The sequence below is a fragment of the Rhinopithecus roxellana genome, chromosome 12 (genome assembly GCF_007565055.1).
Source record: "Rhinopithecus roxellana isolate Shanxi Qingling chromosome 12, ASM756505v1, whole genome shotgun sequence".
NCBI classification, from domain to species: Eukaryota; Metazoa; Chordata; class Mammalia; order Primates; family Cercopithecidae; genus Rhinopithecus; species Rhinopithecus roxellana.
The window spans coordinates 110,970,241-111,031,188 of NC_044560.1; the positions used below are offsets into that span (position 1 = coordinate 110,970,241).

General features: G+C 44.8%; 2 protein-coding genes across 21 annotated transcripts; one reads left to right on the top strand and one right to left on the bottom strand.

The window, feature by feature from the left end:
• Window positions 1-2,522: 2,522 nt before the first annotated feature.
• On the bottom strand, window positions 2,523-30,450 carry ZNF146 (zinc finger protein 146). Of its 15 annotated transcripts, none has more exons than XM_030942978.1 (5): window positions 30,036-30,276; window positions 26,424-26,497; window positions 20,154-20,225; window positions 16,861-16,931; window positions 2,523-5,607 (listed from the first exon to the last, which is right to left on the bottom strand). In XM_030942978.1, the coding sequence occupies exon 5, from the start codon at window positions 4,842-4,844 to the stop codon at window positions 3,966-3,968; it is 879 nt and encodes a 292-aa protein (XP_030798838.1). In that variant the 5' UTR covers window positions 4,845-5,607; window positions 16,861-16,931; window positions 20,154-20,225; window positions 26,424-26,497; window positions 30,036-30,276; the 3' UTR covers window positions 2,523-3,965. The 15 variants fall into 15 exon arrangements, with proteins under 15 accessions (XP_030798838.1, XP_030798836.1, XP_030798831.1 ...); XM_030942976.1 differs by lacking the exon at window positions 30,036-30,276 and adding an exon at window positions 29,901-30,010; XM_030942971.1 differs by lacking the exon at window positions 30,036-30,276 and adding an exon at window positions 29,860-30,005 and having other exon boundaries at window positions 16,861-16,928.
• ZNF565 (zinc finger protein 565) lies at window positions 30,326-59,992 on the top strand. 6 transcript variants are annotated; one of them, XM_010368816.2, is made up of 5 exons: window positions 30,326-30,430; window positions 38,690-38,763; window positions 49,424-49,550; window positions 50,258-50,353; window positions 58,546-59,992. In XM_010368816.2, exons 2-5 carry the CDS (start codon window positions 38,755-38,757, stop codon window positions 59,805-59,807), a joined length of 1,494 nt encoding a protein of 497 aa, XP_010367118.1. In that variant the 5' UTR covers window positions 30,326-30,430; window positions 38,690-38,754; the 3' UTR covers window positions 59,808-59,992. The 6 variants fall into 6 exon arrangements, with proteins under 6 accessions (XP_010367118.1, XP_030798828.1, XP_030798827.1 ...); XM_030942968.1 differs by lacking the exon at window positions 30,326-30,430 and adding an exon at window positions 30,476-30,528; XM_030942967.1 differs by lacking the exon at window positions 30,326-30,430 and adding an exon at window positions 30,542-31,195.
• Window positions 59,993-60,948: the final 956 nt, after the last annotated feature.

A 60,948-nucleotide genomic window follows, 5' to 3' on the forward strand; every position in this document is an offset into this window, starting at 1 on the left:
TCGATCTCCTGACCTTGTGATCCGCCCGTCTCGGCCTCCCAAAGTGCTGGGATCACAGGCTTGAGCCACCGCGCCCGGCCCCCACCATCATTTTTTAAGGGAATTATTCTTTCCTCCATTAAATAAGTTTGGCACTCCAGTTGAAAACTCAGTTGCCCACAGTGTATCAATTGATTTGCTATCTTAGTTTGTGTTGGTATAACAGAATACCTGAGTCTGGTTAAATATAAGGAACAGAAACATATTGGTTCACAGTTCTGGAGGCTGGGAAGTTCACAACTGAGAGGGTGACATCTGGCAAGGGCCTTCTTGTTGTGTCATCCCACGGAGGAAGGACAAGACAGAGCAAGTGGGGACAAAACTTGCCCTTTTATCATGACACCAATCCTACTCATGGAAGTGCAGACTTCATGGACTTTTTTTTTTTTTTTTTGAGATGGAGTCTCTCTGTCTCCCAGGCTGGAGTGCAGTGGCACAATCTTGGCTAACTGCAACCTCTGCCTCCTGGGTTCAAGCGATTCTCCTGCCCCAGTCTCCCAAGTAGCTGGGATTACAGGTGCGCGCCACTATGCCCAGCTAATTTTTGTATTTTTAGTAGAGACGGGGTTTCACCATGTTGGTCAAGCTGGTATTGAACTCCTGACCTCAGGTGATCCATCCATCTTGGCCTCCCAGAGTGCTGAGATTACAGGTGTGAGCCACCACGCCCAGTCCCTTTCATGGCCATGTTAAGGGACTCAACGTTTCATGGCATTACCATGGCAATTAAATTTCAATGTGAGTTTTGGAAGGGACATTCAACCCATAGCATTTGTGGACTCTCAATTCTCTTCCCACTGATCTATGTCTCCATCCTTTTGTTTTTCCTTTTTTTTTTTTGCAACAGGGTCTCACTCTGTCACCCAGGCTGCAATACAGTGGAGCAATCATGGCTGACTGCAGCCTCAAAACTCCTGGGCTCAAGCAATCCTGCCAGCTCACCTTCCCAAGTGGCTGGGACTACAGGTGTGTGCCACATGCCCAGCTAGAATCATCTGTAGATTAGTCATAATACCTAATACAATGTAAATGCTATCCAAATAGTTGTATGTTAACATTTGTATTTTTTAAATTGTTCTATATTTTAAATAATTTCCATCCAAGGTTCGTTGATTAATGGATGCAGAACCCCTGGATACAGAGGGCCAACTGTATCATAAAGAGAACACCTTAAAATGTGAAATATATGTGCAAAGAGGGAAAGCAGAGAAAAAGATGGGGTACATCATATTAGAAAGGACAGATTCATTTAGACATTTAAGTATCTATTTCCTCCAAAAAGGCTAAAAGATACAGTGATGTAGTGCCATTTAATGAGTTTTTTCTTTAAGGTTTCAAAATCAAGCTCAAATGCTGTGTATTATTGACATTCACCATTATTCAAGAAAACCTTTAATAACACTCTTCATATTATACTGTGATGAAAAAATTTAAAAATGTTCAGGAAGGGCTGGTTTACAAAATAGAACTCTGTCTATGGTCTGAGCCATTTTTCTCATACCCGTCCCATCCTCTCTCCATAACAGCAGTGGGAGGAGTGACATAGCTCTAGGTTAAGACCCACACACAGGTGTTGGCATCTAATGCACTCAACTGTGCAAGTTCTGGGAAGTTGTTTTCTCTTTTTAAAAATAAAATTAGCCGGGCATGGTGACTCATACCTGTAACGGCAGCACTTGAGGAGATCGTGGGAGAATCACTTCACCCCAGGAGTTTGAAACTCATCTGGGCAATATACGGAGACCTCATCGCTACAATTTTTTTTTTTTTTTTTTTTAATTAGCACAGCATGGTGGTGCATGCCTGTAGTCCCAGCTACTTGGGAGGCTGAGGTGGGAGGATTGTGAGTCCAGGAGACAGAGGAGACTGCAGTGAGCCAAGATCCTGCCATGGTATTCTGGCCTGGGCAACAGAGCAAGATGGAAAAAAAAAAAAGATATTATCAAAAATTTAGTATTTAATGTACACGTTTCCCATGTATGCAGGAGAGGAAAATTGACATTCCAAAATCAGCATAACTGAAAAAGACCAATTATATGAAGCCTGTGTATGTATGTTTAACAAAAAATTAAAATTTTCTAAGCTCATTCTGCAAAATGTTAGAAATACGAAGACAGAGGTCATATAGTGCAGCGGTGCCCAACCTTTTTGGTACCAGGGACCTGTTTCATGGAAGACAGGTTTTCCACGGACGGTTTGTGGGGGTAGAGGAATGGGGATGGGATGTTTTCAGGATGAAACTGTTCCACCTCAGATCATCAGGCATTACATTCTCATAAGAAGCGCACAATCTAGATTCCTCACGTGCATAGTTCCCAATAGGGTTCATGCTCCTATGAAAATCTAATGCCACCGCTGATCTGGCAGGAGGTGGAGCTCAGGTGGCAATGCTCACTCACCCGCCACCCACCTCCTGCCATGCAGTTGGGGGGGAGTTGGGGACCCCGATATACTGTGTATACCATGTTAAAATAATTCAAACATTTGGATTGTGCTGTCCTTTTAAATTTTAATAAAATAGATTAATTTCATATTACATAGAGAGCAAGTCCATCCACTCATCCGTGATAAAATTTTAGAAATATTTTCTATAAAATGTTTAGTATTTGATTGGAAATGAATCCAGTATAACATGACTTCCACAGATACAGCATTTCCATCCTCACTCCCATTCTTATTTTGAGAAATTTTAAAAATACAGAAAAGTACAAAAAATAAGACAAGATATCCCTATACCACAATCCAGAATCAATCAGTATCTTCTTATATTTACTTGAAGTCTTTTGAAAGAGAAGTGGATGTTTATATAAAAAGCAGAAGTCCCCTTTAACCAATACCCACCCCACCTCCCATACTCATTACTTTCCCTTCTCCACTCTTCACAGGTGACCACTATCAAGAGTTTGGTCTGTTCCCTTCCAATCCATTTCAAAAACATGTACATACATATATGCATCCATTACCAAGAGATAGTACTGAGTTTTGTGAGGGAATTTTTAATTCAAATTTACAAAGAGTCACTGTACTATCTGCATCCTTCTGCAACTTGATCCCCCTCAATAATTTTGGGATCTTTCTGTTAATACATGTGGATTTCATTTGTTGCATTTTACAGACATATAGTATTACATAATAATTTCCCATATTGTTCATGATGAGCTTTCTCAATTTTTGGCTACTACAAATCAAGCCACAGTAAATATCCTAGTATGTATTTCCTGAGCATTCATACTCACAAGTAGGACTGCTAAGTATTTCTGAAGTTGTTACAAGGAATGTTTCCCTATTCCCAAGGTCATATGCATTTTAGTATATAGCTTTTTCATATTTCTGTTTTTAATCTCTGGATTCACTTTTGTGTATAGTTATGGTCTATTTTTTTCCCCCTTGGAGAACAAATTACGTCCACTTAAAAAAAAATAGTTCCATTATTTCCTCACTTCCTGATGCCGCTTGTATCATATTCCAAATTCTAATAAATTCATAGGTCTTTTTCTGAAATCTCTTCTGCTCTGATGAATCAATACCACAGGAGTCTTAATATTAGTTGTAGATGACCATGTCATCTATTTCTGTCTGTTCCTTTCCAATATTTACAACTTATTTTTCTTGTTACTGGCAAAGATCTCCAGATCTATGGTGGCAGCAATAAAATAAAGGCATCCATTTTCTGTTCCCGTTTTTAGTGAAAATGTGCCTAAACTTTCACCATTATCTCTGCTGCAGGTTTCTTTGTTGGACACAGGCTTTTTATCATATGCATATCTTTCTCTTCAGTACAAATCTTCTGGTGTCCTTTAAGGGTTTAGTACATGTTAAAGTTAACCTCATTCGTGGTGCTTTGCTTCAGAAGCATTATTTCTGGGGCATGATGAGGTGCAAATTTCTAATGAAAGCTTTCCCACGTTCAAGGCGTTCATGGGGTCTTAGTGAGTATGAATTTTCTGGTGTCTAATGTGGTGTGACTTCTGGCTGAAGGCTTTCCCACATTCGCTGCACTGATAAGGCTTCTTACCCGTGTGGATTCTCAAATGCAGAGCAAGGGTTGAGAATTGAGAGAAAGCTTTCCCGCATTCATTGCAACCATAGGGCTTCTCACCTGTGTGGCTTCTCACATGCACAGTGAGAGATGAGCTCTGAGAGAAGGCTTTTCCACACACATTGCATTCGTAAGGTTTATCACCTGAATGAATCCTCACATGTACAATAAGTGATGTTCTCTGAGAGAAGGCTTTTCCACATTCGTTACATTCATAGGGTTTCTCTCCAGTGTGAATGTTCTGATGTTTTATGAGGTACTTCTTCTGGCCAAAGGCTGTTCCACATTCACTACACTTAAAAGGCTTCTCTCCAATATGGATTTTCTCATGCTCAGTAAGGTTGGATTTGCCACTGAAGGTTTTTCCACACTCCTTACATACAAAGGGCTTCTCTCCTGTGTGAGTTCTCTGGTGTCTGATGAGGTTTGACTTCTGAATGAAAGCTTTCCCGCAATCTTTACACTCAAAAGGTTTTTCTCCAGTGTGAATTTTCTGGTGCGTAAGGAGGTTTTCCTTCTGGCTAAAGGATTTTCCACATTCATTACATTCGAAAAGCTTCTCCCCAGTATGGGTGTTCTGATGTTTAATGACATACTGCTTTTGGCTAAAGGCTTTTCCACACTCATTACATTCAAAAGGTTTCTCTCTCGTGTGAAAATGCTCATGCTCGGTGAGGTTCGACTTGTGGCTGAAGACTTTTCCACATACCTTACAGGCAAAGGGGTTTTCCCCACTGTAGATTCTCTGCTGGCTGAGGTGTGACATCTGAATGGAAGCTTTCCCACATTCACAAGGTTTCTCTCCAGGATAAATTTCTTGATGAGTGAGGATTTACTTTTGGCTTAAGATATTTCCACATCTCTTACATTTATAAGGCTTCTCTGTGTATGACCTCCCAAATGCAGAGTAAGGGATACGGTTTGAGAGGAAATGTTATCATACTCAGTACATTCAATACTTTCTCTCCAGAAAAATTTTCTAATATTCAATGAAGTTTTGCTACTTTCACTGGTTTCTCTCCAGCATGAATTTTCTGCTTCTCAGTGAGACTGTCATCTAGCTAAGGGCTTGTCAATACTCCTTAGAAGCACAGGGTTTCTCTTCAGCATGACTTCTATGCTCGATGAAATGTGACATGTGAGTAAAAGTTCCCCCACATTCAGTAAATTCATAGGGTTTCTCTCCAGTATGAACACTCTGGTATGAGACGAGGTACAAATGTTTTAAACCAGAGGCATTTACACTTAAAGGGGGTGAATACCATAAGGGGTAAGCTGTGGTAGAGAAGTTCCCAACTAATTCCCTTGATGATTCTTTCCTGCACAACCTACCTCATGATTTCAGTTCAGGTTGTTTCAAACTCAAAACTTCAAAAAGGTGTGGCCTTAAAACAAATAAGGTCTGAGAACAGAGGAAGTATTTTTTCTTATATTCAATGCTCTTTTCCTCAGTCTTTACTGGAGATGGATCAACGTCCCTCAGAAGTCCTGGTGCCTCTCTATCTGTGCATCATCTTCTCAGGCTTCCTCTAAAATGGAGTACAAAGAACCACAGCACAAAGGAGTTAATTCATAAAGTGCCCAGAACCATGGCTGGCACATGGTAGGCCCTTCATCTTGCCTTTATAGTAGCATCACTTTTATTTGTGACTTTTCCCATTGCTAGCAATAAAATGTTTTGAGATTAACTCTGGTAGCCCATCTTCCAATATGAAAAGAATCTGTATTATTAATGCTTCCAACTAAATTATGAGAAGGGAACCGTACTTGAGGCGATCTAGGTAGAAAATTAACATTCATGGGTCTACAAAGCTGAGAGTACTCTTGAAAAATAGCCTTTCCATTTCAGAATTAGGTAGTTGTATAACAAATAATGAAAAATTGCCAAATAGAAGAAAAAGATGACTACATAAAAATCAGAAAGTCCACCTGGGATGCTAAGGAAGAAAAATAATGCTCATATTTTTCTTTCTTTCTTTTTTGAGACGGAATTTCACTCGTTATCCAGGCTGAAGTGCAGTGGTGCGATCTCGGATCTCGGCTCACTGCAACCTCTGCCTCCTGGGTTAAAGCGATTCTCCTGCCTCAGCCTCCCGAATAACTGGGATTACAGGCACACGCCACCACACCCGGCTAAATAATGCTCATCTTTCTAAGAAAGGGAATAAATCAACCCACAAGTACTTCCTCCCAAAACCCCATTAAAATGATAAGAAAGGGGAAAATGGTACAAACTCACAAGAAAAAAAAAATTTACAAGAGACACTGGTACACAACAATAGGTATTAACAAACTTTTCAATAATGGAAAGGATACCGAAGAGTTCAATGTACAGCAGAGTTATCTGAGGAAACTCAAATAATGCAAACGTACTGCAGAAGAGAACGCCAGTGATTTGTACCACAAAATATCGGAAAAACTCAGAAAATGAAGTGAATTAAGTTTTTCAAAAGGAATAAAGGATGGTGGCTGAAAAAAGTGTAAGGAGCAGTTGAATACGCACTGTCCAGTCATGAGAACAAAGGACTGGCCACATTTTCGTATTAAATGGAAGTTTATCCCCTGCAGAAATTTAATCAGAGCTCAGGGGCATTCAGCAAATGAGATGACAGGAATGAGATGCTACACGGAAATCAGAAATTAAACCCACATATGTGGTAAGACCTGCAGCACCATTCTGCAGCTGAAGACAAAAGATGTTGGCAACCAGGTATATATACCTACGGGCAGGATACGAGAGGATCCTTCTCTGGAGAAACCGAAAGGCCCACAATAAATGTCATTAGCAGCCTGGCCAACATGGCGAAACCCTATCTCTACTAAAAATACAATAAATTAGCCCGGTATGGTGGTGCGCACCTATAGTCCCACTTGGGAAGCTGAGGCATGAGAATCGCTTGAACCTGGGAGGCAAGAGGTTGCAGTTAGCTGAGATCACATCACTACACTCCAACTCCAGCCTGAGTGACACAGTGAGACTGTTGCAAAAACAAAACAAACAAACAAAACCTCATTAAGATGCCCCTCCAAGATGATAAGTGTCACTTGTATTCATATTTCATTGGCTAAAACAAAGGACTTGGCCATGGCTGCTCACTGGAGTCAGACAGTATAATCTTCTGCAAGACGGAGACCAATGGTTCAGTAAGCATTTCACTTTTCAGCCACTGAAGGAAACAAGCACCCAGGCACAAAAGCTCACCTTTTAGTGAGCTGTTAACTAATATTCCACTAACCCCACTAACATGAAAGACATCAAAATCGAGAGAAAAAAGTTATGAGGAAATAAAGGCAAGGTCCAGCAGACAACACTAAAACCAATCAGGAATAGGTAGAAGATATTTTGTCAGTTAAGGAACAACAGGTTTCGTAAGCAAGAAATGGAAAGAAAAGTTCCCTTAGAAATTAAGACTGTTGGAGGGAGACGGGGGAGATAAAGCAGAGCATATCCACATTCATCAATAACAAGTCACCTTGCTCCAGAAGGCATCGCTTGCCTCACCCTAGCAAACTCAGGCATGGCTGGGTGCTCACTTGGCCGATAAAATAGGATCACAAGTGACAAATGTCATTTCATGGTAGAAGTTTCCATGACAAGTTCAGAGGATACACCAAGGAAACATAAGAGCTGAGTAAAAGAAGTTCCAAAAAAAGAAAACTCATTAGAGGAAATATTCAAAGAACAAAAAAACTGCCTCTAAGTCAAAGGGGCAACTTGATTAAGAATAAGACCCATACCTAGTCACATTACCATGACATTTCAAAACAGAAAATACAGAGGTTATACATGTTTTCAGAAAGAAAGAAAAAGGCTGGACACAGTGGCTCACACCTGTAATCCCAACACTTTGGGAGGCCAAGGTGGGAAAACCACTTGAGCCCAGGAATTCAAGACCAGGCTGGACAATATAGTGAGACCCCATCTCTACAGAAAAAAAAAAAAAGTAAAGAGTTTCTGAGACCAAAAAGTCTGAGAACAGCTGCTCAAAATATCCATTCAACAAATACTTGTCTCATTACCATGTGCATGGTACAGTTCTAGGCTCTAGGGATAAATAGTATTGAACAAAATTGATAATATCCCCTGCTCTCATCAAGTTTACATTCTAGTGGACATGATAACAGAATAGAGATGGTTTGTTAAAAAGCAGTACGGGCACAGTGGCTCCTGCCTGTAATCCCAACATTTTGGGAGGCTGAGGTGGGCAGATCACCTGAGGTAAGGAGTTCTAGACCAGTCTGGCCAACATGGCGAAACCATCTCTACTAAAAATACAAAAAAAAAAAAAAAAAAAAATTAGCTGGGCATGGTGGCAGGTGCCTGTAATCCCAGCTACTTGGGAGGGTGAGGCAGAATTGCTTGAACACGGGAGGCGGAGGTTGCAGTGAGCCGAGATCACACCGATGCACTCCAGCCTGGGTGACAAAGCGAGACTCTATCTCAAAAAAAAAAAAAAAAAAAAGTTTTCAGTGCTATGGAAAAAAAGGGAAGCCATAAATAGATTCAATTTCAGATAGGATGAAATCTAACAAGGTAAGAATCATGTTAAGACATGAAGAGGCCGGGCGCGGTGGCTCAAGCCTGTAATCCCAGCACTTTGGGAGGCCGAGACGGGCGGATCACGAGGTCAGGAGATCGAGACCATCCTGGCTAACCCGGTGAAACCCCGTCTCTACTAAAAAATACAAAAAACTAGCCGGGCGAGGTGGCGGGCGCCTGTAGTCCCAGCTACTCGGGAGGCTGAGGCAGGAGAATGGCGTAAACCCGGGAGGCGGAGCTTGCAGTGAGCTGAGATCCGGCCACTGCACTCCAGCCTGGGCCACAGAGTGAGACTCCGTTAAAAAAAAAAAAAAAAAAAAAAGACATGAAGAAAATTAAGACAATGATCCTTACAGGTATATGGAGGAAGATCTTTCTTTTTTCTTTCTTTTTTTTTTTTTTGAGACAGAGTATCACTTTTGTTGCCCAGGCTGCAGTGCAATGGCACCATCTCAGCTCATTGCAACCTCTACCACCCAGGTTCAAGCAATTCTCCTGCCTCAGCTACTCTCCCAAGTAGCTGGGATTACAGGCACATGCCACCATGCCCAGCTACTTTTGTATTTTTAGTAGAGATGGGGTTTCACCATGTGGACTCCTGACCTCAGGTGATCCGCCTGCCTCAGCCTCCCAAAGTGCTGGGATTACAGGTATGAGCCACCACGCCCAGCCTGGAGGAAGAGCTTTCTAAGTAGAAATTAAACAAGTTCACAGGCCCAGAAGAAGATCCTGATGAGCTTCAGTGACAGTGATACTTATCAAACATGATGTCCTTCGTGTCCTTCTTTGGCTTAGCCTGACCCCCTCCTACCTTTTATTTTTTCACAGACAGGGTCTCACTGTTGCCCAGGCTGGAGCACGGTGGCACAATCATAGCTCAGTAAATCCTCAAATTACTGGGCTCAAAGTGATCCTTCTACCCCAGGTTCCTGAGGAGCTAGGACCATAGGCATAGGCCACCATGCCCTGCTACTTTTAAAAACATTTTGTAGAGATGGGGGTCTCATCATATGGCCCAGGCTAGTCTCCAACTCTTGGCCTCAAGCAATCCTACCTCCCCATCTACCTAAATGCTGGGATTCCAGGTGTGAGCTGATGTACCTGGTCCCTATCTTTTAACCTTTTTAGAATCTATACATCTTCCTGGAAGTGGCTCCCAGAATTTTTTTTTTTTTTTTGGAGACAAAGAGTCTTGCTCTGTACCTTAGGCTGGAATGCATGGCACCATCTTAGCTAACTGCAACCTCCACCTCCCAAGATCAAGCAAGTCTCCTGCCTCAGTTTCCCAAGTAGCTGGGATTACAAGCGCATGCCACCATAGTCAGCTAAGTTTTGCATTTTTAGTAGAGATGGGGTTTTGCCATGTTGGCTAGGCTGGTCTTAAACTCCTGACCTTAGATGATCTGGCTGCCTTGTCCTCCCAAAGTGCTGGGATTACAAGCGTGAACACCCATGCCTAGACAGAAAGAAAAGTTTAGATTTTTAAGAGATAGCAACCAGATGCAAAGCTTGAACCCTGATTACAGCCTAGAATTTAAAAAAACTATGGAAGGCATTGTGGGGACAATTGAAAAAATGTGAACATAGCCTGGGTAGTCTATAATATTAGGACAATATGGTTAATCTTCTAAGGTATGATAATGGTATTTCGTTATATGCGGGGAGCTCTTTTTTGTTGTTTTTTTTTTTGAGACGGAGTCTTGCTCTGTCGCCCAGGCTGGTGTGCAGTGGCACAATCTCAACTCACTGCAACCTTGGCCTCCTGGCTTCAAGTGATTCTCCTGCCTCTACCTCCCAAGTAGCTGGGATTACAGGCACGCGTCACCATGCCTAATTTTTGTATTTTTAGTAGAGACAGGGTTTCACTACGTTGGCCAGGCTGATCTCGAACTCCTGAAATCTGGTGATCCGCCCACCTCCACCTCCCAAAGTGCTGGCATTACAGGCATGAGCCACCACAACCGGCCGGGAGCTCCCTTTTTTGGTAGAAAATATATATCTCTAATTTTTAGAAGTAAAACATCATGATGCCTCAGCACACAAAATAAACACACAGATACGGACATACAAAAGCGTGGCAAAATATTAATTACTGAATCCGCATGGTGGGTACATAAGAGGCTGTTTTACTATTCTTTCACCATTCGTTTTATTTAAAAAAATGTTCATATGAAAAAATAAGTGAATGGCTGGGCATGGTGACTCACACCTGTAATTCCAGGGGCCAAGAGTTTAAGAAAAGCCTGGCCAACGTAGCGAAACCTCGTCTCTACCAAAAATACAAAAAATTAGCTGGCTGTGGTGGCACGCACCTATAATCCCAGCTACTCAAGAGGCTGAGGCAGGAGAATCACTTGAACCTGGGAGATGGAGGTTGTAGTGAGCCCAGACTGCACCTCTGCACTCCAGTGTGGGTGACAGAGCAAGACTATGTCTCAAAAAAGAAAAGAAAAGAAAAAAAAACTGATCAATACTTCCACACAAAAAATTCATAGATTATTTAACAGCAACTGATGTATTCTCAAACTACTGTTCAGAAAAATAAAACATGGACCTGCCTTTCAACAGGATTATAATGCAGACTGTAGACAGCAAAATCTAAAAACATGTTTAAGATATCACTTACTGAGGACTTGTAAGTTCCTCTGGAAAACATGAAGTAATGGACAAGCAGAGGGAAAATGAAAAAAGGCAGAAGTAACAGAAACATTTAATGAAAATTGAATTCAAGTTTATATGATAAGTAGTACCTACACAAGTAGAATATTTCATAATCAAAGGCCAAGATTCAAAAATTTTATAAACAGAAATATGTTCATATTCATAGTCACATAATTTGTATGGTTTTTTTTTTTTTTGGAGATGGAGTCTTGCTCTCTTACCCAGGCTGGAGTGCAGTCTCAGTTCACAGAAACCTCCGCCTCCCAGGTTCAACTGATTCTGCTGCCTCAGCCTCCCGAGTAGCTGGGATGATAGGTGTGCACCACAACGCCCAGCTAATTTTTGTATTTTTAATAGAAACGGGGTTTTATGTTGGCCAGGCCAGTCTCAAACTCTTGACCTCAGGTGATCTGCCTGCCTCGGCTCCCAAAGTGCTGGGATTACAGGCGTGAGCCACCAAGCCTGGCCTTTTTTTTAAAAAAAAAAAAAAAAAAGATATGGGGTCTCACCATGTTGTCCAGGCTGGTCTAGAACTCCTAGGCTCAAGAGATCTGCCACCTTGGCTACAGATGTGAGCCACCGTGCCTGGCCCTTTGTTCTCTATTAAAGAGAGCTTAGTGTGTCTTTTTAAGGCTTGACTGATTCTATTACAAAGACCATGAGAAAAGAAATAGTCTAGAAATAACATGAAACTGGTCTGAGGTAATCTCTGGATCTGAAAATAATGGGATGAAAATTGTAATGTGGGTAGCATTCTGACACAATGAGAATGAAATTTAGACAGCTGTCCGTCCCATAAATAGGTAAAACTGTGTAAGGCAAGACGGAAACTCTAGAGATGCCAAAATAAGAATTGAGATTACAGTTACTTCTAACTTAAGAATGAGACCGGGTGTAGTGGCTCCTACCTGTAATCCTAGCACTTTGAGAGGCAGAGGCGGGCAGATCCCTTGAGGTCAGGAGTTTGAGACCAGCCTGGCCAACGTGGTGAAAACTGGTTTCCAAAAAAATACAAAAATTAGCCGGGTGTGGTGGTGGGCACCTGTAGTCCCAGCTACTCAGGAGGCTGAGGCAGGAGAATCACTTGAACCCGGGAGGCAGAGGTTGCAGTGAGCCACGATGGGCACCACTGCACTCCAGCCTGGACAACAGAGCGAAACCACGTCTCAAAAAGAAGAAGAAATATTTATTCTTCTAAAATTGTAGACAACATCTCTATTAATCTCTTTTTTTTTTTCTTTTTTTCCCGCTCTCGTTGCCCAGGCAGGAGTACAATGACACAATCTCGGCTCACAGCAACCTCCGCCTCCCAAATTCAAGTGATTCTCCTGCCTCAGCCTCCCGAGTAGTTAGGATTACAGGCGTGTGCCACCACAACCAGCTAATTTTTTGTATTTTTAGTAGAGACAGGGTTTCTCCATGTTGGTCAGGCTGGTCTCGAACTCTTGACCTCAGGCGATCCACCCACCTCGGCCTCCCAAAGTGCTGGGATTACAGGTGTGAGCCACCATGCCTGGCCCTCTATCTACTTTTTATGTCTGTGAAAGAGAAAAAAATGTTAAGAGTAGGAAGTAGTTATAATTCTCATGTCATATGAGAGAGGATGTGAGTAGGCAGCGGCCATTACTCTTTCAAGAAAGAGTCCTTTCTTATCTATTTATTTTTAAAAACAGAGATAGGTTCTTGCTTTGTCGCCCATGCGGGAATGCAGTGATTCAACCATAGCTCACTGCAGCCTTGCACCTCTGGGCTCAAGCGATCCTCCTGCCTCAGCCTTCAGGTAGTTGGGACTACAGGTGTGTGCCACCACACCGGGCTAATTAAAAAATTTTTTGCAGCAACAGGGACTTGCTATGTTGCCCAGGCTGGTCTCATGCAATCCTCCAACTTTGGCCTCCCAAAGTGCTGGGAATACAGGCATGAACCACCAAGTACGGACAAGAAGAGCCCTTATGTATGGTGCTCTCCACAACCATAGGACAGCTTCAAGGGCCTCATCACCGCGCCTTGCATGCAATCATGGAATCCAGGAATGTTATACTGGTTGAAGGAAACTTGACGGACCCACTGACATCCCTGAATGGTAGGGAGCATTGGGCTTACCAAGGAAAGACACACCACCCTCGAATAAAGCAGCCTGTTAGTATAGCAGGACAGAGGAAGGCACGATTTAAAAAAAAAAAAAAAAAAAAAAAAACCCACAAATTTTAAAGTTCAAGAGGGCACAATTTTCTATCTCCCTAAATTCCTGACTTCTGTATCCAACTGTCTACTTGAATACTCATTTATATGATCAACAGACATGTCATAAGCAACAAGTCCAAAAGAAAACTCCTGATTTGTCTCAAAAATTTCTACAGACTTCCTATCTCATTAAATGATAATCCATTTTCTTCCAGTTTTTCAAATCAAAACCTCGGACTTTTTTTTCTCATATCCCACATACAATCTGTAAGCTATTCCTTTAAACTATTTTAAAAACCAGACATATCGGGCGCGGTGGCTCACGCCTGTAATCCCAGCATTTTGGGAGGCCGAGGCAGGTGGATCACAAGATCAGGAGAGAGAGAGACCATCCTGGCCAACATGGTAAAACCTCATCTCTACTAAAAACACAGAAATTAGCCAGGCATGGTTGCTTGCACTTGTAGTCCCAGCTACTTAGGAGGCTGAGGCAGAAGAATCACTTGAACCTGGGGGGTGGGGTTGCAGTGAGCTGAGATCATGCCACTGTACTCCAGCTTGGGCAACAGAGGGTGACTCAGTCACAAAAAAAAAAAAAAAAAAAAAAAAAAAAATTCTGACTACCTGTCACTAAACCACCATCACTTTCTCATTCAGATTTTTGAGACAAGATTTCTTCACCTAGAAATTTTTGAGACAAATCAGGAGTTTTCTTTTGGACTTGTTGCTTATGACATGTCTGTTGATCATATAAATGAGTATTTAAGTAGACAGCTGGATATAGAAGTCAGAAATTTAGGAAGATAGAAAATTGTGCCCTCTTGAACTTTAAAATTTGTGTTTTTTCAAAAAAAAAAAAAAAAAAAAGGCCTCCAATTAACCTTATAGCCTTGGCCCCCTACATAGTTTATTTTCTATATAATAGACCTGATTATTCCTTTCAAAATGTAATTCTGATCTTATCATTCCTCTGCTGAAAGCCCTCTGGTAGGCTGGGAGCAGTGAGTCAAGCTTGTAATCCCAATACTTTGGGAGGCCAAGGCAGGTGGATCATTTGAGGCCAGGAGTTCGAGACCAGCCTTGGCCAACACGGTGAAACCCTGACTCTACTAAAAATAGAAAAATTAGCCAGGCGTGGTGGCAGGCGCCTGTAATCCCAGCTACTCAGGAGGCTGAGGCAGAAGAATCGCTTGAACCTGGAAGGTAGAGGTTACAGTGAGCCGAGATCGCGCCACTGTACTGCAGCCTGGGTGATAGAGCAAGACTCAGTCTCAAAGAAAGGAAAAGGAAAAGAGGAAGGAAGGAAGGAAGGAAGGAAGGAAGGAAGGAAGGAAGGAAGGAAGGAAGGAAGGAAGGAAGGAGGGAGGGAGGGAGGGAGGGAGGGAGGGAGGGAGGGAGGGAGGGAGGGAGGGAGGGAGGGAGGGAGGGAGGGCAGGCCCTCTGTTGAGTCTCCAAAATCACTCAGAATCAATGCTGAAGCATGTGATTTGACCTGTTACCTAACCACTGCTACTCTTATTCCCTTTTGTCCTCTTTCTTCCAGCCCACAGCCCTGATCACTGTTCTCTGAATGGGACAGCAAGCTTCTCCTGCCTTAGGGCTTTTAACACTTTTGTTCCTTCTGGCTAATGATCTTCCACCCAATACTGCATGCCTACTCTCACTCTTCAGATCTTTTTTCAAATGATATTCAGTGAGACCTTTCCCCACCAAGCCGATTTAAAATTACAACCCCAACTACCCCTCTCTATGCCAGTCTCCCTTACTTCTTTTCCATAGCACTTATCACGATCTGATAGTATATATTTTTTAAGTATTTATTCATTGTTTGTCTCCCCCAATTACAACGCAGTCCCTAGGAGGAAGAAATTTTTGACTGTTTTGATAGCTGACATTTCCCTAGCATCTGAAATAGTACCTAGTACACATCATGCAATAAATACTTGTAGGATGTGAATATATCAGGTTGGTAGAAACATAAATGGGTTTACTTCTTTTGAGAGCAATGTGCTTATCTCAGTTAAATTTATAAACATAACTTTGACCCAGCATTCCACTTAAAAGTAAATGCTATGGAGTTGAATCTGCATATTTCTGCAAAGCAATATAAACAAGTATACATACTTGTGTCTTCAATAGCAGAAGCCTGGAAACAACCTAAATGTCCATTAGTAGGAGGCAGGTTAAGTAAATTACGTGTCAGCCAGGCATGGTGGCTCACGCCTGTAATCCAAGCACTTTGAGAGGTGGAGGCAGGTGGATCACTTGGGGACAGGAGTTGGAGACCAGCCTGGCCAACATGGCAAAACCCCATCTCTACAAAAAATACAAAAATTAGCCAGGTGTGGTGGCACATGCCTGTAATCCCAGCTACTCGGAAGCCTGAGGCACAAGAATCTCTTGACCCCAGGAGGCGGAGGTTGCAGTGAGCCAAGACTGGCCTGCGTGATACAGCAAAACTCTGTCTCAAAAAAAATGAATAAATAAATAAATAAATAACAAATTATGTGTTGACAGAGAATTCTAAGAAAAAAACTTATGTACATAATAGAATATATACCACCATTTATATAGAAAGGAAAAATCAGGGCTTATATGTATACTTATTTGCAGCATAGATATAATATACTGGCTTATTCCTAGGCTACCTCAAGAAGGATATATATGACACTCTTAAACATGACCACAACTTTGCAAAAAAACTGCAGGACTAAGAGTCAGAGCTAAGAGGAGATTTTTTGCGGGAGTCTGAGACTGGAGGATCACTTCAGCCCAGGAAGCTGAAGCCGCAGTGAGCTGTGATTGTGCCATACATATATGCCCCCACACATAAAAGTACCATAGGGAAAACTGATTTCTAGGTCAATAACTTATGACAGTGGTACATGGGGGCAGAAGGAAGGGAGGCAGAGGAGTCCACGGATCTACGATGGCAGAGGTAAATGAGAAGACAACGGGAAGTGTGAGAACAGGTGTAAAATATAATTCTGAGGCATTCAGTCTCTGAGAGGATGAGAAAAGGTAGTAACAAAAAGGAACTTAAATATCAGACAATATGTAAGGTCTTACAAAGTATAAAGGACAATGAGTGAGGACAGGAAACGGGACAAGGATGGAGAACAGCCACCGCAGTGGCAGCACAGACGAAGAAGGAAGGCTGACGTTAGAACAGCAACAGGAGGGGCGCCTGGCCCCTCTAGAATCCGGTGAAAGAAGAAGAATGAAACACACAAAAACTGATGACTGGAAGGAAAAAAAAACTGATGTCATTCAGGAATCTAGAAAACTCACAACAAGCAATACTCTACGTCTAGAGCCTGTAAGAAAACATCCTTCGAAGCACTTCAGAGGTATTAATGCTGACTGAAAAACTGTGGCCTGCCTGTCACTGACTCACCTGCACAGATCCTTCCCACTTCTCCACCACGCAGTTTGTCTTCTGGCTTCAACAGAGGATCATAGAACCTGCTATTTGGGAAATGACAGAGCATTACAACATTAATGCTGAGGCCAAAGTACCATCCTAGAACTCAGGTTGAGCCCTGGGGTCTCCTGGCCTTCTGAAGAATGAGGGTGCAATTTCCAAAGATGCACAGAACAAAGTAATGACCTTCTGCCTTACTGACTAAAGCACACACAATCATATGAGCAGAAGGACTAGGGCCATTAGAATCCTAAACTTCAAAGCCTTCAAAACACACATCCACAAATGGGAGAAAGGGAGAATTAACTTTCAGAATTTTACTTACACAGAGAGCTGTTCATACCTTGTGTGAGTGGTTGCTGTTTTTCTCTAGCACTACACTCCCACGCAGGGTCCTGAGAGGATTTTAACTACAGCCCCTACTCGTGGATGAATTCAACACTCACGTCTGACTTTAACATGTTCCCATCAGAACTAAAGCACATGGGCACAATGTGTACGAAGTTGTTCTGACAGTACTCAAGAATAAAAACTCAAACATGTTCCTGCAGTCCTACTATTCACCCTCTTTGCATTATACTGAGTGAAATTCTTTCTTTCTTTCTTTCGAGACAAAGTTTCGCTCTTGTTGCCCAGGCTGGAGTATAATGGTAGAATCTCAGCTCACTGCAACCTCCGCTTCCTGGGTTCAAGCAATTCTCCTGCCTCAGTCTCCTGAGTAGCTGGGATTACAGGTGTGTACCACCACACCCGGCTAATTTTGTATTTTTAGCAGAGACAGAGTTTCACCATGTTGGCCAGGCTGGTCTCGAACTTCTGACCTTAGGTGATCCGCCCACCTCAGCCCCCCAAAGTGTTGGCATTACAGGCGTAAGCCACCGTGCCGTGCCCTATTTCATATTAGAAATGTCCTGGTCCCAGTGCAGTGGCTCACACCTACAATCCCAACACTTCAGAAGGCCGGAAGTGGGTGAATCATCTGAGTCCAGGAGTTCAAGACCAGGCTAGGCAACATAGCGAGACCCCCGTCTCTACAAAAATACAAAATTAGCTGGGAGCAATGGTGTGTGCCTATAGCCTCAGCTACTTAAGAGGCTGAGGTGGGAGGATGACTTGAGCCCAGGATTTCAAGGTGGCCTGACAAAGTGAGACCTTGTCATAAAAAAGAAAAGAAACATCCTAGAATATAGGTTTATCCATTAGTTCAAAAAACATTTTTAAGCCAGGTGTGGTGGTGTGCACATGCAGTACCAGCTTCTCAGGAGGCTGAGACAGGAAGATCACTCGAGCCTAGGAATTCCAGGTTGCAAATACATGATCATGGCTATGAATAGTCACTGCACTCCAACAGGAAAAAAAAAATATATATATATATATATATACACACACACACACACACAAACATATATATACATATATTTTTTTTTGGAGACAGATTTTTTTTGAGACAGAGACTCGTTCTGTTGCCCAGGCTGGGAGTGCAGTGACGTGATCTCGGTTCACTGCAACCTCTGCCTCCCGGGTTCAAGCCATTCTCCTGCCTCAGCCTCCCGAGTAGCAGGGATTACAGGCACGCGCCACTACACCCAGCTAATTTTTGTATTTTTAGTAGAGACGGGGTTTCACCATGTTGGCCAGGTTGGTCTTGAACTCCTGACCTCAGGTGATCTGCCCACCTCGGTCTCCCAAATCACACCTGGGATTACAGGTGTGAGCCACTGCACCCAGCCAAAAAAAAATTTTGTTTTTTTTGAGATGGAGTTTCACTCTTGTTGCCCAGACTGGAGCGCAGTGGCGCGATCTCAGCTCACCGCAACCTCTGCCTCCCAGGTTCAAGTGACTCTCCTGTCTCAGCCTCCCAAGTAGCTGGGACTACAGGCATGCGCCACTATACCCCGCTAATTCTATATTTTCAGTAGAGACGGCGTTTCTCTGTGTTGGTCAGGCTGGTCTCGAACTCCCGATCTCAGGTGATCCACCCACCTCGGCCTCTCAAAGGGCTAGGATTACAGGTATGAGCTGCCGCACGTGGCCCTCCAAAATTTTTTTAATCAATAATAGACATTATTGGGATGACTGACCAAATTTGAATATCGACTTTGGATTAAATAATACCAATGTATCAATGTTAAACTTCCCGATTTTGATCACCGTACTGTAGTTATGAAAAGGAATGCTTTTGTTCTTCGAAAATGCATGCTGAAGTATTTATAGATAAAGGAAGCATGTCCACAACTAGTTTCAAATGGTTCAGGAAAAAAAATCATACACATTTGGAGAAAGTGAGAAGGAAAAATAAAACCACCAAAATGTAAATGATTGGTGAAACTGGGTAAAGGATATACGGGACTTCTCTATACTATTCCAACTCTTCTATAAAGTTGCAATCAAATAAAAAAGCATAATCATAAAAAATTTAAGTTTCTATCACATATATACCCCCCCATCCACTATATGTTGAAAAAGCTTGATCACCAATTCTTAATGGGGTGTGTCAGAGACATAAGGCTTAGAGCATGATTTAAACTGAAACACACATGACAGAAACACGAGGTGAGTTGGCTGGAAGCAACTTGCAAGAGGGAGATCAAGTTTGAGATTCTGTACATTCAGAGTGTAGGTTTCTGAACACATGCAGGCAGACAGATCCATTAGGCAGTTGGATATACAGATCAGGATCTCAGAATAGGGCTAGAACAGAAATGGGAACTTGCCAGCTGTCAGACTATCACTGCTGCTGAAGACACAGGGAGAATGTTACTGTGGGCTGGACGCAGTGGCTCATGCCAGTAATCCCAGCACTTTGGGAAGCCGAGGTGGGCAGGATCACTTGAGCTCAGAAGTTCAAGACCAGCCTAGGCAACATGGCAAGATCCCAACTCTGCAAAAAATCCAGATCCAAAAATTAGCAGGGTGTGGTGTGGTACACGTCTGTAGTCCCAGCTACTTGGGAGGTTGAAACAGGATTGCTTGAGCCTGGGAGGTGGACGTTGCAGTGAGCCATGATCACGCCACTGCCCTCCAGCCTGGGTGACAAAGCAAGACCCTGTCTCAAAACAAAACAAAACAAAACAAAACAAAACAAACAAAAAGAATCACAAGGCAGGAGGAGGGCTTAGTGACTCATGCCTATAATCTCAGCACTTTGAGAGGCTGAGGTGGGTAGACTGCTTGAGCCCAGGAGTTCAAGACCAGCCTGCACAACAAAGTGAGACCTTATCACTAAACAAAAATACAAAAAACTAGCCAGGTGTGGTGGTATGTACCTGTAGTCCCAGCTACTTGCAAGGCTGAGACAAAAGGACTGCTTGAGCCTGGGAGATTGAGGCTGCAGTGAGCTGGAAAAAAAAAAAAAAATTAAGAATCACAAAGCAGATGAAAACTGAAACATAACAAAATGAACTTAAGACAAAAATTTTAAGAAGCAAGCAAAGCTATAAATAGACTGCAAAAGAAAAACAGAGGAAATGAGTAAAGAAACAGTCACCCAAAAGAAGGGAATGGACAGTAAACAGAAGAATAGGAATGGATATTCCATTATTGTTCCATTAGATTTTTTGTTTAAGGGTGCAATAACGAAATTTTGAGGGATTTTTGTTTCCTCAATTAATAGATTTTCCCTGGTTGTTGCACCTGGGCTATTAGCAGTGCCCTCAGTCTTTCTGCTCATACCCCCACCGACCCAGGCAGCGTGGGTAATCTATATTTATATAATCATAACCTATATCTGACCACAAAAGCCAGTATCTTATCTAATGTAAAAACACTGAAAAGCAAATCATCATAATAAAAGTAACAGAAAAACACTGAAGGCATTTCTATTAGATTCTAAATAGACAAGGATGCCCACTGCCTCCATTACATAATCTAATTACAAAAAACTAAGTAAGGAAAGCAGGGAATAATATTAATATGTAAAAATCAACAGCTTTATATACAGCAACAATGACTCCATTCAAAATAGCAACATAAAACAAAATATCCAGAAATAAACTTGGTAAGAAGTGTCCAAACCTGTATGAAAAAAAATTTTAAACACCCCAGAGGACCCAAAAAGAAATCAGAATACATACCATGTACATAAAAAGGAATATTTAATGTCATAAAAATGTCCCTATTCCCAAGTTATATTACAAATTTAATGCAATCCCAATAAAAATAACAAAATAAGTTCTATCTTTTCCCCCTCTGGAACTAGACAAGCTAATCCTAAAGTTTACAAAGAAAAATAAACAAGCAAGAATAGCCAGGAACCACTGAAAAGGACAAGCAATTAGGAGACTAACTATACCACAAAGTAAAACAATGATAAAGCCTCAATAGTAAAAACATAAATATTTTCCCTGGTTGTTACACCTGGGCTATAGCAGTGTCCTCAGTCTTTCTGCTCACACCCAGAAACAGACCAAATAAATGTGAGAATTTAGTATATAATCAAAGTGGCATCTTAAAAATAGTGAACATAAAGACCCTTTTTTGCACTCCAGCCTGGGCGACAGAGCGAGACACCATCTCAAAAAAACAAAAACAAAAACAAAAGAAACATAAATAAAAAGCTCTTTGGTGTGGTGCGGGGATGCCTCTGTGCTCACCAACCATAGGGAGCTCATTCTAAGCATAGCTATGTTAAAAAAAAAACAAAAAACTATTATTACTAAATTAAAACAAACAAAACCTCCTGATTCTGCAAGATTAAACAAAAAAGAAACAACCACTGTGAACAATGTCAAATGCAAATGAAAAACTTAAAAAAAAAAAAACACTGCTCATTTCATATAGGGTTTACCTTTCTAATGTATAAACAGCTCCTCTGAGGAAAAGACACCCCATAGAAAAATGGTGAAAAGGATATGAATAGACAGTTCCTAGATTAATACATACGGGTCTTTAAACGTATAAAAAAAAAATTCTCTCTCACTCATAAGAAGGGATGTAAATGAAACCTACACTGAAGTTCTGATTGTCTCTTATGCCCCTAGTGAAATATCAAATATTCAACACTACACATGGTGAGCTTGAAGGGAAGGTGCTCTCGCACATGGCTCGTGGGAGTGTAAGTACTTACCCACTGGGCAGTGCCATCTGTATTAATTGCAGTCTAGTTTAGAGCTACTCCTGTGTCAGTATAAAATGGCACACATGAAAAAATCATTCATTACTGCATTGTTAGCAACAGCAGAAGACTGGAACCAATCCAAATACTCAACAACTGGATTAACTGAATCAACTATGGTGCATCCAAACAATGACATCTTATTTATACAGCAGCTAAAAAAAAAAAAAAAATTTATTTTTAAAGATTATGATTAAGAAGGAACATCTTGGCTGGGTGCAGTGGCTCACACCTATAATCCCAACACTTTGGGAAGCCAAGAGAGGAGGGCTGCTTGAGCTCAGGAGTTCGAGACCAGTCTGGGAAACATAGTAAGACCTCATCTCTTCAAAAAGTAAAAAAGCCAGGTGTGGTGGAATATGCCTGTGGTCCAGCTACACAGGAGGCTAAGGCAGGAGGATCACTTCAGCCCAGGAGTTGGAGGCTGTAGTATGCCACGTTCACATCACTGCACACCAGCTTGGGTGACAAAGCAAGACTATTTCAAAAAAAAAGAGAGGAAAAAAAAAAAGGAAGGGCTATCTCCAGGACATATTGTTATTAAGGACACTGAGATACAGAGAGGTGCATATGGTATGCTATCTTTTATGTAAGGAGGGGGAAATAGGAGTGAGGAGAAATATATACTAGTGACAAAACAAAAAAACAAAAAACCCACTTGAAGGATAAACAAGAAGCAAACAAAAAAAACAAGACGTTTCTATAAGACAAAGAAGAATGTGACTGGGTGGGGAAGGGAGCAGAATGAGATATCTCTGTGAGACAGATCTTTGTTGAATCACAGAAATGCATTACTTACTTCAATAGTAATCAAATTCACTTTTTAAAAAGTAGTCCCTTGGCCGGGCAAGGTGGCTCATGCCTGTCATCCCAGTATATTGGGAGGCCGAGGCAGGCAGATCATGAGATCAGGATATCGAGACCATCTTGGCCAACATGGTGAAACCCTGTCTCTACTAAAAATACAAAAAATTAGCCGGGTGTGGTGGCGGGCGCCTGTAGTCCCAGCTACTCAGGAGGCTGAGGCAGGAGAATGGTGTGAACCCGGGAGGCAGAGCTGAGATCACACCACTGCACTCCAGCCTGGGCGACAGAGCAAGACTCTGTCTCAAAAAAAAAAAAAAAAGGCAGTCCCTTACCCTGAAAACAACAAATGAACCCAACTGTATGTTAACTTTGTAACATAATTCCTCAGAAAAACGATTTCAAATGACTTCAGAACAGAGTGCTTTGACTACACACATCTTCGGTGAGATGCATTTTAAAAGGTGGGCTCGGTGGCTCATGCCTGAAATCCCAGCACTTTGGGAGGCCAAAGCGGGTAGATCACTTGAGGTCAGGAGTTCGAGACCAGCCTGGCCAACATGGTGAAACACTGTCTCTACCAAAAATACAAAAATTAGCTGGGCATGGTGCCTGGTACCTATAATCCCAGCTACTTGGGAGGCTGAGGCAGGATAATCCACTGAACCTGGGAGGCAGATGTTGCAAGTGAGCTGAGATCACACCACTACACTCCAGCCTGGGCGAAAGAGTAAGACAACATCTCAAAAAACAAAAAAAAATTAGCTGGGCGTGGTGGTGGGCATCTGTAATCCCAGCTACTAGGGAGGCTGAGGCAGGAGAATCACTTGAACCCGGGAGGCAGAGGTTGCAGTGAGCTGAGATTGCACCACTGCACTCTAGCCCAGGCAACACTGTGAGACTCCGTCTCAAAAAAAAAAAAGGAAAAAAAAAAGATGCATTTTAAGAACAAAAATAGTTACATACATTAAAGAATTTTTTAACATGATACAGTATGTTTACAGTTACTACTAATATCAGCATTGTTACTGAAACCATTTTCTTTACGTTGCAGGATAAAGCAAAGAAAATAAGTACTTATAACTTGTTTCAAGTTTTTTACTATAAAATACAACTAGGAGGCAGGGCACGGTGGCTCATGCCTGTAATCCCAGCACTTTGGGAGGCTGAGGCGGGGGGATCACCCGACATCAAGAGATCGAGACCATCCTGGCTAACACGGTGAAATCCCATCTCTACTAAAAACATAAAAAATTAGCTGGATGTGGTGGCACGCACCTGTAGTTCCAGCTACTCAGGAGGCTGAGGCAGGAGAATCACTTGAACCCAGGGGGTGGAGGTTGCAGTGAGCTGAGATCCCGCCACTGCACTCCAGCCTGGGCGACAGAGCAAGACTCTGTCTAGAAAAAAAAATAAAAATAAACAACTAGGAGCTAAGAAATTAGGTAAAAATACTATACCATTTAAACTGAATTAGAAATACAAATATGGACTCATGATTTTTAAAAATACATTTAAAATGTATTTTTTAAATGTTCTGTCATTTAAAATGGCCTTAAAACAATGTTACCCCTAGGCGAGCACACCCTCGATCTTGTCTCTAACACCATTCTCCAATAAAAGGAAGCAGAGCTCTTTGGAGAAATGGCCAATTCCAAGTCTGGGAGGAAGGTTCAAGTAAGCCTGCAGTGCAGGAAAACCTTCCAAGATAAATGATGTCTGTCAAAATGAGACAAGAATGACCTGAAGGGGTGTCCACTGGCATCAAAAAGTGCAGCTGACTCTAGAACACGCTAAATATACACAACTTTAGGATGACATTTAAGAAAGAAAAAGCGAGCGGGGAAAAAAAAAGATACAATTTGACGTAACAATCAAATAAATGTAAAAGGAATAAAAAGACAAGAGAAATTAAGACTACACTTTCCTTTTTCTTTTTTTTTTTTTGAGACAGAGTCTCGCTCTGTCGCCCAGGCTGGAGTGCAGTGGTGCGATCTCGGCTCACTGCAAGCTCCGCCTCCCGGGTTCACGCCATTCTCCTGCCTCAGCCTCCCCCAGTAGCTGGGACTACAGGCGCCTGCCACCGCACCTGGCTAGTTTTTTGTATTTTTAGTACAGACGGGGTTTCACCGTGGTCTCGATCTCCTAACCTTGTGATCCGCCCGCCTCGGCCTCCCAAAGTGCTAGGATTACAGGCGTGAGCCACCGTGCCCGGCAAGACTACACTTTCAGGGATCATTTCTAGTTTGTTCCTAGAAGTTTCTCTTAACGTATAGAGTACTATATTTTTATACAAAACAAACAACAACAAAAAACCCAAAAAATCATCACTTTACAAGCCCTGTAGAAATTTACTCATCCAGCCAAGAATTATTTATTGGTTTTAAAACCATCCACTAAATGATTGATGGAGAATGAACCAAAGTAAACATAACATTTTGGTCAAAGGGAAGTAACAATCACCAGCCATCTGGTATATCTCTCCTAATGGTATGCAATTTGAAGTACGTTAAGATCACCTCTGATGAATTCTGGCCAAAAATGAATCACAATTAGAATTAAAAAAAAAAAAAATCATCAGAGATTCTGAATTAGAACCATGTGAAAGCAATCATAGAACTCAAAGAACAACTCTCCCAAAGGAGCGGGTGGTGATGACTTTCTAAAGATAAATATAACTCAAACACAGAAATCTAACTTCCAGCCTGGGCAACACAGTAAGACCCTATCTCTATAAAAAAAAAAATGTTTAACAATTAGCAGGCCGTGGTGGCACACCTGTAGTCCCAACCACTGTGGGGGTGGGGCTGAGGTGGGAAGGTCTCTTGAGCCCAGGAGGTGGATGCTGCAGTGAGCTGTGATCGCACCAGTGCACCCAGCCTGAGCCACAGAGTGAGACCCCATCTCAAAACACAAAAAACAAATCTAACTTCCTCATTCCAGTTAAAAAAGGAAACATCCACAGAAAATTTGAAGTAAAAAAAATAACATATAGAAATATCAGGCCGGGCACAGTGGCTCACGCCTATAATCCCAGGACTTTGGGGAGGCCAAGGAAGGTGGATCATGATGTCAGGAGACCCATACCATCCTGGCTAATACCGTGAAACCCCATCTCTACTAAAAATACAAAAACAAAATTAGCCGGATGTGGTGGCGGGCGCCTATAGTCCCTGCTACTCAGGAGGCCGAGGCGGGAGAAAGGCATGAACCAGGGAGGCGGAGCTTGCAGTGAGCTGACATCAGACACAGCACTCCAGCCTGGGTGACAGAGTGAGACTCCGTCCAAAAAAAAAAAAAAAAAAAAACTATATATATATATATATATATATATATAAAAACAAGAAAAGTGCTTCTACATATCTTATTCTTTCAGAAATTCCTACCAGACACAGTACTAATGGCTGGACTACATTTTCTGAGGAAGTATTTTTTTGCAGTTAGTAATAAAAAGTACTAGCATTTAACATTAATCAAGTACTTACTACACACTGGGGACTATTCTTAGAATTTTACATGTATGAACTTCTGGAGCTGCACAACCACCGTTTGAATCAAATATTGCTATTATCTGTATACTATGAAATGAGCAACTGAAGCCCACGGTTTAAGTACCTACCTGAGGTCCCCAAGGTAACAAGTGGCAGAGGAAGGAGTTAACACAGGAAGTCTGGCTCCTTGGCCTATGTCTTCCTTTAAAAAAAAAAAAAAAAAAAATTAGCTCACGCCTGTAATCCTGGCACTTTGGGAGACCGAGGCAGGTGGATCACATGAGGTCAGGAGTTCGAGACCAACATGGTGAAACCCCATCTCTACTAAAAATACAAAAATTAGCCAGGCATGGCAGCACACTGCACTCCAGCCTGGGTGACAGAGCAAGACTCCATCTCAAAAAAATAAAACAAAATAAAACAAAAAATAAATTTTAGCATATTACATTCATAGTTAGAAAACAAACATAAATGCCTATTTGCTTTTGCCCTGTCTATTCCAGTACCCCCACCCCCAACAGACAGCCAGTTTTATTAGTTTCTTATGTATCTTTTGAATTTTTTTTTTTTTTTTTGAGACAGTTTCACTCTTGTTGCCCAGGTCGGAGTGCAATGGCGCAATTTCTGTTCACTGCAACCTCCGCCTCCTGGGTTCAAGCGATTCTCTTGCCTCAGCCTCCCAAGTAGCTGGGATTAACAGGCATGCACAAGCCCAGCTTGCTAATTTTGTACTTTTAGTAGAGACGGGGTTTCTCCATGTTGGTCAGGCTGGTCTCAAACTCCTGACCTCAGGTGATCGGCCCGCCTGGACCTTCCAAAGTGCTGGGATTATAAATACATATACTTATTACCCCTTTTCTTATTCCAAATGCATCGTGCATCATACTCTACATTCTGCACCTTGCCTTCTCTGTTAACAATACATGTGGAAGTTATTTCAGTCCCAGTATATAAAGAGCTTCCTCCTCATTCTTTTCTACAGCTATGTATGATTTTGTTGTATCGATGTACACCAAACTCCCAATGATGGGCATGAACTGTTTTTTTTTTCTTTCTTCTCTCTCTCTCCTTTCTTTCTTTCTTAAGACAGGGTCAACCGGGCGTAGTGGCTCGTGTCCGTAATCCTAGCATTTTGGGAGCCCGAGGTGGGAAGATCACTTGAAGTCAAGAGTTTGAGACCAGCCTGGTGAAACCCCTTCTCTACTAAAAATACAAAAAACTAGCCAGGCGTGGTGGCGGGCACCTGTAATCCTAGCTACTCGGGAGGCTGAGGCAAGAAAATCGCTTGAACCCAGGAGGCGGAGGTTGCAGCCAGCAGAGATTGTGCCACTGCACTCTAGCCTGGGCAACAGAGAGACTCCATCGAAAAAAAAAAAAAAGACAGGGTCTTGCTGTCAACCAAGCTGGAATGCAGTCGCCAGGATCTCTGCTCACTGCAGCCTTTACCTCTTGGGCTCAAGTCATCCTCCCACCTCAGCCTCCCAAGCAGCTAGGACTACAGGAGATCTCACTGTGTTGCCCAAGCTGATCTCTAATTCCTGGACTCGAGCCATCCTTCTGCTCTGGCCACCTAAACTGCTGGGATTACAGGTCTGAGCCACCATGCCCGACCTGACGCTTTATATTTTAAAATGTCTCGGGTTCCCACCTCCCCACACCTCAATGTCTTTTTTTTTTTTTTTTTGAGAGGGAGTCTCGCTCTGTCGCCCAGGCTGGAGTGCAGTGGCGCAATCTCGGCTCACTGCAAGCTCCGCCTCCCAGGTTCACGCCATTCTCCTGTCTCAGCCTCCCGAGTAGCTGGGACTACATGTGCCCACCACCACGCCTGGCTAATTTTTTAATATTTGTTTTAGTAGAGACAGGGTTTCACCGTGTTAGCCAGGATGGCCTTGATCTCCTGACCTCATGATCCCCCCACCTCGGCCTCCCAAAGTGCTGGGATTACAGGCGTGAGCCACGGCGCCTAGCCAACGCCTTTTATTTTTCAGTTACTGGCTCTTGCAGCTTGTTTGTTTTTCCATAGTAAGTCTAGGATCAGTTCCCCTAGTTCCAAAAGAGAAAAGCCTGTCCATACTTTTACTAGGATCACATTATTATTATTATTATTATTATTATTATTATCTGAGACGGAGTCTCGCTCTTGTCCAGGCTGGAGTGCAGTGGCGAGATCTCCGCTCACTGCAACCTCTGCCTCCCGGTTCAAGCGATTCTCCTGCCTCAGCCTCCGCAGTAGCTGAGATTACAGGCGCCTGCCACCACACCCGGCTAAATTTTGTAGTTTTTTATTTTTATTTTTTAGTAGAGATAGGATTTCACAATGTTGGCCAGATTGGTCTCGAACTCCTGACCTCAGGTAATCCACCCATCTAGGCCTCCCAAAGTGCTAGTACAGGCACCAGCCACCGCGCCCGACCAAGATCACATTTAATTTCATATGTTTACTTAAGTTTGCTCACACTTCTCAATGTCACATGGTATATTTATTTGTTCACATGTCACGCCCCTTAGTAGTATTTTAAAGTTCTTTCCCAATAGTTTTGAAACTTTCCCAAGTTTCTTCCACAATACTTTATCTTTTTACTGCTATTGTAAATATTAGTTTTCTTCAATTACGTATTCTAATTGATATTTGTAAATCAGAAAGCTATTTATTTGTAGATATTAATTTGGTACTCAATTAATTTTTTATAATTTAAAACTATGTCAATGACGACGACGAGGGGGGTGATTTCCTTAGAAAACGCATCTTTGGAGACGTCAGTAGTTTTATCACTTCACAAAATCCATACAACCTGAGAACGCCTCGACTCACTAAGAAATTAAGACACCTAGGATTTAGTCCAGACTCAAAAACACAGCAACAATTAAGCTTTCTTCAAAAAATGAGGATAACTGTGCCTAACCTAAAACCTTTGACTCCTTCATCCTGGGCGCCGTTATATGGCATTGCTTCTTAAAGCGTACAATGGTATTTAATCTAGGGCTCTGCTTAACAGCCCTATTAAAACACCCCAAAGATTTAGGGATTTGAACAGTTCGAAGCAGGCACCCCGAAACAAAAGTTCTTCTGAAACACTCGTTTAAAAAAAAAAAAAAAAAGTCACGGTGATTTGCATTCCACTCCAATTAAAAAGAAATGCTTTTATATAAAAACTCGTTTTAAAATTACTCAACACTTAGCTTTTCCACCCCTTCCATTTTCAAGTAAAAAAGACGCTCCAGGAAGATGGCACCGTTATAATTATCAGCACTTTCGACAAGGGAAGTGCAGCTCAAACGTTATACCTCAATGTTGGTCTCCTACATCTCCCTCTTAGGCACAATCACACACAATCCCACACCCAGTTTCACATTCACTCAACAATCCCAAACATCGGGTCAAACTTTGCGGACAAACTCAGGGTCACACTGGCTCAAACCCGCCTCAGAGGCCCCCACCTCCGCCCTGCACGTAGGCCAGAAGCTCTTAGACCCACTCCCTGCCCTCGCGCCGCTCCCCTAAAGATCAGGAATCCTCCCCTTTAACCTCCCCGGTCCGACCGACCCGAGACGCCCAGATCCCACCTCCTACTTTCGCGCCACGTGGACCCAGGGGCCGTACTGACCCGCGGACAAAGACCAAAATGTCCACTCGGTGCGCTACGCTTGCGCACTCCGAAGGCGAGGAAGCACTCCCAGAAATCTCCGCGACGCGGCCCGCCTCGGTCACCGCGGCCAGGCCCAGGCTGGTACTGAATTACCTTCTATTACCAGCAACGCCGCTTCTCAGGCCTTGGACTACATTTCCCTTGAGGCTTTACTGGTCGACTCTCCGTCTCCTCCCCTCCCCCCGCGAACCTGGCCGCCTCCTTCTGTGACGATGGAGCTCTTGAGGTAGTCCTTTAGCGTTAGATGACTTCAAGCTTGCTGGAGGGTCTGGAGTGGCGACGCCCTCTTCGAAGCCTCGCGGGCGCAAAAATGTCAAAACGGGTCAGGCCCCGACTCAGAAATAAGAGAACGCCATTTTGTCTCTGGCCGATGTGGCTCTGGACTACAATTCCCAGAGCCCACAGCGACCTGACGTTACGTCGTTCTTGACGTCGTGGCGAGCTTGTTAGCTCCGCAAGGACCCGGACGCGACCAGGGGAGGCAGAAGGTGAGGGGTCTGGGAGTCCTGGGCGGGGCCGGGGCGTGTCCGGAGCCTCCGATCTGTGCGCGCAGGCGGGAGCGGGCTGCGGATGCGCGGTTCTGAATGTGTGTGACTGTATGGCCGGGTGTGGGTGTCTGCAACTGTGCAGGTGTAACCGCCTGTCTCCAGGGTGTCTGTCTGGTGGTTTTTTGGTAACCATGTGTGATAGTGAGTAGCGGGATGCAGGGTCCTTGTGACCGGGGGTGATAATGCGTGTGTCCCCGTTGTATATGTGGTCTGTTCGCCCTGTTCCTGGGGTGTGATTACAGTTGTGACTGTGTGACCACTGCGGGTGTGCGGTTGTGATTCATGTCTCCAAGGTTTGTGCGTGGTTTTGGTTGTCTGTGCCTGTGACTATGCGGTGACGCCGCTTGTGTGTTCCTGTGTCCCTTGGTGTGTGTGTGGCAGGGGGGTGAGTGGTGCTGTGTATGAAGGAGTGGGGTGCCACTGCTTGTGTGAGTGTGACTGTGTGTATGTCCACAGTGAAAGTTCAGTTGTGACTGGGTGCTGTAAAGTGCTACACTTTACATCACTGTGAAGTGATGGCGTGTGTCCCCTGAGTGGGTGTGTGATTGTGACTACATGAGGCATTTGTGGGTGTTGGTATGTGGGACTTGCGACTATATGGGAGTGACTGTGTATCACAGTGGAGAGTAGATTGACTAGGTGTGCTTAGCGGGTATGTGATTGTGACTGGAAAGGTATTGTGACTGGAAAGGTATGGAGGTGAAGGTGAGTCTGTGATTGTGTACTGTGTCTCAAGAGTGGATGTAGGGCCAGGTGTGGTGGCTTACATCAGCACTTTGGGAGGCCAAGGTGGGAGGATCACTTGAGCCCAGGAGTTCGAGACTGGCCTGTACTAAAAAAAAAGAAAAGGCCGGGCACGGTGTGGCTCACGCCTGTAATCCCAGCACTTTGGGAGGCCGAGGTGGGTGAATCACGTGAGGTCAGGCGTTCTAGATCAGCCTGGCCAACATGACGAAACCCCATCTCTACTAAAAGTACAAAAATTAGCTGGGTGTGGTGGCAGACGCCTGTAATCCCAGCTGTTCCAGGGGCTGAGGCAGGAGAATCACTTGAACCCAGGAGACAGAGGTTGCAGTGAGCCGAGATCTCACCATCACACTCTAGCCTGGGGGACAAGAGCAAGACTTCATCTCAAAAAAAAAAAAAAAATTAAAAATTATCTGAGTGTGGTGGCCCGCACCTGTGGTCGCAGCTACCCAGGAAGCTGAAGTGGGAGGATCTCGAGCTTGAGAGGTCAAGGCTGCAGTGAGCTGTGTTTGAGCCACTGCACTCCAGCATGGGTGACAGAGCGAGACCCTGGCTCAAAAATATAAAAGAGTGGATTTGTGGTTATGTTTGTGTGACACTGACTATATGTGCAGCACTAAGTGTGCTGGTGATTGTAGCGCTTGACCCATGCAGAAGTTAGGACAGATTCTGGCCCTGGACAGTAGTGACCTCAGCCTTTCTGAGTGACACTGGATTTAGGCAAATGCCTGGTCTTCTCTGACCACACTCCCCTATGTGGTAGGGAAGGGGGATGATGGTTCAAAAATGACCTGGTTGTTCATGATTCCTTTCTCTTAACCCTTCTCCAAGAAAGGTGCCAAGTTCAAGTACATCAGGTTTTATTCTATTTCCCTGAAATCCTTGTTTTTCAGGACATGCTTTTCTTTCCTTCTTCTGAAACTTCAGAACCGCTGTACCATCACCCTCACCCCCACCAAAGTAACCTGGTCTCCAGTATTTGGCATAGGAGTAATTTACTGGATGCCTTGGAGATGTACTGAAAGGCCTATATCCTCTCTGCTCCCTGCATACCTAATGTTCTTTTAAATTTTTTTCTTTGCTTTTCATTTTGAATTAATACTTTAAAATGTTACAAAAATAGAATTCCCATTTACTCTTGTTTTTTTTCTTTCTTTTCTTTTCTTTTCTTTTCTTTTTTTTTTTTTTTGAGACCGAGTCTCGCTCTGTTGCCCAGGCTGGAGTGCAGTGGCCGGATCTCAGCTTACTGCAAGCTCCACCTCCCGGGTTCACGCCATTCTCCTGCCTCAGCCTCCGGAGTAGCTGGGACTACAGGCGCCCGCCACCTCGCCCGGCTAGTTTTTTTGTATTTTTTAGTAGAGACGGGGTTTCACCGTGTTAGCCAGGATAATCTCGATCTCCTGACCTCGTGATCCGCCCGTCTCAGCCTCCCAAAGTGCTGGGATTACAGGATTACAGGCTTGAGCCACCGCGCCCGGCCTTCTTTCTTTCCTTTCCTTTTTTTTTTTTTTGAGATGGAGTCCTGCTGTGTCACCCAGGCTGGAGTGCAGTGCTGTGATAGCTCACTGCAACTTCCGCCTCCCCAGCTCAAGCGATTCTTCTGCCTCAGCCTCCTGAGAAGCTGAGATTACAGGCATGTGCCGCCACACCCAGCTGACTTTTTATAATTTTAGTAGAGAGAGGGTTTCACCATGTTGGCCAGGCTGGTCCGAACTCCTGGCCTCAAGTGATCCTCCTGCCTCAGCATTCCAAAGTGGTGGGATTAGAGATGTGAACCACCGTGTCTGGTCTCCATTTTCCTTTTTGTAACTCCTTTGACACGCCCAGCCAATTTTTTGTATTTTTAATACAGACGGGGTTTCACTATGTTGGCCATTTATTTTGTAGATCTGTAGTGTAGAATGTTCCTCTCTTTGGGATTATCTGATATTTCCTGTTGATTAAATTCAGATTCTGCCTTTGGGGCAAGAATACTCCAAAAGCAATGTACCCTTCTGAGTGCATCATGCCAGGGACCCACGAGGTCAATTTGTTACACTATGAGTGGTATTAATTTTAACCACTTGGTTAAGATGGTGATTGCCAGATTTCTCTGCTGCAAAGTCACTGTTTTTCCCATTATAATTGATACATGTCTCGTGAAGAAATACTTTAAGTCTATGTGAATATCCCGTTTCTTATCCTACTTTCATTATTAGTCTTATCCATCGATGACGCTTGCCTGAAAAAGTTGTTACCAGCTATTTGTCAAATTGTGGGGTTTTTTGGTTTGTTTCCATCATTCTTTCTATGTTTATTAATTAGAATGTATATATATATATTTATTTATTTGTGTGTGTGTGTGTGTGTGTGTGAAATGGAGTTTGGCTCTTGTTGCCCAGCCTGGGAATGCAGTGGCACGATCTAGGCTCACTGCAGCCTCTGCCTCCTGGGTTCAAGCGATTCTCCTGCCTCAACCTCGCAGGTTGCTGGGATTATAGGCACGCACCACCATGCCCGGCTAATGATTGTATTTTTAGTAGAGATGGATTTTCACCATGTTAGACAGGCTGGTCCCGAACTCCTGATCTCAGGTGATCTGCCCACCTTGGCCTCCCAAAATGCTGGTATTACAGGCGTGAGCCACCTCACCCGGCCTTATTGATTAGAATCTTACTGTTAGAAAGATATTTTTCTTCTTCCGCATTTATTTATTTACTAAATTATTTCTATAAGTATAGACTGGAATTTCTTCTGTAGGTTATAATTTCTTCTGTAGGTTATATATTCATTGCTATCATTATTTTTTCGCTCAAATTATCACACATTTGGCCACTGGGAGCCCCTTCTAATTGATTCCTGTGTCCTTTCAATGTGGCCTCTTTATTTATTATATTTATTATTTATTTTCTGGCACTGCAAGGTGTTCCACATGGATACGGTACTTTCCCTGCCCCAGTCCTGGAATCTACAAATTTCCCAGGGACCATTGGTTCCCTTTATTAGAAAATGATTTTTTTCAGCCAGGTGTGGTGGCAAGTACCTGTAGTCCCAGCTACTCGGGAGGTTGAGGCAGGAGGATTGGTTGAGCCCGGGAGGCAGAGGTTGCAGCAAGCCAAGATTACACTACTGCATTCCAGCCTGGGTGATGAAACAAGACCCTCTCTCAAAAAAAAAAAAAAGATTTTTTGAAACCAAGGTTAGATATCTTCATTGCTTCTGAGATTTCATTGCTTCCAGGTCCTCTCAGCTATGAAATATGTTTATATGTATGTATATACAAATAATTCATGAGTTCTCCATTTCAGTGCAACACTACAGGGTTCATTCTAGACTTCTCTCCATTTCCTTTTTTTTTTTTTTTTGAGACAGAGTTTTACTCTTGTTGCCCAGGCTGAAGTGCAATGGCACCATCTCGGCTCACTGCAACCTCCACCTCCCGGGTTCAAGCAATTCTCCTGCCTCAGCCTCCCGAGTAGCTGGAATTACAGGTGCCCACCACCACACCCAGCTAATGTTTTTTTGTATTTTTAGTAGAGACGGGTTTTTGCCATGGTGGTCAGGCTGGTCTCAAACTCCTGACCTCAGGTGATCCTCCCGCCTCCGCCTCCCAAAGTGCTGTAATTACAGGCATGAGCCACCACGCCCGGCCTCCATTTCCTTTTTTTAAAATATAATTTTAAATTTTTTTGTGGAGACAAGGGTCTCACTATTTGCCCTGGCTGGTCTCGAGCTCCTGACCTCAAGTGATGCTCCTTCCTTGGCATCCCAAAGTTCTGAGATTATAGATGTGAACCATCATGTCTTGCCTCCATTTTCCTTTTTGTAACTCCCTTCTTTGACCTTGAAAATTGTGGCTCACATGAACCGTAATATATTTTATTTATTTCCTCAGTCCTGTGTAAAAAGTAACTTAAGAATTGCTGACCTCCACATACCATGCAGTTCTTTTTTCTTTAGTCTTACAGTATATAGTGAAAATACAGTTTTCTAAAACTACTTTCTTCCCTAAACCCTTTGTATTCATAATATTTATGTGTAATGTAGATTGTTCATGTGTTACTGTTTGTATTTTATTTTGGGTTCCCCACACATCCTGGTTGAGTTTAATGATTTTTCAGAGTATGTGAAACAATCACATTGTTCTAAAAGTCAGGATCAAGCAAAAGGATTTACTGAGTCACTCCTCCATCATTTCTTCTCTCCTAATGCCATTGCCCATTGTTTTTTGTTTGTTTGTTTGTTTTTTGGTTTTTTTTTTTTTTTTTTTTTTTGAGACGGAGTCCCGCTCTGTCACCCAGGCTGGAGTGCAGTGGTCCAATCTTGGCTCACAGCAACCTCCACCTCTCGAGTTCAAGCAATTTTCCCACCTCAGCCTCCCAAGTACCTGGGATTACAGGCATCCACCATCATGCCCGGCTAGTTTTTGTGTTTTTGTGGAAATGGGGTTTCACCCTGTTGCCGCCTGCCTCGGCCTCCCAAAGTGCTGGGATTATAGGCATGAGCCACCGCACCCGGCCCCCATTCTTTCTACCCAGTTCCCACTTACCTATTTCAATAACCAATATTGTCACTTTTTTGGTTTTTTGGTTAAATAAACGTAGGAAGGAATTTACCATTTTAGGGTGTAGTGGCTCACTCCTGTAATCTTGGCACTATGAGAGGTCGAGGTGGGAGAATTGTTTGAGCCCAGGAGTTTGAGGCCAGCCTGGGCAACATGATGAAACCTCATCTCTACAAAAAATTAAAAACTAGCCAGACCTGGTGATGCACGCCTGTAGTCCCAGCTATTTGGGAGGCTGAGGTAGGAGGATCTCTTGAGTCTGGGAGGTCAAGGTTGCAATGAACTGTGATCATGCCACTGCACTCCAGCCTGAGTGACAGAATGAGACCCTATCTCAAAAAAATAAAAATAAAAACACTGGGAAAAAGGCTTTTGGTTAGAGTTTTTACTCAGAGTGGTCACTTTTTCAGGAAGAGATTACTAAGGTTAAGATGGAGATTCCTGTACCTGTCTAGCTCCCATAACTTGGCCAACTTCTCCCAGCCCCCCAGCCCAGGCCCTTGTGATGTGGGATCCCGGGCCCTAAAGAATGTGAATTGCAGAGACAGGGAACATTTAGGCATACAGCTTCAAACTTTACTAGGTGGTGTAGAGATGGCTCAACTTTCCAGAAGGATTTGTACAAAGTTTTGATGTTGGAGCTCTAAAACAGCATGGTTTTGCTGGATCAGAATCAACTTGTAGGCTGGGCACAGGGGCTCACACCTGCAATCCCAGCACTTTAGGAGGCTGAGGTGGGAGGATCACTTAAGGCCAGGAGTTCAAGACCCGACTAGGCAACATATTGAGATCCTGTCTTTACAAAAAAATTTAAAAATTAGCCAGGTGTAGTGGCATGCCTGTGGTCTCAGCTATTTGGGAGGCTGAAGCGGGAGAATCACCTTAGCCCAAGAGGCTGAAGCTATGATTGTGCCACTGCCCTCCAGCCTGGGTGAGAGTGAGATCCTGTCCCCCTCGCAAAAAAAAAAAAAAAAAAAATTGTCCTGTAACTCACAATTCACATTTTGTTTCACATTGTGGGTTTGTGAAAAATCCCTTTGAGAGATATGGAGCTGGAATTGGACAGCTCTGCTGCTATTTCTGAAGCTTCCTCTTTTTAAAAATTGCTCTTTCTCACATTGACCAAGCGTCTGAGTCAGAATTTTTATCTAGTCAAAGTATAGCCTAATTTGTGTATTGGTTAGGACAGGCTAAGTTATGCTGTGGTGGCAGACAACCCGTGAATCTCAGTGGCTTACAGAATAGCATTTTATTTCTGCTCACGTACATGTCCCGTGTAGGTCAGCAGAGACATGGTTCCACACCAAAGAAGGTCCACCACCCTTGGCTGCATCATCTGAAACACAGATGGTCACCACATGCACGAAGAGAAAAACTGGAGAATTGTGCAGTCTTTCCGGTGCCTTCAACTGAAGTGACAGTCATCACCTCAGCTGAGATTTAACTGACTAAAGCAGTGCATGGCCCTACCTAAGTGCAAGGGGCTGGAAAATGTCATTTTCTATGTGCCCAAAACTGGATAATGGTGAAACATTAGTCATGCCTACCACACTGGCTAAGACCCATTTCTTTTTCTTTGTTTTTTTTTGTTTGTTTGTTTGTTGTTGTTGTCGTTTGTTTCGTTTTGTTTTTCTGAGACAGAGTCTTGCGCCAGGCTGGAGTGCAGTACCGTGATCTTGGCTCACTGCAACCCCCGCCTCCCGGGTTCAAGTGATTCTCCTGCCTCAGCCTCCCGAGTAGCTGGGATTACAGGCGCGCACCACCACACCCTGCCAATTTTTTGTACTTTTAATTGAGATGGGGTTTCTCCGTGTTGGTTAGGCAGGTCTCGAACTCCCGACCTCAGGTGATCCACCCACCTTGGCCTCCCAAAGTGCTGGAATTACAGGTGTGAGCCACTGCGCCCGGCTGTCTAGTCTTAAAAAAAAAAAAAAAAAAAAAAGAATGAAAGCAGTAGGGAGGGCTCAGATGAGAAATAAAGAGTGCTGGGCCAAGAGGCTTCTAGAAATTGAGTTCCCATGGAGGGCAGTACTCTGGATGTGTGGATATGCAAGCAAGAGGCCTGTATTACTGGGGCTTTCTTGCTTCTGTCTGGTGAGTCGAACTGGGGCTGGAGGCATTGACAGAGCCTATAGTATGCATGGTGTTGTCCCATTTTGGACTTGGAAGGAGGAAGTGGAGCCAGTGAGATACCCAGGAGGTTTTGCCTGTTGAGCCCAGAGAAGCTAGAAGACTTTGTTTAGGGATGTGTTTTACTCAAGATTTGGCCTGCATAGATGGTCTGTGTTCCTAGCCTGATGGTACCATCCTCATCCTTATGCATCAAGTGAGTGTGAGTTGTAATATCCTTGCTGTAATTTGAAGCAGGTGGGAGCCTTCTAGGCCCCATCTAGGGCCAAGTTTAGCATCAACAAGATGGAGGACTGTGTCCGCCGTAATCCCTCCCTTGGTAGTGCCTGGGTTCTGTGTCAGTGCTGCAGTACATCTACTTTGAAACCATCTTTCTGCTTTTAGTTTCCTTACTGTTTAGGAAGAGACTGGGTTTTGTTAACTCTGCAGTTTTGTTTTGTTTTGTATTTTGTTTGTTTGTTTTGAGACCAAGTCTCGCTCTATTGCCCAGGCTGGAGTGTAGTGGCACAGTCTCGGCTCACTGCAACCTCCACCTTTCAGGTTTGAGCAATTTTCGTGCCTCAGCCTCCCAAGGTGCTAGGATTATAGGCGTGAGCCACCACGCCTGGCCAACTCTGTAGTTCTTAATGTTAGTTCTTGTGTGGTAGGACATGGAGAGGCGGGAGAAGCAGATCTGAGACATTGGAAGTACAGTTCTTTTAAGCTCATCTATTTGGGAGTGCTGAGGCAAGCTCGGTTTATCAGAGGTTACCCCATCTCCCCCCATTTTGCTTTTTCAGGACTCTGCACTTGTCCAAGAGAAGAATCCAGAGAAATCAGAGCAGGTCAAATAGTTCTAAAAGCCATGGCCCAGGTATGTTGAAATTCCTTCTATCCTTAGAATAATCTGTCTTCACCCCAGATTATATGGACACTGTGTTTTTTATCCTGGAGCTTCCCTGTATCCTTTTCACAGTTCATCCATTCCAGGAGATGAGTGATGGTGCCCAAGTCCCTCGGTGGCCCTCTCCTCTCCAGCATTGTCCACGTGTCTGTAGTCCTCTTAGCAGAGGCAGAGCATAGGCTGGGCGTGGTGGCACATGCCTGTAATCTCAGCACTTTGGGAGGCTGAGGCGGGCAGATCGCTTGAGGCCAGGAGTTCGAGACCAGCCTGGACAACATGGTGAAACCCCGTCTCTACTAAAAATATAAAAATTAGCCAGGCGTGGTACTGCATACCGGTAGTCCCAGCTACTCAGGAGGCTGAGGCAGGAGAATCGTTTGAACCCGGGAGATAGAGGTTGTAGGGAGCCAAGATTGCCCCACTGCACTCCACCCTGGGAGACAGAACGAGACTCTGTCTAAATAAATAAATAAATAAATAATAAATAAATAAATGCTCTTAGCAGAGCACCAGTACAGTAGAAATACCTTCTCTTGAGAGAAATATGAGCGTCTCCCTTATCATAACTGTGGTTGATGGGGGCCAAAGATGAAATAAAATAGTTTCATCTTTTCCATTGTCTTGGGTGGTTTCTTTCTTCTGTGTTTTTGCTTTGTTTCGTTTTTTGAGACAGGGTCTCGCTCTCTCACCCAGACTGGACCACAGTGGGGCAATCAAGGCTCACTGCAGCCTTAGCCTCCTGGGCTCAAGCCATCCTCCCACTTCAGCCTCCCAAATAGCTAGGACCACAGCCACATGCCACCACTCCCAGCTAGCTTTTTAAGTTTTTGTAGAGACCAGGTCTCACTGTGTTGCCCAGAGTGGTCTCAAACTCTGGGGCTGAAGCACCTCAGCCGCCTAGTACTGGGATTACAGGCATGAGCCACGGCACCTGGATTCTTTATTCTATTTTTAAATGTTACCCCCTCTTGAAAAAATCACAAGACATTTAACACTGTCAAATATATATATATATATATATATATATATATATAGCTGAGCACAGTGGTGATGGGTGCCTATAATCCCAGCTACTTGAGAGGCTGAGGTAGGAGAATCACTTGAACTCAGGAGGCCAAGGTTGTCATAAGCAGAGATCACGCCACTGCACTCCAGCTTGGGCGACACAGTGAGACTCTGTCTCAGAAAATATATATATAGGCCGGGTGTGGTTGCTCACGCCTGTAATCACAGCACTTTGGGAGGCCGAGGCGGGAGGGTCACGAGGTCAAGAGATCAAGACCATCCTGGTCAACATGGTGAAACTCCGTTTCTACTAAAAATACAGAAACTAGCTGGGTGCAGTGGCAGGTATCTGTAGTCCCAGCTACTCGGGAGGCTGGGGCAAGAGAATCGCTTGAACCTGGGAGGTGGAGGTTGCAGTGAGCTGAGATTGCACCACTGCACTCCAGCCTGGGCGACAGAGCAAGACTCCGTCTCAAAAAAAAAAAAAAAAATTCCAACTTTCTTTTAGTTGGACAGTCATTAAAGATATTTACAAAAATTTGAAACAATGCCACTAAATTTTTTGATTTTGACAATAGTTATGTTTCATAAAATATGTTATTGATATTAACAGGTAACAGGTTTCTTTGTTGTTAAAATATTTTTAAAATTTCTCAGCTGGATTCAGTGTCTGATACCTGTAATCCCAGCACTTTGGGACGCTGAGGCAGACGGATCCCCTGAGGTCAGGAGTTCGAGACCAGCCTGACCAACACGATGACACTGTCTGTACTAAAAATACAAAAATTAGCCGGGCATGGTGGCACGTCTGTAATTCCAGCTGCTCAGGAGACTGAGGCACAAGAATCACTTGAACCTGGGAGGCAGAGGTTGCAGTGAGCCAAGATTATATCACTGCACTCCAGACTGACTGATAGAATGAGACTGTCTCAAAAAAAAAAAAAAAATTAAATTTCTTTCTTTTAATTTCTAAGGTGGGAAAATGTTGATAGATATAACCAGCATTAAGAAAATACGAGGTCAGGAGATCGAGACCATCCTGGCTAACACGGTGAAACCCTGTCTCTACTAAAAAAAATACAAAAACTAGCCGGGCGAGGTGGCGGGCGCCTGTAGTCCCAGCTACTCGGGAGGCTGAGGCAGGAGAATGGCGTTAACCCGGGAGGCGGAGCTTGCAGTGAGCTGAGATCTGGCCACTGCACTCCAGTCCGGGCGACAGAGACTCTGCCTCAAAAAAAAAAAAAAAAGAAAAGAAAAGAAAAGTTCTGGCCAGGCACAGTGGCTCACCCTGTAATTCCAACACTTTGGGAGGCCAAGGTAGGAGGATCGCTTGAGACCAGGAGTTCAAGACCAGCTGGGGCAATGTAATGAGACCCCATCTCTACAAACAAAAATTTAAATTTAAATTTAAAAACACAAAGTTAGGCATGGTGGCTCACGCCTGTAATCCCAGCACTTTGGGAGGCCAAGGCAGGTGAATTACCTGAGCTCAGGAGTACAAGACCAGCCTGCACAACACGGCAAAACCCTGTCTCTACAAAAAAAATATATGTACGAAATTTAGCCGGGTGCAGTGGCGTGCCACCTGTAGTCCCAGCTACTCAGGAGGCTTAGGCAGGAGAATCGCTGGAGCCTGGGAGGCAGAGGTTGCAGTGAGTGGAGACACGCCACTGCACTGCAGCCTGGGCAACAGAGTTAGACACTGTCTCAAAAAAAAAGAGAGAAAGAAAGAAAGAAATTCATTTAAAAGGGTGTTATGTTTTACCCAACATCAGGGTGTTTGCAATAGAAGCCCACAGCCTTCTTTCTCCACGTAGACATGGTAGCAGTTGGTCTTGGTCTCTGTATGTGGTAACATCTATTTTGTGAGACCTTTAGGAAGGGGCCGTGATTGGGAACTTTAGTGACGGAACACTCTTCAGTCTTGCAAGGATATGTATGAGAGATGAATAACCATAAAATGGTCCATTTTAAGGTTGAACATATGTGTTGGTTGTAGGTCACATTTATGTGACCTACAACATATATGGAGGTATACCCTCCATCAGCTTTCTGATTTCGGGAACAAGCAGAAGTGGACAGTGAAGGAATGTGAATATTAGCAAGCATATAATAAATCCTGAAGATTTTACACATCTTGTGTTTCTAATTTTTTTTTAATTTTAAATTTTTGTCAGTACATAGTGGGTGTGTGTATTTATGGAGTACATGAGATGTTGTGATACAGGCATGCAGTGTAAAATAACCACATCATGAAGAATGGGGTATCCAACCCCTCAAGCATTTATCCTTTGAGTTACAAACATTCCAATGACACTCTTTATTTTAAAATATACAGTTAGGCCGGGCACGGTGGCTCACACCTGTAATCCCAGCACTTTGGGAGGCCAAGGCAGACAGATCGTTTGAGATCAGGAGTTCAAGACCAGCGTGGCCAACATGAGGAAACCCCATCTCTACTAAAAAATACAAAAATTAGCTGGGTGTGGTGGTGGGTGCCTGTAATCCCAGCTACTCTGGAGACTGAGGCAGGAGAGTGACTTGAACCCCACAGCAGAGGTTGCAGTGAGCTAAGATCATGCGACTGCACTCCAGCCGGGGTGACAGCAAAACTCCATCTGAAAAAAAAAAAAAAAAAAAGTACAATTAAGTTCTTATTGACTATAGTCAGCCTGTTGTGCTACCAAATAGTAGGTCTTATTCTTTCTATTTTTTGTACCCATTAACCATCCCCACCTCCCCCTCAGCCTCCCTGTACCCTTCCCAGCCTTCAGTATTTGTCCTTCTACTCTCTATGACCATGAGTTGAATTGTTTTGATTTTTAGATCCGCAAATAAGTGAGAACATGCAGTTTGTCTCTCTGTGCCTGGCTTATTTCATGTAACATAATGACCTCCAGTTCCATTCATGTTGCAGATGACCAGATCTCATTCTTTTTGTGGCTGAATAGTACTCTATTGTGTATCTGTACCACATTTTCTTTATCCATTCATCTGTTGACAGACACTTGGGTTGATTCCAAATCTTGGCTATTGTGGACAGTGCTGCCACAAACATGGAGTGCAGATATCTCTTCCATATACTGATTTTCTTTCTTTTCTTATCTTTTTTTTTTTTTTTTTTTTTTTTTGAGATGGAATTTCGTTCTTGTTGCCCAAGCCGGCAGTGGCACGATCTTGGCTCACTGCAACCTCCAACTCCTGGGTTCAAGCGATTCTCCTGCCTCAGCCTCACAAGTTGCTGGGGTTACAGGCGTATACCACCATGCCTAGCTAATTTTTTGTATTTTTAGTAGAAATGGGGTTTCACCATGTTGACGAGGCTGGTCTGGAACTCTTGACCTCAGGTGATCCGCCCACCTTGGCCTCCCAAAGTGCTGGGATTATAGGCATGAGCCACTGCGCCTGGACTACTAATTTCCTTTCTTGTATATACCCAGCAGTGGTATTGCTCGACCACAGGGTAGCTCCATTTTTAGTTTTTTGAGGAACCTCCAAACTGTTCTCCACAGTGATTTACATTCACTAATTTTACATTCCCAACAAAGTGTCCAAGGGTTCCCTTCTGTTCACATCCTCACTAGCATTTGTTATTGCCTTTTAGATATAAGCCACTTGAACATACACATCTTATTTAAGCTAAGTGCATGAAAATAATGGAATCAACGTATCTTACAAGACATAACCTACAATAGTATGCAACCAATAACAGTCTGTGTCTTTCTGCCTGCCTGCCTGCCCACCTTTCTAACTTCCTTCTCTCTTCCTTCTTTCATTTTTATTTATTTATTTATATTGTTTTTGAGATGGGGTCTTGCTCTGTCGCCCAGGCTGGAGTGCAGTGGCGCAATCTCAGCTCACTGCAATCTCCACCTACCAGGTTCAAGCAATTCTCCTGCCTCAGCCTCCCTAGTAGCTGGGACTACAGGACTACACCATCATGCCCAGCTAATTTCTTTTTTGGGTTTTATTGTTGTTGTTGTTTGTTTTTTTGAGACAGAGTCTTACTCTGTCACCCAGGCTGGAGTGCAGAGGCACAATCTCGACTCACTGCAACATCTTTCTCCTGGGTTCAAGCTGTTATCTTGCCTCAGCCTCCCAAGTAGCTGGGATTACAGGTGTGCACCACCACGCCTGGCTAATTTTTTGTATTTTTAGTAGAGACAGGGTTGTTTTGCCCTGTTGGCCGGGCTGGACTTTTTTTTTTTGAAACGGAGTTTCACTCTTGTTGCCCAGGCTGCAGAGTCACAATCTCAGCACACTGCAACCTCTGCCTCCTGGGTTCAAGCGATTCTTCTGCCTCAGCCCCCCAAGTAGCTGGGATTACAGGCACCTGCCACCACGCCCAGCTAATTTTTTGTATTTTTAGTAGAGACAGGATTTCACCATGTTGGCCAGGATGTTCTTGAACTCCTGACCTCAGGTGATTCACCTGCCTCAGCTTCCCAAAGTGCTGGAATTACCACCATGCCCAGTTGGCAGGCTGGTCTTGAACTCCTGGCCTCAAGTGATCAACCCGCCTCAGCCTCCCAAAGTGCTGGGATTATAGGCGTGAGCCACCACACCTGGCCTATTTCGCTTATTTATGGGACCCCACTTAGCTCTTTTCTGCTCATTCCCAGGCCATGGAAGATAGAAGTGTCCTGCTGTCTGCAGACAGTTTTATCTGTAGCCACAGGAGTGCTCAAGAGCATATAAACCTTTAGTCATATAACTGTGCTTATTATGCTTCCTTCATGGCACAGGCCTGCAGCTCTAGATTCTGTCATGCTTCATTACCTCCTTTCTCCAGTGCCCTTCTTCATCTCCTCGTAAATGTCCTTGGCCGGGTGCAGTGGCTCAGGCCTGTAATCCTAGTGCTTTGGGAGGCTGAGGCGGGAGGATCACTTGAGACCAGGAGTTTGAGATCATCCTGGGTAACATAGTGAGATTCTGTCTCTACAAAAAAAAAATACTAAAAATCAAAATTAGGCTGGGTGCAGTGGCTCACGCCTGTCATCCCAACACTTTGGGAGGCCAAGGTGGGCGTATCACGAGGTCAGAACCAGTCTAACCAACATGATGAAACCCCGTCTCTACTAAAAATACAAAAATTAGCCGAGCATGGTGGCACACACCTGTAATCCCAGCTACTCAAGAGGCTGAAGCAGGAAAATCGCTTGAACCTAGCAGGCGGAGTTTGCAGTGAGCCAAGATCACGCCACTGTACTCCAACCGGGGCAACACAGTGAGACTCCATCTCAAAAAAAAAAAAATCAAAATTAGCCAGGCATGCACACCTGTAGCTCCAGCTACTCTGGAGGCTGAGGTAGGAGGATTGCTTGAGCCCAGGAGGTAGAGGCTGCAATGAGCCATGATCACACCACTGCACTCGAGCCTGTGCAACAGAGTGAGACTCTGTCTGAAAAACAAAAATTGGTCGGGCGCAGTGGCTCACGCCTGTAATCCCAGCACTTTGGGAGGCCGAGGCAGGTGGATCACGAGGTCAGGAGATCGAGACCATCCTGGCGAACACAGTGAAACCCCGTCTCTACTGAAAATACAAAAAAATTAGCCGGGCATGGTGGCAGGCGCCTGTAGTCCCAGCTTCTAGGGAGGCTGAGGCAGGAGAATGGCGTAAACCCGGGAGATGGCGGAGCTTGCAGTGAGCGGAGATCGCACCACTGCACTCCAGCCTGGGCAACAGAGCGAGACTCCGTCTCAAAAAAAAAAAAAAAAAAAAATTCTGGCCAGGCGCGGTGGCTCACGCCTGTAATCCCAGCACTTTGGGAGGCTGAGGTGGGCAGATCACTAGGACAAGAGATCAAGACCAGCCTGGCTAACATGGTGAAACCCCATCTCTACTAAAAATACAAAATAATTATCCAGGCGCGGTGGCGGGCATCTGTAGTCCTAGCTACTCTGGAGGCTGAGGCAGGACAATGGCGTGAACCCGTGAGGCGGAGCTTGCAGTGAGCTGTGATCGCGCCACTGCACTCCAGCCTGGGCAAACAGGGTGAGACTCCATCTCAAAAAAAAAAAAAAAAAAAATTCTTCTTCGTCTCCTCATTAATATATTTACTGGATGAGTCAGCTTGTCAAAACCTGACCCTACTAATCAATTTTAACCTCATTTAAAATGGGACAGGTGGACTGGGCATGGTGGCTCACGCCTGTAATCCCAGCACTTTGGGAGACCAAGGTGGGCAGATCATGAGGTCAGGAGATTGAGACCAGCCTGGCCAACATGATGAAACTCCGTCTCTACTAAAAATACAAAAAATTAGCCGGGCATGGTGGCATGCACATGTAGTCCCAGCTATTCAGGAGACTGAGGCAGGAGAATTGCTTGAACCTGGGAGGCAGAGGTTGCAGTAAGCCAAGATTGCGCCATTGCACTCCAGCCTGGGTGACAGAGCGAGACTCTGTCTCAAAAAAAAAAAAAAAAAAAAAGGGACAGGAGGCCGAGCACAGTGGCTCATACCTGTAACCCCAACACTGTGGGAGAACGAGAGGGTTAGATCACTTGAGGTCAGGAGTTCACAACCAGCCTGGCCAACATGGTGAAACCCCATCTCTATTAAAACTACAAAAATGGGCCGGGCGCGGTGGCTCAAGCCTGTAATCCCAGCACTTTGGGAGGCCGAGACGGGCGGATCGCGAGGTCAGGAGATCGAGACCTTCCTGGCTAACACGGTGAAACCCCGTCTCTACTAAAAATACAAAAACTAGCCGGGCGAGATGGTGGGCGCCTGTAGTCCCAGCTACTCGGGAGGCTGAGGCAGGAGAATGGCGTAAACCCGGGAGGCGGAGCTTGCAGTGAGCTGAGATCAGGCCACTGCACTCCAGTCCGGGCAACAGAGCGAGACTCCGCCTCAAAAAAAAAAAAAAAAAAAAAAAAAAATTAGGGGCCGGGCATGGTGGCTTACGCCTGCAATCCCAGCACCTTCAGAGGCCGAGGCAGGTAGATCACCTGAGGTCAGGTGTTCAAGACCAGCCTGGCCAACATGGTGAAACACCGTCTCTACTAAAGATACAAAAATTAGCCAGGGCCGGGTGCGGTGGCTCAAGCCTGTAATCCCAGCACTTTGGGAGGCCGAGACGGGCAGATCACAAGGTCAGGAGATCAAGATCATCCTGGCTAACACAGTGAAACCCTGTCTCTACTAAAAAAAATACAAAAAACTACCTGGGCGTGGTGGCCGGCGCCTGTAGTCCCAGCTACTCAGGAGGCTGAGGCGGGAGAATGGCCTAAACCCGAGAGGCAGAGCTTGCAGTGAGCCGAGATCGCGCCACTGCACTCCAGCCTGGGTGACAGAGTGAGACGTCGTCTCAAAAAAAAAAAAAAAATTAGCCAGGCGTGGTGGCATGCGCCTGTAATCCCAGTTACTCTGGAGGCTGAGGCAGGAGAATCACTTGAACCTGGGAGGTGGAGGTTGCGGTGAGCCAAGATTGTGCCACTGCACTCCAGCCTGGGCGACAGAGTGACACTCTGTCTCAAAAAATAAGAAATAAAAAAATTAGCCAGGCGTGGTGGCATGCACCTGTAATCCCAGCTACTTGGGAGGCTGAGGCAGGAGAATCACTTGACCCTGGGAGGTGGAGGTTGCAGTGAGCCGAAATCATGCCACTGCACTCTGGCCTGGGCAACAGGGAGAGACTCCATCTCAAATATCAAACAAAAAAACAAAACAAAGCAAAACAAAAACAACAACAACAACAAAAAATGGTAAAAGACAGGCACTGTGGCTCGACTTTTAATCCCAGCACTTTGGAAGGCCAAGGTGGGAGGATTGCTTGAGCCCAGAAGTTTGAGACCAGCCTGGGCAATATAGCAAGACCCCACCTCTACAAAAAATAATTTTTAACAAAAATAGCTTAGTATGGTGACATGTGCCTGTAGTCCCAGTCACTTGGGAGGCTGAGGTGGGAGGATTGCTTGAGCTCAGGAATTTGAGGCAGCAGTAAGCCATGATTGCACCACTTGCACTCCAGCCTGGGTGACAGAGCAAGACTCTGTGTCTTAAAAAAATTGGGCCAGGCAGCCGGGCGCGGTGGCTCAAGCCTGTAATCCCAGCACTTTGGGAGGCTGAGACGGGCGGATCACGAGGTCAGGAGATCGAGACCATCCTGGCTAACACGGTGAAACCCCGTCTCTACTGAAAATACAAAAAACTAGCCGGGCAAGGTGGCGGGCGCCTGTAGTCCCAGCTACTCCGGAGGCTGAGGCAGGAGAATGGCGTAAACCCGGGAGGCGGAGCTTGCAGTGAGCTGAGATCCGGCCACTGCACTCCAGCCTGGGAGACAGAGCCAGACTCCGTCTCAAAAAAAAAAAAAAAAAAAAAAAAAAAATTAGGCCAGGCACAGTGGCCCACACCTATAATCCCAGCACTTTGGTAGGTCAAGGTGGGTGGATCACTTGAGTCCAGGAATTCAAGACCAGCCTGGACAACATAGTGAGACCCCATCTCTACAAAAAATAAAAAATTAGCTGGGTGTGGTGGTGCACACCTGTAGTGCCAGCTACTTGGAAGGCTGAGGCAGGGGGATAGCTTGAGTTGGGAGGTCAAGGCTCCTGTGAGCCACGATTGTGCCACCACACTCCAGCCTGGGTGACAGAGTGAGACCCTGTCTCAAATAATAAATAAAGGCATGTCCAGTCATTATGTGCCTCCTAATGGGATGCTACAGGAAGTACACACCACCATCCCTGACATATTAATGCTCTTCCCTCGAAAATGGAAGTCAGACCCCCATATCTAACTGCCATTTCACAGGGAATATGGAAATTAAGCACCTGTGAAACTACACCACGAAAATGCAATCCGCCAAATCCATAAGGCGGGAACTCTACTCATTCAAATGTTTCTTTTTCTTTTTTTTTTTTTTTGAGATGGAGTTTCGCTCTTGTTGCCCAGGCTGGAGTGCAGTGGTGCGATCTTGGCTCACTGAAGCCTCTGCCGCCCAGGTTCAAGCGATTCTCCTGCCTCTGCCTCCTGAGTAGCTGGGATTACAGGCATGCGCCACCACACCCGGCTAATTTTGTATTTTTAGTAGAGACGGAGTTTCTCCATGATGGTCAGGCTGGTCTCAAACTCCCGACTTCAAGTGATCCGCCCACCTCAGCACCATCTCGGCTCACTGCAAACTCCACCTCCCGAGTTCATGCCATTCTCCTGCCTCAGCCTCCCAAGAAGCTGGGACTACAGGTGCCTGCCACCATGCCTGGCTAATTTTTTCTATTTTTTGTAGAGACGGGGTTAACCAGGATGGTCTCAATCTCCTGACCTCGTGATCCGCCCACCTCAGCCTCCGAAAGTGCTGGGATTACAGGCATGAGCCACCGTGCCCAGCTATTATGTATTTTTCTAAGAGAAGTCAATAATCTGTTGGATACTAAAGTATCTGTGGGTGAAGTGTTATGATGTTTGGCATGTGAGATTTGCCTCACAGTACATGGGGAGTAAAAGATAGAAGGGAAGAGATAAAACTGGGTGCACCTTATTAGCTGTTGAAGCAGACTGATGCATATGGGGGGTCATTACTGTATACTATTCTCTGTACTTTTGTGCATTTTGAAAATTTTCATAATAAAAAGTGAAAGAAGTTTCTTAATATACCCAAATGTGTGGGTTTATTGTTTCAGGGACTGGTGACATTCAGGGACGTGGCCATAGAGTTCTCTCTGGAAGAATGGAAGTGCCTGGAACCTGCTCAGAGGGACTTGTACAGGGAGGTGACTCTGGAGAACTTTGGTCACTTGGCCTCACTAGGTAAGGAGATTGTATCGCACAGGCCAGACGGAAAGCAAGGCACTGGGGACTACAACCATGGGGTGCTGTTTCCATCTCTGCCTAAATGGGTGAGGAGAGGAAACTGTCACAGGAGACGCTACAAACTACAGCCATAGAGATAGAGAGGGGACCAGCCAGCAATTGCTGTAGCTACTTCCGGAGCTCCTGGGTTAAAGGAGGGAGAGAGAGGGTTAAGAAATGCCCAGTGCTTGCTCTCCTCCTGTCGGCTGATCTCCAGCTGATGCTTTCTGTCTGCCAAAGCCAATGAGAAGCCAGAGGGCATGGGTAATGCAGTTCTTACAGTGAGCTGTTGGGATCCCAGAGCTGGGCACAGAACAAGGCCAGGAGCATCAAGGAATAGATTGGAGGGGAGGGAGGGGTTCGTGGAGAGTGATCACCACACATCTACTCCACATAATTCAGGACTACCCTTCTGGAATTTCTGGTTTCTTCATTGTGAATTTCTAGGGTAACTTACAAGTTTCTGACTGAATTTCTGGTGACTGAAAAATTGTTTTGTGCTTTGTGGAATTGGAAACAAGTCATTCCACTGGGCACCTAGGTCTTCCCATCCTTCAGACAACCTTCCGCCTGCCTTGTGATTACGTCTTTTCCATGGTGACCAGGGAACTGGGTTTGGATTTTGGAGCAGTCTGATCACACCCCGTTTCTTTTCCTGTAAACAGGACTCTCCATTTCTAAGCCTGATGTCGTCTCCTTATTGGAGCAAGGGAAAGAGCCCTGGATGATTGCAAATGATGTGACAGGACCATGGTGCCCAGGTGAGCGAGGGCTGATTTCGACAGGGGGAGGTCCCTGGGTGCGTCAACTGACAGGAGTAAGTTGAGTTACTGTGGGAAGTTCCCTCAAAGCCCTACTGTGGAAGAAAGGCCTGAAACATGAAGATGTGGCGAGTAAAGACTTTATTAGCATCAGCTCCCAAGAGAACCTTGGCCTACTCCCATTAATTTGTCTGTCTTCTGTGTTCTCTCACATTTTCCTTCCTTTTTAAAAAGAGATGTACCTATTTCTTCCCCATTGGCCACCTTTTTACCTGTACTTTGTATCTTTTTTTTTAGAGGCAGAATCTCACTGTGTCATCCATGCTGGGGTGCAGTGGCATGATCACAGCTCACTGCAGCCTCCATCTCCTGGGCTTAAGCGATCCTCCCACTTTGGGAGGCCAAAGTGAGATGACAGGTGTGAGCCACAGTACCCAGCCAGATCCTTTTTTCTACAAGTATCTTCATCCCTTAGAAAACTTATTTTCTTGGCCAGGCATGGTGGCTCATGTGTGTAATCCCAGCACTTTGGGAGGCTGAGGTGGGTGGATCACCTGAGGTCAGGAGTTCAAGACCACCCTGGCCAACATGGTAAAATCCCGTCTCTACTGAAAATACAAAAATTAGCTGGGCATGGTGGCGGGTGCCTGTAATTCCAGCTACTTGGGAGGCTGAGGCAGGAGAATCTCTTGAACCTGGGAGGCAGAGGTTGCAGTGAGCTGAGATTACACCATTGCATTCCAGCCTGAGTGATAAAAGTGAAACTCTATCTCAAAAAACAAACCAAAAAAAAATTTTCTTGGCCAGACACGGTGGCCCACACCTCTAATCTCAGCACTTTGGGAGGCCGAGGTGGGCAGATCACTTGAAGCCAGGAGTTCAAGACCAGCCTGGCCAACATGGTGAAACCCCGTCTCTCCTAAAAATACAGAAATTAGCCGGGCATGGTGGCCGCTGCCTGTAACCCCAGCTACTCAGGAGGCTAAGGCAGGAGAATTGCTTGAACCCAGGAGGCAGAGGTTGCAGTGAGCCAAGATTGTGCCACTGCACTCCAGCCTCTGTGACAGTAATGCAGCCATTCATTTATTCTCTTAACTTTTGAATGGTAGGGTTGTGTAGTGGTTGAGGGCACAGACACTGGAGTCAGACTGCCTGAGTTCAAATCCTGGCCCTGCCACTTAGTAGCTCTGTGAGTTTGCATAAATTACTTAAATTCTCTGTGCTTCAGTTTCCTCCTTGGCAAATGGGATAAAAATATTGCTGTTAGGCTGGATGTAGTACCTCACACCTGTAATCCCAGCACTTTGGGAGGCCAAGGTGGGCGGATCACTGGAGGTCAGGAGTTCGAGACCAGTTTGGCCAACATGGTGAAACCCTGTCTCTACTAAAAATACAAAAATAAGCTGTGCGTGGCGGCACACATCTGTGATCCCAGCTACTCGGGAGGCTGAGGCACGAGAATCGCTTGAACCTGGGAGGCGGAGGTTGCAGTGAGCCGAGATCACACCGTTACACTCCAGCCTGTACAACAGAGCGAGACTCTGTCTCAAAAAAAAAAAAAAAAAGAGTTGCTGTTATATGAAATATAGTGTGAAAGTGCCCAGAAAGGCAATTGTGATGACTACATAAATGTTAGTGAGTATTCTCGAGTGGCACTTGGTAGACAGTATTGGAATCTGTGAATCCTGAATCATCAGTTACCCTTTCCTAACTTCTCCGCTATTGTCTTTTTTATTTTTTCATTTTTTTATTTTTATTGTTTTTGAGATGGAGTCTCGCTCTGTTGCCCAGGCTGGAGTGCAGTGGCCGAATCTCAGCTTGCAAGCTCCGCCTCCCAGGTTCCCGCCATTCTCCTGCCTCAGCCTCCCGAGTAGCTGGGACTACAGGCGCCTGCCACCTTGCCTGGCTAGTTTTTTATGTTTTTTAGTAGAGATGGGGTTTCACCAGGTTAGCCAGGATGGTCTTGATCTCCTCACCTTGTGATCCGCCTGTCTCGGCCTCCCAAAGTGCTGGGATTACAGGCTTAAGCCACCGTGCCCAGCCTTTTTAATTTATTTTTATTTATTTATTTGTTTTTTTTTTGACATAGAGTCTCGCGTTGTCACCCAGGCTGGAATGCAGTGGCATGATCTCAGTTCACTGCAAGCTCTGCCTCCCGATTCACGCCATTCTCCTGCCTCAGCCTCCCGAGTAGCTGGGACAACAGGCGCCCACCACCACGCCCGGCTAATTTTTTTTTGTATTTTTTTAGTAAAGATAGGTTTCACTGTGTTAGCCAGGATGGTCTCGATCTCCTGACCTCGCGATCTGCCCGCCTCGGCCTCCCAAAGTGCTGGGATTACAGGTGTGAGCCCCACGCCCAGCCTGTTGTTGTCATTTTTATTTTTCATCTGAGATCATTTTCTCTCTATCTGAAGAAGACCCTTAAAGTTTCCCTCAGTTTTTGGCCACACGAAAATACTGTTTTGTTTTGTTTTTTCTTTAAAAATGACATTTATCAGCCTGAACAACATAGCAAGATCCCTTCTCTACAAAAAATACAAAAATTAGCCAGGCGGCCGGGCGTGGTGGCTCAAGCCTGTAATCCCAGCACTTTGGGAGGCCGAGACGGGCGGATCACGAGGTCCGGAGAGCGAGACCATCCTGGCTAACACAGTGAAACCCCGTCTCTACTAAAAAATACAAAAAACTAGCCGGGCGACGTGGCGGGCGCCTGTAGTCCCAGCTACTCGGGAGGCTGAGGCAGGAGAACGGCGTAAACCCGGGAGTCGGAGCTTATAGTGAGCTGAGATCCGGCCACTGCACTCCAGCCTGGGCGACAGAGCAAGACTCCATCTCAAAAAAAAAAAAAAAAAAAAAAAAAAAATTAGCCAGGCAAGGTGGCACGCACCTGTAATTCCAGCTAATCAAGAGGCTGAGGCAGAAGAATCACTAGAGCCTGGGAAATCAAGGCTGCAGTGAGCTATGAGCGTGCCACTGCGCTCCAGCCTGGGTGACAGAGCAAGACTCCATTTCAAAATAAATAAATAAATAAATAAATAAATAATTTTTTTTTTTTTTTTTTCTGAGACGGTGTCTCACTCTGTCACCCAGGCTGGAGTACACTGGTGCGATCTCAGCTTACTGCAACCTCTGCCTCCCCGGTTCAAGTAATTCTCCTGTCTCAGGCTCCTGAGTAGCTAGGATTACAGGTGCACACTACCATGCGCGGCTAATTTTTGTATATTCGGTAGACATGGGGTTTCACTATGTTGGCCAGGCTGGTCTCAAACTCCTGAGCTCGAGTGACCTGGCCACCTCAGCCTCCCAAAGTGCTGAGATTACAGGCATGAGCCACCACACCCAGCCAGCTGATCCTCTTAATGAGTAGTTTTTTGTAGATTGTCTCTCACTTCTTGTTTGTCTAATGTTTTCTCACAGTGAGATTCTGCATTTTAGCAAGAATATCGCAGAAGTGATGTTGTATTCTTCTCTGTGTATCACATAGCAGACATCAACATGCCATATTACTGGTGCTGTTCATTTTGATCACTTGGTAAGATAGGTGCTGTTCACACTTTGGGAGGCCAAGGCGGGCGGATCACAAGCTCAGGAGTTCGAGACCAGCCTGGCCAATATGGTGAAACCCTGTCTCTACTAAAGGTACAAAATTAGCTAGGTGTGGTGGCGGGTGCCTGTAGTCCCAGCTACTCGGGAGTCTGAGGCAGGAGAATCGCTTGAACCCAGGAGGCGGAGGTTGCAGTGAGCCGAGATCACGCCACTGCACTCCAGCTTGGGTGACAGAGTGAGACTCCGTGTCAGAAAAAAAAAAAAAAAAAGATAGATGCTGTTTACTTTGATCACTTGGTAAATAGGGCCTCTCTTGTTTCTCCCCTGTAAAGTTTCCATTTGTAATTGACAAATATCTTACCGTGAAATACTTTCACACTAGGCAAATGTGCTGCTTTTCCTCCTTCCACCCCCTGATTTTGGCATCCATCACTAGACCTTGTCTGCACCAGCTATTACACTGTCACTTGCCTAATACTGATTTTCTGTGTCCCTTATTTCTTCACTATTTATTAATTGGAATTCTTTGGTAAGGAAGAGCTGTCCCTAGCCCTCTCCTATTCACTTATTTTTGTTTTGTTTTGTTTTTGTTTTTGAGACGGAGTCTCTCTCTGTTGCCAGGCTGGAGTGCAGTGGCGCAACCTCTGCTCACTGCAAACTCTGCCTCCCCGGTTCACACCGTTCTCCTGCCTCAGCCTCCCGAGTAGCTATGACTACAGGCTCCCGCCACCACACCTGGCTAATTTTTTGTATATTTAGTAGAGATGGGGTTTTACCATGTTAGCCAGGATGGTCTTGATCTCCTGACCTTGTGATCCACCCGCCTCAGCCTCCCAAAGTGCTGGGCCAAAGTGCAGGAGCGTGAGCCACTGCTCCTGGCCTCCCATTTATTTATTCATTCAATGATTTCTTTTTTTTTTTTTTTTTTTTTTTGAGACGGAGTCTCGCTCTGTCACCCGGGCTGGAGTGCAGTGGCCGGATCTCAGCTCACTGCAAGCTCTGCCTCCCGGGTTTACGCCATTCTCCTGCCTCAGCCTCCGAGTAGCTGGGACTACAGGCGCCCGCCACCTCGCCCGGCTAGTTTTTTGTATTTTTTTTAGTAGAGACGGGGTTTCACCGTGTTAGCCAGGATGGTCTCGCTCTCCTGACCTCGTGATCCGCCCGTCTTGGCCTCCCAAAGTGCTGGGATTACAGGCTTGAGCCACCGCGCCCAGCCGAGACAGGATTTCGCCAAGTTGGCCGAGCTGGTCTCAAACTCCTGACCTCAAGTGATCCACCCACCTAGGCCTCCCAAAGCTCCCAAAGTGCTGGGATTACAGGCATGAGCCACTGCACCTGGTCTTCCCACTTTCACTTCTAAGGACCCTTGTGAATACATTGTGTCCACCCAGATAAACCAGGATAATCTCGCCATCTCATGGTGGTCAACTGATTAGCTTTTTTTTTTTTTTTTTTTTTTTTTTTGAGATGGAGTTTCACCCTTGTTGCCCAGGCTGGAGTGCAATGGCGAGATCTCTGCTCACCACAACCTCCGCCTCCCGGGTTCAAGTGATTCTCCTGCCTCAGCTTCCTGAGTAGCTGGGATTACAGGCACCCACCACCACGCCCAGCTAATTTTGTATTTTTGGTAGAGACAGGGTTTCTCCATGTTGGTCAGACTGGTTTCGAACTCCTGACCTCAGGTGATCCACCCTCCTCGGCCACACAAAGTGCTGAGATTACAGGCGTGAGCCACTGCGCCCGGCCCTAATTAGCAGTCTGAATTCGAACTCCCCTTGCTTTGTGACATACCACTCATAGGTTCCAGGAATAAAGACACAGACATCTTTGAGTGCCGTTATCCCACCTACCACATTCTGTATGTGTTTTTTTGAGCAAAATTAATTGAGCATAAATTAACAATGTATGGACGGGCGCAGTGGCACACACCTGTAATCCCAGCACTTTGGGAGACCGATAGACGGATCACTTGAGGTCAGGAGTTCAAGATCAGTCTGGCCAATGTGACAAAACACCATCTCTACTAAAAATACAAAAATTAGCCAGGTGTGGTGGCAGGCACCTGTAATCCCAGCTACTCAGGAGGCTGAGACAAGAGAATCGCTTGAACCCGGGAGGTGGAGGTTGCAAGGAATCAAGATCGATCGCGTGTCTTTACTCTAGCCTTGGCAACAGAACAAGACTCCATCTCGAAAACAAAACAAAATAAAAGCAAGTTTATGGGTACGACTCTACTCTAATTCCATATTAAAATATTAAGCCTATTGCTGTTGACTCCATAAAAGTGTTCTTGTCTTTCACAGAATATTTGCTTGGTATGTTTTCTAATTCCTTGCAGTTCTGAAAAAATAACAATTTTTTATTAATTAGATTTTTTTAAATTGTGATAAAATATACATTACATAAGGGGCCGGGCGTGGTGGCTCACGCCTGTAATCCCAGCACTTTGGGAGGCCAAGGAGGGCAGATCACCTGAGGTCAGGAATTCCAGGCCAGCCTGGCGAACATGGTGAAACCCCGTCTCTACTAAAAATACAAAAATTACCCAGGCGTGGTGGCAGGCACCTGTAATCCCAGCTACTCGGGAGGCTGAGGCAGGAGAGTCGCTTGAACCCGGGAGGCGGAGGTTGCAGTGAGCTGAGATCACACCACTGCACTGCACTCTAGCCTGGGCGACGACAGAGTGAGACTCTCAAAAAAAAAAAAAAAAAAGAGAGAGAGAGAGTGTGAGTTTTTATCTGAGACCTTAAGGATGAGAAAAGCAGCAAAAAGCCCAGGACAGGATTCTTGATAGATGGAAGAACCTGATGAGAGATCTGAGATGGAAAATGCCTAGATTTATTTTACATGCTCATAGATGGCTGGTGGTTTTGTAGACTGGGAGGAAAGGGGAGAATGTTCAATGTGAAGAGGCCCTGCTCTTGCTGAGACAGAGTGGTGACAAAAACAAACAGGGACCTGCTTTGTCAAGAGCCCTGAGAGCCATGGCAGTGAGTTTGTAATTTTTTTTGTTTGTTTGTTTGAGACAGAGTTTTGCTTTGTCACCCATGCTGGAATGCAGTGGTGCAATTTCAGCTCACCACAACTTCTGCCTCCCGGATTCAAGTGATTCTCCTGCCTCAGCCTCCCAAGTGTTGGGATTACAGGCATGCGCCACCACGGCTGGCTAATTTTGTATTTTTAGTAGAGACGGTGTTTCTCCATGTTGGTCAGGCTAATCTCGAACACCTGACCTCAGGTGATCCACCCGCCTCGGTCTCCCAAAGTGCTGTGATTACAGACGTGAGCTACCGTACCCAGCCTCTTTTTTTTTTTTTTTTTTCCCTGAGATGGACTCTTACTCTGTCCCCCAGGCTGGCATGCAGTGGTGCCATCTTGGCTCACTGCAACCTCTGCCTCCTGGGTTCAAGTGATTCTTGTGTCTCGGTCTCCCAGGTAGCTGGGATTATAGGCGCCTGCCACCATGCCTGCTAATTTTTGTATTTTTTAGTAGAGACAGGGTTTCTCCATGTTGTCTGGGCTGATCTTGAACTCCTGACCTCAAGTGATCCACTTGCCTTAGACTCCCAAAGTGCTGGGATTAAGGCATGAGCCACCTCGCCTGGCCTTTGGAATTAATTCTAAATGCACAGAAATGGGAAGGCAGTGAAATGTTTAAGCAGAGATTTTCATTTTGATTGACATCAACTTTATGTGGTGGGAAGTGTTGAAAATATAGATGCCTTATTACATGAAATGTCCAGAACAGGCAAATTTATAGAGACAAAATTAGTAGCTCTCTGCCAGTAATGGTTGCCAGGGACTGGAGGGAATAGGGAATGGGGAGCAACTGCTTAATGGGCAGGGGGTTTCTATTTGGAGTGATACAAATGTTCTCCGCCAGGCGAGGTAGCTCACACCTGTAATCCCAGCACTTTGGGAGGCCAGGGTGCGTAGATTGTTTGAGGTCAGGAGTTCGAGACCAGCCTGGCCAATATGGTGAAAGCCCAGCTCTACTAAAAATACAAAAATTAGCCGGGAGTGGTAGTGCATGCCTGTAATCCCAGCTACTCAGGAGGCTGAGGCAGGAGAATCACTTGAACCCAGGAGGCGGAGGTTGCGGTAAGCCAAGATTGTACCAATGCACTCCAGCCTAGGCGACAGAGCAAGACTCTGTCTCAAAACAGAAAACAAATTGAGAACCCCTGGCTTAATCTGTCTTCTTGCTCCCTTCTGGCACCGTATGAGCTCTTCACATAGTGTGCTTCCATGTACTTTTTTGAAATTGTATAATATTTGAGATGTATATAAGCCATTCACTTTCTATGGTTATTTTTTTTTTTTTTCTGAGACGGAGTCTTGCTCTGTCACCCAGGTTGGAGTGCAGTGGCGCGATCTTGGCTCACTGCAACCGCTGCCTCCCGGGTTCGAGCGATTCTCCTGCCTTAGCCTCCCCAGTAGCTGGGATTACAGGCGCCTGCCACCATGTCCGGCTAATTTTTGTCTTGGCCAGGTGAACTCCCGACCTTGTGATCCACCCGCCTCAGCCTCCCAAAGTGCTGGGATTACAGATGTGAGCCACTGCGCCTGGCCTGTACTATAGAATTTTTTATTTCTCATAGAAAAGGAGCACAGCTTGTATTTCTCTTTTTCTTATTTTTCAGACTTGGAGTCCAGGTGTGAGAAATTTCTACAAAAAGATATTTTTGAAATCGGGGCATTCAACTGGGAGATAATGGAAAGCCTTACATGCTGTGACCTGGAGGGCTCCGATTTTAGAGCTGACTGGGAATGCGAAGGCCAGTTTGAGACACAAGTAAATGAAGAGTGCTATTTTAAGCAAGTGAACGTCGCCTATGGACATATGCCCACGTTCCAGCATCACAGGTCTCACACTGGGAGCAGGGAGACTGGTGAGAAACTGATGGAATGTCGGGAATGTGGGAAAGCATTTAGCCGCGGCTCACACCTTATTCAACATCAGAAAACTCACACTGGTGAAAAACCCTTCGGGTGTAAGGAATGTGGGAAGGCCTTCAGCCGTGCCTCACACCTGGTTCAGCATCAGAGAATTCACACAGGTGAGAAGCCTTATGACTGTAAGGACTGTGGGAAGGCCTTCGGTCGCACGTCAGAACTTATTCTGCATCAGAGACTTCATACTGGTGTCAAACCTTATGAATGTAAAGAGTGTGGGAAGAGCTTTAGGCAGCATTCCCAGCTGGTTCTGCATCAAAGGACTCACACAGGCGAGAAACCCTACGTATGTAAGGACTGCGGCAAGGCTTTCATTCGTGGCTCCCAACTCACTGTGCATCGGAGAATCCACACGGGCGCCAGACCCTATGAGTGTAAAGAATGCGGGAAGGCCTTTAGACAGCATTCCCAGCTGACCGTACACCAGCGCATCCACACTGGGGAGAAACCCTACGAGTGTAAGGAATGCGGAAAGGGCTTTATTCACAGCTCAGAAGTTACTCGACATCAAAGAATTCATTCTGGGGAGAAACCCTATGAGTGTAAGGAATGTGGGAAGGCCTTTAGACAGCACGCACAGCTCACACGACATCAGAGAGTCCATACTGGCGACAGACCCTATGAATGTAAGGACTGCGGGAAGGCGTTCAGTCGTAGCTCATACCTCATTCAACATCAAAGAATTCATACAGGCGACAAACCCTACGAATGTAAGGAATGTGGGAAGGCCTTTATTCGTGTTTCACAACTGACTCATCATCAGCGAATCCACACTTGCGAGAAACCCTATGAATGCAGGGAGTGTGGAATGGCCTTTATTCGTAGTTCACAACTTACCGAACATCAGAGAATTCATCCTGGTATCAAACCTTACGAATGTAGAGAGTGTGGGCAGGCATTTATTCTTGGTTCACAACTCATTGAACACTACAGAATTCATACTGGTTAAGAAAGCCTCGAGTGTGAGTGATAAAGAGAAGAAGCCTTTATGTGGAGTTCACATCTGGCTCAGTACTAGGTAATTTTTAATGTAGTGTAATTAATGTCAGAAAACACCTGTCACTTCCATGCTAGAACATCAGAAAACTCACACCCAAAGAAAATTCAATAAATGTGGGAATTCTTTTTGCCTCACTCACTGTTTCCTAAGAATCAGATAATCTATGCTAAAAAAAAAAAAAAAAAAAAAAAGAATGTAGAAAAGCTGTTTTTGTCATTCAAAATATGTTAAGTTTCTGAGAATTTCTAACACAAAATGACCCTATTAAAAGATTCTGTGGCCAGGCATGGTGGCTCACACCTGTAATCCCAGCGCTTTGGGAGGTCGAGGCCGGCAGATCATTTGAAGTCAGGACTTTGAGACCAGCCTGGCCAATGTGGTGAAACCCCATCTCTACTAAAAATACAAAAATTAGCCAGGCATGGTGGCAGGTGCCTGTAATCCCAGCTACTCAGGAGGCTGAGGCAGGAAGATCATTTGAACCCAGGAGGCGGAGGTTGCAACAAGCCGAGATCACACCATTGCATTCCAGCCTGGGTGACAAGGGCAAAACTCTGTCTCAAAAAAAAAAAAAAAACAAAAAGATTCTGTGACTGTGCCTTGCATCATGGCATATACCTTACTTAGCAGTGCTCACTTCCCCTGATTATGGACTACATAGCATAATTGGGCAAGTTATGCAATCTCTCTGTCCCTCAGTTTACTTTTTTTTTTTTTTTGAGACAAAATCTAGCTCTGTCACCAGGTTGGAGTGCAGTGTTGCGATCTCAGCTCGCTGCAACCTCTGTCTCCTGGGTTCAAGCGATTCTTCTGCCTCAGCCTCCTGAGTAGCTGGGATTACAGGCACGCGCTGCCACGCCCAGCTAATTTTTGTATTTTTAGTAGAGATGGGGTTTTACCATGTTGGCCAGGATGGTCTTGATCTCCTGACCTCATGATCTGCCCACCTCGGCCTCCCAAAGTGCTGGGATTACAGGCGTGAGCCACCGCGCCTGGCCCAGTTTACTTATTTTTAAGTGGTGATTATTATGCCTAACTAATAGAATTTTTATGAGGACTAAATTAGATATTTTATGTAAAGCCTTAGAAG

Coding starts and splice junctions, on each gene's coding strand:
- ZNF146 (XM_030942972.1), bottom strand. CDS start 4,844: ATGTCACACCTCAGCCAGCAGAGAATCTACAGTGGGGAAAACCCCTTT.
- ZNF565 (XM_030942965.1), top strand. CDS start 37,799: ATGGAGGGCAGTACTCTGGATGTGTGGATATGCAAGCAAGAGGCCTGT. Junction 37,875..38,689: donor GGCTTTCTTGCTTCTGTCTG/GTGAGTCGAACT, acceptor TTGCTTTTTCAG/GACTCTGCACTTGTCCAAGA. Junction 49,551..50,257: donor TGGTCACTTGGCCTCACTAG/GTAAGGAGATTG, acceptor TCCTGTAAACAG/GACTCTCCATTTCTAAGCCT.